At 38.8% G+C, this 66,271-nt stretch overlaps 1 protein-coding gene across 4 annotated transcripts; it reads right to left on the bottom strand.

Annotated features, from left to right (window-relative positions):
* Positions 1-6,712: 6,712 nt before the first annotated feature.
* On the bottom strand, positions 6,713-41,468 carry RBBP6 (RB binding protein 6, ubiquitin ligase). Of its 4 annotated transcripts, XM_064295705.1 has the most exons (19): positions 40,682-41,468; positions 35,572-35,671; positions 33,120-33,156; positions 28,388-28,432; positions 26,221-26,309; positions 26,011-26,107; positions 25,455-25,594; positions 19,741-19,913; positions 18,109-18,212; positions 17,666-18,003; positions 16,516-16,612; positions 16,308-16,386; positions 16,145-16,199; positions 14,846-14,914; positions 13,895-13,993; positions 12,639-13,001; positions 12,247-12,348; positions 9,666-11,420; positions 6,713-9,229 (listed from the first exon to the last, which is right to left on the bottom strand). In XM_064295705.1, exons 1-19 carry the CDS (start codon positions 40,845-40,847, stop codon positions 7,660-7,662), a joined length of 5,478 nt encoding a protein of 1,825 aa, XP_064151775.1. In that variant the 5' UTR covers positions 40,848-41,468; the 3' UTR covers positions 6,713-7,659. The 4 variants fall into 4 exon arrangements, with proteins under 4 accessions (XP_064151775.1, XP_064151776.1, XP_003418870.1 ...); XM_064295706.1 differs by lacking the exon at positions 12,247-12,348 and having other exon boundaries at positions 40,682-41,467; XM_003418822.4 differs by lacking the exon at positions 13,895-13,993 and having other exon boundaries at positions 6,715-9,229; positions 40,682-41,466.
* Positions 41,469-66,271: the final 24,803 nt, after the last annotated feature.

Below are 66,271 nucleotides of genomic sequence, written 5' to 3'. Positions count from 1 at the left end.
GTGTACTGAGGATGCCAGCTTGCAGAAGAAACATAGGTCCTTGATGGAACTGAGTTACCTAACTGACCCTAGAACTTCTTAGAAAAAAAATGTGTCTTTATGGTTTAAGCCTTGGAGTCCCTGGGTGGTGCAAATGGTTAAGTGCTTGACTACTAACTGAAAGGCTGGGGGTTCAAACCCACCCAGATGTGCCTCAAAAGAAAGGCCTGGGGATCTGGTTCCAAAAGGTTACAGCCATGAAAACCCTATGCAGCACAGTTCTATGCTGACACTCATGGGGTTGCCGTGAGTTGCAATTGACTTGGCAGCAACTGATTTGTTTTTGGTTATGGTGTACCACATTTCCACGCAAATAACGCAGGTTTTCTATGTTTGTTTGCCAACTGTGTCCTCCCCCCACAAGGTATTTTCATAAGCACATTATGTTCGTTTTTTTACAGCAACATGTAAAAAGAATTAACATAGCTGCACTTATGAAAATACCTTGGTGGGGGGAGGGTGTGGTTGGCGAACAAATGTAGAAGGTGAGTATTATTTGCATAAAAATATGGTAAGCCACTTTTAGTCAGGTATTTTATTGCTTGTGGTTGAACACGTATCCTAATTGAAATGGTATCCATGGAATTTGGCAGTTGCCTCCTGCTCATCAGGGGCTTTGGAAGAACGGTTTCCATGGAATTTGAAGTTGTGGAAGTCTGATGATAGTGGTTAAGAAGTAAATTGGAAGATTCTGTTTCTGATAGTATGGAGGACTACATAAAACCAAAAATCAAACCCATTGCCATCGAGTCTATTCCGACTCAGAGTGACCCTATAGGACAGAGTAGAACTGCCCCATAGGGTTTTAAGGCTGTAATCTTCACGGAAGCAGACTGTCACATCTTTCTACTGCGGAGTGGCTGATAGGTTTAAACTGCCAAACTTTTGTCTGGCCCTTTGATCTATGTCTATCATTACGGCAGCTTTGCACTGTTTTGATTACTGTAGTTTTATGGTAAGTTTTGAAAGCAGGAAGTGTGAATCCGGTAACATGTTCTTTTTAAATATTCTTTTGGCTATTCAGGGACCCTTGAAATTCCATATGAATTTTAGGATGGGTTTTTCTAGTTCTGTGAAAAACTTCATTGGGTTTTGATAGCGATTGCACTGAATCTGTACATCATTTTAAGAAGCCCTGGTGGTGCAGTGGTTAAGTGCTCAGCTGGGAACCAAAAGGTTTTTGGAACACGTTTTAATTTAACCCAATGGTAAAGCTTTTATTTGGAAGATGGGAGAGGGTAGATACGTGTCGGGGTGGGGGTGGGGGGTGGGGAGAGGCTGGGGGCCCTCATTTGTCTTCATTGTAGAAAGTCAGTAGTAACTAGTACCTCAAATTGAAAAATCAAGAAATAACACGAGTATGTGTTCTAGTTTGGGTTTTCTACAGGAGCAAAACCAGGAGATATATAGATAGATAGATTTACCTCAAAGAAATGGCTCACACGGATGTAGGGGCTGGCAAGTCCTAAATCTTTAGGTCAGGTGGCAGGCTAGGGGCCTCAGTTGGCTCATAGGATTTCGGGGGCTGTCAGATCCAAAATCTGCAGGGCAGGTGGCAGGCCAGAGATTTCCACAGGTTTATGTCCCAGAAACTGGAGGTCAGGTGATGAGGAGAGTGCCAGGTCAAGAAGAGAACTAACACTGCCAGAAAATCCATTTGTATTGTGGAGACAGACCACATCCCCAAAGAAACTCCCCTCTCAACTGATGGGTTGATTACATCAGGTCACATAAATGGAAGGCTATTACATTATGGGACAGCAACCAGTCCAGTATCTGCCAAACCACCAAGAACCACCGCCTAGCCATTTTGACACATGAAATTAACTACCAAAGTATATTATTTATAGATCAAGTTTTTTGTTGTTTTATAAACAACTAGCAAAGAATTGAAATTGGTTGCCTGAATAAAAACAAACAAAAATTTTAAAAAGAAAACCTGTAAATCGAGTATATGTATCACGATCCGGGCAAACTTCATGAAAAAATTAACCACCATAGGCATATCCTGGTGGGAATGTCAAGATGGTGGGAGGAGGGAGCATCAGGTTGGTTTGGGACCTACAGAAAACTCTAAACACCTGAAGGCAATGAAATCTTATGTTTTACTGGCATTTTGGTTCTATTACCAGTGACGTTTAACTTTTTACAATGTTTGTTGACCATTTGTATATCTGTTATCGTTGAGTTTATAATTAAAAACAAGTAGAGAGAAGAAAAGAGTTGCTATTTTAAAGAACTAACTGCAGCTTCTTCTGCCCTCTAATGGCATAATTCATCTCAGAATTGCTATTTGGTTCAGGAAAATAATTTGGAAGGTGAAGAGCCCGTGGTGTAGGACAGGAAAGAAGGGATGATGTTGTGCATAGTCAAATGAGGACGTTCTGGAAAAATCAGGGAGAAATGTCATTAAAATTATGTAGAGATCATACTAGAGCGAGAAGTCAAGATTGGAAGAGTCAGCACCAGGAATAGACATCAGGAAATCAAAAAGGAGCCAACCAAAAGAAAACATTGCACAAAAATCATCAGGAGAATATTGGAGGAGATCCTGGGTTTCCAATTGACTGGCCAGTTTGAAAAAATAAAGATCTAACCTATTAAAGAGAAAGTGATCCTAGAAGGCTGATTTAAAAAAAAAAAAAAAAAAAGCCCAACACTTAAATTATGTAGTAAAATTAATTTTCAACAAAAAATATTCAATCCATCTGAAATTTTAGAATAAGATGTAAAAAATTTTTTTTTTCTCTAAATTTTTATCCTGTTCTTTCAAAGCTATTTCTTGGAAAAACTACCCTTTTCACATTTGTTAAAACTGTTACAAATACTTTTCTATTTGGGCCAATTCCTGGAGTTGTACTCATTTCCACTGATGTGTTTGCCTCTTCTAGCACCAATACCAGACTGCTTTGAAAATTGTCTATTTTGAGTGTTTTTTATCCTCCCCCCTCCCCCCCGTAATATCCAGAGGAATGAGGCCTGTCACCTGGCCTCCTTCCTGGAAATGAGACCAGCTATATCAAAGCCATTTTGGTTAGAATCTTCCCCTAGCCCCATCAGTGCTGAAGCCTGTATTTCAAGTTTCCTCTCTGCAGTTTCCGTCACACGATTCGCAGAGGCTAAAGTAACTTCAGAGAGAACGAGAATGTTCCTCATTTGTTCCAGGACCCACCTTTGTCCCTACAGATTATGACACGTTCATAATGCCCAGGGTCTCCTACTTTTACTTCCCAAGAGTCAGTCTACTTTTTCAAGAAAGAGAGTTGCTCTTCTTTTTAAATTTTTAAAATGTGTATCCTGTGGCAGAAATTTCACATTTCTGGCTATATCTGACCTTCCCATCTCCTTCCCTCATTTCTAACATGGATATATATTTCCCCTACATTATCATATGTCTTTATTAATTTTAATTTTTAGGACATGAAAAAGAAGTCCACTAGCTTCATTTATATGACATTTCAAGCATAGGTTAAAACATTTAGACACTTGTTAAAAATTCATTAAGGTGCCAATATTTCCACAGAAGATTTTCTTTTGAAATCTAAATGGATTTCCCTTCTTGATTACTATCTTTCATCACTAAAGACTTGAAAAATAGCAAACTAAACTGAAAAAGTTTCATACTGGTCAAGTCAACTTCGTAAGAAATTACTAAACAGCAACATTTCAAAGTGGAAAAGCAAGAGTCAGGCTGGTGTTAGCTTTAATATGCGATCACTATTCATTTTCCATTAAGTTTAATAAAAGGCAAGTGCTTAAAAAAAGTAGCCACATTTTTTTCTAGCCACACATTTAAAAAAAAAATCCTTCGAACATGAACCTAATCTCAAAGGTTTATAATCTCAAAGGTTTATATCAAGATAAACTATTAATACTTCAGATTACATTACTGAAAGAAGTCACTTGAAATCTATGACTATTCCTGTTAGCCTTGTTTTCATATTAGCATGTCAACTTTTTATGGACATATAGCAACTCTGCTTTACCTGTCATTAAGAATTTAAGTGGCTTACTTCTACTCTTTCACAGTCATTTCCAACTCTGAAAATTAATGTTTGTAAAAGCAAAATAATGTTAATGGGCTGTGTTTATAATATATAAAAAGAAAAAGCAGCATATATACAGCTATATATCTATATATGTGCACAACCAAATTTGTTGCCGTTGATTCCAGCTCATAGCAGCCCTATAAGACACAGTAGAACTGCCCCACAGGGTTTCCAAGGAGTGACTGGTGGATTCCAACCGCTGACCTTTAGCTTAGCAGCTGAGCTCTTAACCACTGCACCACCAGGACTCCATATATGTATGTATGTACATGTGTATATATGTATGTAAATATACATACACACACACATATTTGTGTGTGTGTGTGTTAAAAGGTCTGCTGAAGCTAGCTTAATGGGCAGTCGTATAACAGGGCTCAGCGAAGGGCATGTTCCCATCAGAGGTTTTGTTCTATAGGGTTCTACACAATAAAAACAGCATACATTAAAGGGGCTAAAGACAGGAAAAAGTGGACAAGACATAGATAGCGGTACTTAGCACAAACCAGGACGAGCAAGCCATTAACTAGCTTTCTACTCTGAAATCCCTGGCTTAAACATTTTGGAGGAGGTTTTGCTTCCTTCAATTGGCATGGGAGACTAGCAAAGGAGTTATTTTTAAGTACGATTGTAACAATTTGGAATATTCTTGGCATACTGAAGCAGCTAGTTATTGGAAGGATACTACCTCTCAAACCCATAGTAGCTAAAACACATTTTCTTCCCGTAAAAAAAAATGTCTTACTACTGTTGTCCATGAAGTTTGCTTTTACTGGCCTCTGCACTACTTACTCCTTTTGACCACTGTGTAGGTGAGAATGTTTGCTTGGTAAAACTTAACCACAAAGCTATTTTAAAAGGTTACTTTATCATATTAATTCAAACACTTATTACCTACTACGTGGAAGGCATAGTTTAACTTTTGAAATAGATAAACCAGACCCACTCCTCTTGAGCTCACACACAGTCCATTGAGGGAGTCAGCCGAACACAGCCCACAGAAATACAAGTTACAAAGTGTTACTACAGCATGTCAGTGATGCTTTCGCACCTCGAGCGTGTATGGGGGTGGGGCGCAGGTGGGCAGGCAGGTGCTGTGAGGGAATAAATCGAAAGCAAAGTTAACCCGCCAACAATGAGCAGGAAACTGCCAGGCAGGCAAGGGAGAAGGGAAATTTCAGCCGTATCCAACAGCCCAGTGCAAAAGTCAGATTCGAGATGTGGTTAAGGGTCTTACACGCTGCCTGACACCTCCATGTGGCAGGTCGAATTAGTTAGGCACTAGCTTGAGTATTCAAGGTTGGATGGACCCTTCACAGGCAGTGGAGTTTCCTGCTCAAAGTGGCGTGAGAGATCAAGAACCCAAAAAGCCCAGTGCTGTCAAGTCAATTCTGACTCATGGCGACCCTGCAGGACAGAGTAGAACTGGCCCATAGTTTCCAAGCAGCGCCTGGTGGATTGGAACTGCCGACCCTTTGGTTAGCAGCTGTAGCACTTAACCACTACGCCACCAAGGTTTCCAAGATATCAAGAGTCACTGGGATGTTTCAGGATTACATAATGTACAAACTGCTTGGCATAGTGCCTGGCAAAGGTCACTTCTTCAATTTTCTTTCAAGTCTGTATTTTCTTTTAGTGGTCAGCACCCTAATCGAGGTTTAGGGGTCAATTGTTTAGGTGCAGAAAGATGCATAAGGGGGAGCAGACTTGGGGGTGTTAGCACATGGTTGAAATGATGGGGTAGTGGCAATCTAGGGAAGGGAGACAGTATGAGTACAAACACCAGAGGGCAAAGTAAGGTCAACACAGTATGAAGCTGGACCAGGCTGTGGATGGAAAATTGAAATTTAAAATGTCAGAAGGGAATGGTCACAAGTGATGACTAACTCCAGGAAATTGTCAAAGGAGTGGGCCCAGTTAAAGGATCAGTCGAGACTGCAGTTAAATATCAATGAGCCTGGACAGTGAAACTCATCTCAGATGATGGAACTGATAAAAGTCCATTCTGGGTGCTGAAGTCACCGAAAACGGGCGACTCAATCTGGATTTTTGGTCCAGTTTAGCAAGAACTAATGGAGTGTAGTCTTGCTGGATTATCTGAAAATCCAAGTGGCAGTTATGCTGATTAGGGGTGGGGTGGGAGTGGTTAGAACAGACAGCCCATCCCCAGGGAGATAAAGTTCCCTGGAAATAAATGTGAGTTAAGAATCATGACAAAAGCAGAGCCATTTAAGGAAAAGTTGGTTTCATTTAAAACAGCATTTCCCAAATTTAACTCATTCCTGAAGGCTTCATGTTTACAGTATGTGTATCACCTATAAGATTTTTCTTTAAATATTAAATGTTTAAAACGTACATTTAAGAAAGTGCATTTACGCACCACCTAAAACTAAGTCCCGACAATGGTATATAGTACTGCATACACATCTTACTCTGGAGATCCTGAACCGAGTTAGAGGCAGAGGTTAATAGAAGCGAGCTGCTTCTCCCGTGCAGCCTTTCCTTTCCTCTTCTGCCACAGCCCAGGCCTCCTGTCACAGTACTCCAGGACCCCCGCCAGCCTAGAACTGTTTCCTTTCCCTCCCTCTAGCCAACACCTTCCTAGAACTGTTTCCTTTCCCTCCCTCTAGCCAACACCTTCCTTAACCCCTTTTTACATCACCATGTTTCTAAAATATCACTCTTACCCTTGTCCCCAAATCATTTTTGTGGTTTTTTATTGTTTATTGTCCACTTCCAGAACCACAGCAACGAAGGAAACCCATCACAGTCTTATCTAGCGCTTCTGGAGCTATTACTGCTGGCTTCTGTCAACTGGTGGTAGGGTCAGATGCTCAGTGGTGTGTGCTCTTTAACTGGCCACTTTATCAAGGGATTTAATACTCATCTATCAGGGTTTCAAGAAAGTGAGTATGTGGCTAGAAACAGGTCACAGTTCCTCAGCTCCAAGATTCAAGGTCAAATTTTTAATTACTGTACTCAAGACCAATTCATCCTGATTTCTTACACCTGGCCACTCACCATTAGCCAACCAATGAAATCCATCTTTCACGTTTACTCCAGAATTTTGTACCTTCGGTTCAACTTAAGACTCAGAATTTTTAAAACAGGAAAACAGACGCTACTTTCTTCAAATAACACAAATATTCAACATTTGAAAAGTTTACTGAAAACTTTTATTGTAATCAAAAAGTGACATAACGGGGTTGTAATGAATTCAGCAAATCATTCCGCTGATATTTTAGAACTGATACCAGCTTCTGCCAGGCAATTAAAAAAATTCAAATGTGAAAATTTCACAGTACAGTAAACTCCACCCCAACTAATTAATGGTGGTTAAAAATAATAGGCCCTAGCAAAACCTCTCATGTTACATGGTCACAACTCACAATTCTGTACAAAAGTTCGTGTTATAAAGCTCTGATGTAAAAATCAAATAATCAAGCAGCAATATTTTAAGTGCAGCACGGGGTTTTCCATGTCATTATTTACAAGGCTTGAATCTCTTTACATTATAACAAAATCTAATACAGATGACTTAGTAATTAAGTCAATTTTTAAAATCTGTCCTTTTTTACACAGTGACAGATTTCACTTTTTGGTCATCTTTCTCCTTCTCCTTTTCTTTATCTTTGTTCTTCTTTGACTTCTTTTTCTTGTGTTTGTGTTTTTGGCTTTTTTCCAATTCTACCTCAGTGCCTGCATGCTTCTTATGCTTCTTATGTTTTTTATGTTTCTTGTGCTTTTTCTTTTCTTTCTTTTTCTTCTTCTTCTTGCTGTCCTGACTTTCTGCTGAGCTGGCACTGCTACTGTGGCTTCGGGTTTGGCTTCCAGAAGGGCTGTGACTTCTACTCGGGCTAACACTAGGACTGCTTTGACTCTGACTCCTCGTTATGCCTATTTGGCCAACTGCTGCTGTGTCCAGGTTCTCTTTTGCTTTCTCTATCACTTTATCTTTCAGTTCCTTAGAAATTTTTCCTGACGTTTCCTCTTCTTTTACAGATACATTACTCTCACTGTCACTTTCATTATAGTCTGGTTCAAAAGCAGCTTCATCAGTTTCTCTAGTTAAGTCGGAGGAAAGTCGAGAGGAGTGGCTTAACTGAGGTTTAGGCTTGATAGCATTCTTGTCAATTTGCCCAGTAACTTGCTCTTTTTCAATCTGTGAGTCTGGTGGGTTAAGTATATACAGTGATTTATTGCCACTTGACTCTTTATTGTTCCTTGCTTCTGAAACATGCTTCTCACGCTCTTTACAAGGATTTTTATCCACAGATTTTGTCTCTTCACTAGAGCGTTTAGTATCATAAGTGGCTTTGTGATCATGAGGCTTTCTGTCTCTTGAGGGACTTAAACTACTTTTTTTGGAGTCTCCTGTTCCCTTCTTAGCCAAATCTCTCTCATCTCTTGGTTTATTTTTCTGTCCAGATGCAGAATCCTTATTCCGAGGAGGAGAGTCTTTTCTTCTGGCTGATTCATTCCTTTCATCTCTGCGTTTGGAACTTGAATAATCTCTGTTGTCATAGTCAGGTTTTTTGTCTCTATTGGGAGTGAAGTCTTTATTTGAGGAGCCTCGAACAGAATCATGTTTATCTGAAGTTCTAGTCTCTTTGGAAGACTGAGACAGACTTCTAAAACTTCCTTGTTCATTCAGACGGTCCAAATTACTATCTTTCTCTGGTTGAACGCTGCTCTTCCTCTTTTCAGGGTTTTCCTTTTCCAACACTGAATGATCTCGATCTTTGGTTTTCCCTTTTTCGCTAGATGCGGAGTTTTTTGAACTTTTAACATCATGCATGATTATTTCATGGCTCACTTCCTTGGTGAGTTTCTGAACCTTCTCTGATGGCTCACTTTCTTTTTCATTGTACTTGGCTGTACCTGATGGCTTAGCGCTAACACTTTTTATAACGCTAGCAGGCTTTCCTATGCTCGATACAGGCTGTGTAGACTTCACGTCTTCTTCTTCAGATTCGAAGTCATCTTTATCCCATTTGGACTGAGGAACCTGAATCATAATAATAACATCTTCAGCAGGAGCTGTATTGTCATTGTTATACTCTTCCATAGTTTTAATGACGGTTCGCTTTGTATCTGTTTTTTCTTCAGATTTCCGCACAGGACTGCCTCCAGTTGAGCTTGTACTAAAAAGAATTAAAATATTTTTAATTAGTGGTAAAATTACTACTAATTGTAAAACATTAATAGGTATAAAAATGTTAACACTGAGTGAATTAAAATATCACTTAAACATCATAAATGTCCTTTTAACACTAAAAGGTCAGCTATTCTGCTGTAACAGATATAAATGATTTAAAGGTATGATTATATCAAAACAAACGGATCTAAAGTATGACTATTAAAAACAAATGTGTTCATTCCCAACCTCTACTTACAACCTTGTCTTTAACAAACTTTTTCTTTAAAGACAATGAAAGAATAAATCTGCCTAAATCCCAGGATGAGCACCATTCTTTATTAGAAGTATTTCACCTTAATAAAAATTAAAAATATGGATAAAATGAAGGGAAACTCTACACCGAAACAAACATGCACAGCCGGCCACCCACCATCACATACCTGGTATAATCCACGAGAGTGGAGCTGGACCCTTCAGTTCCGGTTACTTTTCGTCTGACTTTTCCTTTGACTTTTTCTTGTTTAACTTTGCTAGATGTTGATTCCAATTTTTCAGAGAGTTCTTTTGTATTAGATATATTTTCTGCACTTCCAATTTTCTTCCCCGTCTCCCTGTTGAGCTTGATTTTTTTGGCTGGGGCAGTTGAGGAATTTTTGTCCTTTTCAGGGGTCCTATCCATCTTTTCAACATCAGGTTCCATTTTGCGTTTTGGTGATGGTTTCGCTGTTTCAGTTACTTCTAGTTTAGAGATTTTCAGTGAAGACGACTCAAAATCTTTATCTACACCTTTTTCTTCAGTTTTTCTTTTTCTTTTTTCTCCCTTGCTATCAAGTGGCTTACTTTTCTCACTAGGCTTCTTGGCCTTTTCTTCCTTACTAGTTAGCTTTTCTGATTTGACATCTTTGGAGTAGTCCTTCTTCACTTTTTCCTCTTTGACTGGTTTTGTCTCTTGGTGTTCTTTTGCTGACTTGGAGTGAGCTTTCCTGGGAATGCCAACGATCTTCTCATCTTTCTGAGAGGAAGATGTTGATTTATTAGCATTGTCAGTCTTTGGAGTCTCCTCTTTGGCTTTTTTCAGTGGAGGTTCAGATCGAGGAGATTTTTCACGCTCTCCATCTAGTTTTTCTTGAGGTCCTTTAGCAGGTTTTACATTTTCTTTTTTGGACACAGTAGATCCCTCATTTTTCCGTTTGGTCTTGTCACCTTTTGCTTTTGGCTTATCTTTTTCTCTCTTGTCTTTTTCAGACACTGATTTAAAAGTAATGGATTCTGCATCCATTGGTTCATCTCTAACAGGTGTAGCATCATCTCTATTTGGGAGAACAAACAATGAATCTGTTTTACTTTCCTCACCACCTGTAGGTTCTCTAGATTTCCTAGATGTCTCTAGTAACTCTGGGTTCAGAAAACATTCATTTTCTTCTCCTTTTCTTCTTTTTCTATGTTTCTTATGTTTATTTCCTTTACCATCTCCTGGAGCATTTTCACTCTCCTTCTCTTTTGTTTTTGTATTATCCTTCTGATTGTGACTGTCTCTTGTTGGAAGCTTTTCTGGATAGGTGCCACCTACGTTTCGACTTCTATGACTCTGTCCAGCAGCATAATCTTCTCTGCGGCCTCTTGTAAAGGGAGAATTCCTGATATTAAGTGGTAAAAATCTCTCTGGAGAAAAGTTCTCTCTATTTGCTGAGGGTCTAGGCTGTGCTCCAGCAGCATAATCTTTATAGTATTTTTCATACCACTCTCTATATTTTCTCTCCCATTCTCTGTAACGCTCCTTTTCAAATGGGTCTCTAAAGTCAACACTCCTCCCATAATAAGCTTTCATATCATAAGGTGGTGGGACTTCTCTGAATCTATTAAAATATTCACGTCCTGCTTCCCCTTGAGGTGCATTACGTTTAGTGGGAGACTGTCCCCTAAATGCTTGAGGAGATCTTGATCGAGAATGATAGCGTCTATATGGAGGGGATCTTGACCTAGATCGATGATATCCATGAGATCTAGACCGTGAACGGTAATTTCGACTCTTCCCTCTGCCTCTTCTGGGATATGGAGGTGATCGTGAATAGGAACGAGAGTGAGAGCGGCTAAATGATCGAGAATAAGAGCGTGAACGCGTTGAACCAGATCTTGATTTAGAGTAAGTATATGAACTTCTTGAATATGATGAACCACTATAGGGAGATTTAGACCTAAAAACAAAAACAAAACAATAATTGGTAGTTGAGAAATATATACAAAATAAAATACAGAACCTCAGATTCCAGCACTCTCCCAACAGTTTCACCTTTCTTTATATCAAGTTTCATCCCAGTTGATTAAAGAGGCACAGTGACCTCTACTGGAATGGAATAAAGTACATAGAGATCAGGGCAATCACTCTGTTACCAAATAAAAGTGAAATCTTAACAATTAAGAGTGCAGTGCATTAATGTACCATGAGAGTTATATGAACTGCTTAACATTAAACAAAATACCAATTAAAATTAAATTTCACTTCCTATCTGTTTAATTTTTTGTCCTATACTGCTATAAAAGGAAGCACATTTCAAGTGAAAGCTTAAAAACTAAAGTCTTTAAAACAAACTTTTAGGGAATTTTTGTAATTCAGTTTTTCTGTCAATATAGCAATTTGTATTCTATTACTACTTCATAATTATTCAGGTTAATGTTCCAGCAAGAAGCTGTAGCCTTATTGTAAAAGGGTGCTCAGAAATATGCCTTGGCTATTCCCTATTTCTTTCCTTCCACAGACATTTCCCAATTATTTCACACTCTAAGTAACTTTTAAGGGACAAGGGCAATTTAATCCCCATAACTGCTAGTTCTACACAATAGAATTTACATAGGAACATTTCAATGAACAGATATTGGGAAATAAGCTACATCTTCATTTCTGTAAGCCTAGACCGAATCAGAAAAATTCCATAGGTGCAGTGTTGTTTATATCCATAGTTAATTCCTGGATATTCAAAGTCCCATTTGTAATTCTGTTGTGAAGGCTTGCAAAACACTAACCTGGAAAATGAGCGCCTACGCTCCTTTTGAATCTTTTTGTATTCCATCAATTCCTTAGCAAAATCATTTGTAAACTCATCTAGCTTGGACTTTTTCTTTTCCCTAGTAAAATAAAGTTAAAGAGTGAAAGTTAACAAAAATCATTTAAGAAAACTAACAAGACAAATGTAATTAGATCATGAATGAAATGAATGAAATTGCCATTAGTTTTCTACTTTAAAACTATAAGTAACTAGGAATCCCTGAGGACATTGCTTGTATGGCTTTGGTTTAATTTTTAGGTGATTTTTCTTGTACTAACTGGAAATACTGGAAAAGGTTCCAAAGATACCTATTTAATGTTACGTCAAAGAAAGAAAAAGTGTAAAATAATTTCAATTTAAAATACTTACTCTTCTTTCAGTCGTCGTTGCTCTCTATAGAATTCTTCCCTGGACAAAGGTGGTGCCTGTGTTGTTGGGATGGTATTTGAATGAGCTGTCTGCACTCCTGATGATACCCAGGGTGTTGATAAATTGGCAGGAGCTGGAGGAAACCCTGGAGGAGGGACACTATACCCAGCAGGTGGTGGCTGGCCAGGAGGAAACTGAGGAGAAAACTGTGGTGGAGGAACACCTGCAGGGAGAGGAAGTGTATGGGGAGGAGGTGGATACAGGGGTGGTGGTGGGACAGGCACAAAAACTGGAGTTGCTGGTAGTGATGGGCCTTGAGTCCTCTGTGATCTCTCGCTGTGGTGTCGTCCACGGTTTATACTTCTGGAGAAATAAATTCCAAGATGTTATTCCTTCAAACTAAAATAATCTGAAATGAATAAGCTTGTCTTTTCTACTCATAATTATTTTCAAATTTACAAACAATGGAGCAGAATCAACCTTTCAAGTACAGGAACACTAATACCGTCTTTCTGTAAAACTAACTCCAAAACAAAGCAATCATGTGTAAGGCCACTTAGGAACCAAGCGATCCAAGTTTACAGGACCTTCTCTATATGGGGATGCCGTATTTACAAAGTGCTTTTTTTGTGAAATTCAGATTTATTATCACTCCACAATTACCTACCACCTAATCTGTCTCTTAAAGGAGCTGACAGGTTAAATGCTTCTGTGAATTGGTTCTCCCAAAATATGCCTGCCAAGATCAAAACTCTAAATGAAGAAAAACCACATCCTGTACCTCCTTTTTGAGGGAGGGAGTCGATAAAGACCCTTCAAAGTAGAACGTTAGTTTTGTAATTAACGCCTGAAAATCTCAATGTTTTCTCTCAAAGAGTTAAGTACAAATAACACTGCTGGTCAAAGTTTCTGAATCGTGCCTTTTCAAAGAAACAGGGAGCTTCTTTCTCCTGAGTTAAAGCGTTCTTTAAATTACAGGCAGTTCCCAGATTATGAAAGAGTTCGGTTCCTAAGTCTGTCTTTAAGTCAAATTTGTACGTAAGTCAGAATAGTTAGGTGCAGTTCCTATCTAACATCATTTAGGCAAATGTTTGTCTTACTATAGAGTATACAGTGTACCTTTCTATGCATAAAGAACATTAAAGAAACACTTTCAGATACACTAAACATCTTTAATGTATTAATACAGTAGTAATAATGTTTTGATGCTCATTGCAAAGCAGCACCCATTTGTTATTACAAACCATTGCACGTACCTCAAATTTTTCATATAATAGGCTTTACGGGGTTGGTTCATAACTACAGGTTGTATGTAAGTCCAATGTTCATAACCTGGGGACTGCCTGGATAGGTAACTGGTATACAAGAGCAGAAGCAGGGGCTTAGATTTTTAAGGTTCTTTTCAATCAGGGAGCCATGACATAGTAAACACTACTTTCTATTAACATGTGATCTACTGATAAAGTAGCTGTTCACTTTGATAAGCTTGGCAATTCTCAATGGAAAGCTAGAAGATGAGCTTAACATTCTTGTTATGAAGTTAATTTGGAGGTTCCTTTTCCCTGGTGGTGACTGTGACCTAGAAAGTTTAATAAATACGCTTTCACCTGAATGCTACATGTACTTCTATGGATTACTTCTTAGGTTAACATGGCCTGTGCCTGTCCAAAGCAAGAGCTTCTAACAACAATCTCCTGGTCTTTTCTTCTGGGGAAGAGAACGTGTGTGAAGACTGGGACAATTGAGTCTAGAAGAGAAATAAATGTAACTCTTCTTCACACTTCAGCTTGTTTACTCTCGTATGATTAATTTAAGATCTTAAATACTGTCTGGGCCTTAATGACTTCCTTTTACCCCCAGAACCATTTCTCTGCTGTGTGCTAATAAAAAAGGAAGTCATTGGAATGGAGATAAAAAGATACAACCTTAAACACCATCATTTAAAATAATAAACTTAGTTTCTTTTTTAGAGACCTCTTAAAGACAACTTCTGAGGAATTAAGTGAAATAAGCATAAACCAGCTGACCTTCCTCCCTGCATCACTGCTGCTCTTTAGGTTCTTTGGGTTATATTTTTCTATATGTTCATCAGATTATTGTTTTTCTTTAATTTTTTTATTGTTCATTAGGTAAAAATTTACAGAGCAAATTCGTTTCCCATTCGATCACTTGAGATTATTGTTTTTCAAGATTTTCAGCATGCCTACCTGTAGCAGCTCCTCTCCCCCCTTCTAATTTGCTGTGGCGGAGATACCAGATATCCAAGTTTATTGGAACTATGTGGAAAAAAAGATAAAATTGGGTCTGAGTATTTCTCTATAGGTATAATACATGACCTTTAACTATTCAGAAAACTTTTTCCCACCCCTGATTCTTAAATTTGGTCCAGAGAGAAATCTGAGCAAGTACTGCACTTAACTATTTTTCTGATTAATAATAATTAAACCTCAATATAGAATATTTAAATAGCATTCTATAAGTTAAGCTGTAAAGTCACTGTTATAGGAAAGACTAAGAGTCCTTTTCTCTATTGGGCACTATGAAGGTAGGTGGCACCATTCCACTTCTACAGGTGAGGAAATGGAGGCTGAGGTGTTTTAAAAGTGCATGCCTGTTACGTAGCTAGTAAATGGAGGAGCTGGGATTCAAACCTAGGTCTACCTGTCTTCAAATACCACGCTCTTTCCACTGATGTATTCTGTAGCCGCTTATTTAACATCTTTCTCTGTGAGAAATCTGGTTATCTTTCAAGCAAAAAGATCAAAGTTTTAGATTATACACCCATCTTTAAGTGGGTTATAGAAACAAAAAATGATTGCATAAGTAGAACGATAATAAATCTTATGATTTGTAATGCCATGAAATATTTCATTACGAAGAAAAAGATAGATTCTTTGTGTTTCAGGGCAGAAAACAAAATCCTACAGATTTTAATATGTAGTAAGATTTCATTAACACAAAACCCACTGCTGTCGAGTAGATTCTCATAGCAGCCCTATTATAGGACAGAGGAAAACTGTCCCATATGGTTTCCAAGGAACAGCCAGCGGATTTGATTTGTCAACCTTTTGGTTAGCAGCCAGGCTCTTACACACTGCGCCACCAGGGCTCCAAAGGAGAAATTTTGTGTTTGGTAGACTTTATTATGTATTTATTTACTCAAATTTTGATGATCCAATTAAGGTTAGGAAAAATTTTAACGTATTAGGAAAATGATTCAGTGTCAAAAATAATTCTTAGTTACTCATTAACTGAGGGCCTGTTAAGATCCTATCAGACATGAAAATAAAAAGAATCTATATTTTATATTTTAGAAAAGAATTAACTCATTATAAAGAAAATAATACTTCATATGATCTTGAATTTGTGACATTTTACATACAAACTAGGTTAACCTAGCATATAAAAGAGTTCACAAAACATCCAGGAACACATTGCCTAGTTTGCAGTTTCCATTACCTAGTTGGAAAGCAACCATCTGAAGATTACTTTAAACACATACTTACTGTTCCCAACCTGGTCGACCCCCACCTGGACGAGCAGTATTTATTCTTACTGGACCTTGGAAACAAACAAAAAAAACAGTAGGGAAATGTGAAATTGCATGTTAAGTAAAGCTAAAATTACTTTCTAAAGGAAAAAGGTCCAAACCAAAATGATTTTACTCACCAGTTGTGGGGATCAATTGTCCATGCAATAATGACTGTCCAAGCAAAGACGGGGTTCCAAGTACAGGCACCTGGTAACCCTTGAGGGAAAAAACATGAATAAAACGGGTTAAAAAAAAGGAATAGTTAAAAAACAAAATAAAAAACCAAAAACCTTATTGTAAACAATCCCCGCACCTCAGCCAATTTAAACTGCCAGTAAAATTTACCTTCTCTTCCATAAGAGCAGTAATTGCAATTGAAGAGGTTCCCTTTGGATGTTCTGATGCAAGGGCTGCCGCTGGCAAGATTTTATTATCAGAGTCCCTGGAAAACAATGTAATTTACAACACATCAGAAGGCTATCAGAAACGGCAGAGTAAGAGTAAAAAATAACACCTTATTGCTAACTCTGTTTATGTATCACCTACATTAAGGAAAGTTATCAAAGATGATGAAAACTTTTGAGGAAAGAGAATTGGACCTTTGGAGAGTAACGGAAAGAACCTCCTTAAAAAGTGTTATATATAGTAGACATGATAGAAATTGGTTGTATGAATAATAAAACTTAAAAACTCAAAGTGTAGAATGTAGAATACACAAGGGCAAAATAAATATAGGACAGGAGTAAATTGTAGTTCTAGCTCTACCACTAAACCGAAGGGATAATCATGGGTAAGCTACTGAACTCTCTGGGTCTTATTCCCATTATCAATCAAATAAAATGTTAAACTAAATCAGTGGGATGGATTATTAAATACACAGGTAAAGGTCCTACCCTTAAAGATTTTCTGTCAATATGTCTGGAACAGGTCCCTGGCATCTAACTTTTAAAAGCTGATTGATTTAAATTTATCAGCCATTAAACTACATGGTCAAAAGTCCCTTTCACTTCTGAAATGGGCAGATTTAAATGAATTTTTACTACCCTTCTACCTAATTATGTTCCAAAGCAATTACTACTGACCTCTCTAACTCTACCAATGTTTCATGCTCTCTTCTCCACCTATCCAAATTGTTCTTTGTTCTGCTCAAATCTACCCTTTTCTAATTACCACCATTATGTCCACAGGTGAATTCTCTCTCTGAACTACAGAACATTCAACATTTAACATTTAACAGGGATTGCTGGCAACTTGTACAATGTTTGGCCTTGTGATGCTCAATCATTACTTGCCAAATGAATCACTATCATTTGTTTCTTCCTCCAATAAAACTAAGCTGTTTCTTACAAGTAGCCCCACATTATGGAGCGATTTGATGCACAAGAATAACACATACTACAAGACACTAAAAAAATTATTAAAGCAATGTATAATATCAAAATAGTACATCAGCAATCTCTCTTGTTCTCTAACAGTGAGAAATACATATACTCACCGGAAAGGTCCATCTGATTTTTCTGAATGGACTGATATGGACACTGTTGCAGTTATATCAGGAACAGGAGCTGGGGCAGAAGATGAATTTCCAGGCCCAGGAGGAGCCAAGGGAGACTGATTAGAAGCCAATGAAGACATAGAGGGAGGTGGATGAGATGACGAAGATGTGACTGGAATCATCAGAGGATCCTGCTGTCTTGATATTGGAGATCTCATCAGAGGCTGTAGGTTCCGCTGAATAAGTGGTCTTGGAGGTGGTATTGGGGGTGGTGGTGGAGGCAGCTGTTTTCGTAGTCTTTTTGTGTAACCAGTCTCATTTTTGAAGTTATTAACGGCCTACAGAAATCAAACATTAAAATGCAGGAAAGTTAAATGAGCATTAACTCAAGCAGTTAAACAAACTGAAAGAGTAAAAAAAATTGTTTTTAATAGAAAGGATACCTGTCGTAAAAATTTATTGGCAATTAAAGCATCAGGAGAGACATCATTCTGATGACATGTTGGACACGTATGTTCATCTGATTCCAGAAGTGCTGTTCTTATACCTGAGTAAGATAAGATTTTAAATATTAATAAAAGCACAGTAAGAACTCATTATTTATAGAATGAATTAAAAAGATGGCCTCCATCTGCTCAGTTACATGACTCTTTTCCAAGCACAATCATTTCTATTCTTGGATTCAGAAACTTACACAGCTAAAATCCGTCACCTCATAGCACTCCTCTGCTCTAACTTCTCTCTATAACCTCTGCTGCCTTAAAAGTGAAGTCATGGATACATTTCAATAAGCATTTACACTGAGAGAAAAAGCACCCTTTCCCAAATACTATTCCCTCTGCTTAGCTACTAATAAAGTTTTACAGAAAGAAAAGAATTAAGAGATGGCCTAGAAAGAGAGGCAAAAACTTTACATGGCTAAGGTAGGGGAAAAAAGCATCATATGAAAAGGACATTAAAAAAAAAAGAAGATGCATTCTTCAGGCAAAGGAATCAGAGACATCTATAGCATAGCAGGTAGGAGCAAAACCATAGATTCACTGATTATGCTCAGTGTAGTAAAAATCCAGTAATAAGTGATTTGTTAAATCCAAGACACACTCTGAAACAGTCCTAAGTGACCTCTTCCTGACTTTAGTCTTCACTAAATAGGCCTGAAAATAAAGGAGACTTATATTCCAGAAATGGCTTTAGAATTGAAAAAGGTCAGAACAGGATTGAGCACTGAAATTTTGATATGACACTATTTTGGGTAAGAAGAGGTAAACTTAGGATAAGTAGCAGGAAAAAACTAAGTGCTAATATAGTGATTGGAGCCCTGGTGGCATAGTGGTTAAGAGCTTGGCTGCTAAGCAAAAGGTCAGCAAGCAGTTCGAATCCACCAGCTGCTCCTTGAAAATCCTATGCAGTGTTCTACTCTGTCCTACAGGGTTGCCGTGAGTCAGAATCAACTTGATGGCAACAGGTTTGTTTTTTTTTTTTTCAATATAAGTGATTAGGGAAAAAAAAAAGTCATGAGTAACCACACGGCAAATGTTGAACAGTACTTTTAGAGGAAGCAAGTCTCAATAATACTTAAGAAATTTAGAATAAGCTATTATGCACAATCCGGAAAGACATTTACCAAAACCAAACCCAGTGCCGTTGAGTCGATTCCGACTCATAGCGACCCTATAAGACAGAGGGAAAGGCATTTAAGTACCATTTAAAGACATTCCCATAATCTATAAGGCCCAAAAGGCTTATATATTTCTGCATACCATTTAAAATGTATAAGAAACAGTAATTCTATATTTTACAAAACCTCAGCAGTCACCCTGATGAAGGTACGCACAAGAGGTAGTCAATTCTAGTATCTAAAAGGATAAAGGGACTCCATCTATCTTGATAGATATGTCTATCTCCCTCTCTCTCAAGCAACCAAAGCAGACTTCCCACAACTAAATGCTCATTAACACTCATCAATTATCAACATTTCATATTTTATTACTATAATACACAATGTTGCTAAAAGCCTTCCCAAGAAGATACAAGTATTCTAGAATACGTGTACTTGAAGGGCCAAGATTTCTTACATTCGTCACAGTAACTGTTTCCACAGCAGGGAATGACAACTGCATCAGTCATAATATCTTTGCAAATGAGACACAAAAGTTCATCTGGGATGGGGTCATCTTCTTCTGAAGAAGAAGATGGCTCTTCTGGTAAAAAAGGCGGCTTTTCTTTCTTCCCAATTGCATATGCTTCTCTGTAAAAGAAGGTTTAAGCATTTTAACATAGTTAACAAGACAAAGTTATTCCCAAGACATGCTACATGTTCCATTACATAGAACATATAATTCAGTGCAATGCCCAATTAGTTCAGACAAGCATACCTTCTAAAATAAGGGAGAAGTTATGAACATCCTCCCCCCAAACATCAAAAACCACAGCAAAAAGACACAAAACAAAATCCTCAACAAATGTAGCATAAAGGAACAACAACAACAAAAATGCCCAAATCGCGGCTAAAAGGATCTTAGAATCATCTAATCCGTAACTAAGAACTGAGGGCCAGAAAGGTAAAGCAACATACTCAGTGCCACAAGGTTATATTTAAGTGGCAGTGAGACAAGATTTGACCTTAGACATGAGAACACCTCAGTCACAATTTTCTCTATCCTACTATGTTCCTTGCGAAAACAAATTCCCTCCCACATTTCAATAGTCCCCAAAACCTGTGAAGGTATTACTTAACTGAATGCCACAAGATAAGAAACTACAATTAGTACTGACATTATACAGCTAAGGAAAGACTGTTCAAAGGAAATATTTTATCACTACCACATAAATGATAGAATAAGACTTCAGAATCAGTGTTCTACTTATACTCGGTATTTTAAGGAAATTTTAATCTATTTATAGTCATTAAAAAATATTAAGGACTTAAATGATCAGAATGTGTTACAAAAACATGAAGTAACACCTCATTAGACATTCCTGTTCAGTCTTTTGTAGAAATGTGTTTTGCAGAAATGTTGGACATTAAATATATTTCAAAACACCACCCCAGAAAAAAGCTGTTCTCAGACTCGTCACCACTGCCTCCATACCCCCTTTTCTGTAATCAGTCCAATCTGTTGAACGCAGGAATTCCTAGAGAAATCCTTTCTCATTTCATTTAGGAACAGAGTGTGTTTATCTCAACGCTGAAAATGAAAGAATCTCAGCTGTACGGAGTAGGGTACCTTAGGTGTGTTATTTGTGTTGCAGCTGCTCCATAGACATCACCACGATTCCAGAAATAAGTATCAATTTGCTTATGCCCCATTGTTCCCAATTTGTGAAAGAGGAGTCTCCCACTGCCCAAAAGAGAGAAAAGAAAAGAAAAAAAAAAAAAGAGGAGAACAGAGGATAGAAAAAAGAAACAGAAGAAGAGTCTGAGTTGCTTATCAGCGGTGTTAGTGGAGGGGGTGAAAGTTTCATTTAAAATATCTGGGCTCCCATCTTTCCCCAGTATTTGCTGTGTGTTTGGCACCAATGGGGTTTCTATTTTAGCATTCAAAAGCAACGACGTTAATTATTAGTTAGGGTTCACAGGTGGTGTTAATTTTTCCAACACAAATTTCGATTTTTGAAATACTTTTACATAATATAGATGAAGCGGTCTGCTCTTAAATAAGGTTGTGTGCAAAAAATCATCAATTTAAACCTAATGCTGTTTGGAAGCAATTATGAAATGTCTCTGATTTAAAAACAGCGTAACAACAGACTGCTCTAAGATGAATCACAAAAACACAGGATGATGACTGATAGATGGAGTGAAGTTGAGGAAGTGAGTAGGGCTGGCAGATTAGGAAAACATTCTTATCTGTAAACTGTATTTACTAAAGTCATACTGAAAAACACTACATCTTTTCAGTATCATTCCAAAGCATAGCAATTTCATCATCCCCACCTGCTCACTATGCTGTCTGTCTTGGCTGTCCAGTGCTGCTAGAACAGGAACTCCACCAATGGGTGGCTTTAACAAACAGAAATTAATTTTCTCACAGTTTAGGCAGCTAGAAGTCTGATTTCAGGGTGCCGACTCCAGGGAAAGGCTTTCTTTCTCAGCTCTGGAGAAAGACCCTTGTCTCTTCTGAGCTTCTGATTCTGGGCAATCTTGATGTGGTTTAGCGCTCTCTTCCCCCATCTCTGCTTTGCTTGCTTGTTTTATTTCTTGTATCTCAAGAGGCTGACTTAAGATATACCCTACACTAACCCTGCCTCATTAACCTGATAACCCATTCCCAAATGATATTATAACCACAGGCATAAAGATTAGGATTTACAATACATATTTTGGGGGGACACAATTCAATTCAAAATATTCCACCCTTCGGCCTCCCCAAATTCATGTCCTTGCCACATGAAAAACCCTACCACATCATCGCACAAGCCTTAAATCAACTCCAAATCCCAAATCTCATATTCTGAAGCATCTAAATCAAATATGGGTGAGACTTTGGGTGTATTCTATCCCAGGACAAAATTCCTCTTCATCTGAGAACTTGTGAAATCTAGAATACAGGCTATCTGCTTCCAAAATACAATGGAGCAACAGGCACAAGGTATACATTCACATTACAAATGGGAGAAACCGGAGGGAAAGAACGGATAATGGGCAACAACTAAGTGCCAAACCCAGTGAACCAATTTAGTCCCAAACCCAGTAGAATAATTTACATTAGCTCTCAAGGCTTGAAAATAATCCTCTGTTCTCTGAGGCCATCTGGGCAATGGCCCTGCCCTCAAATCTCTGAGTGTTGGCCAAGCCCTCTGGGTTCTGGATGGAGGTCCACTGGCTTTAGCTCCGCCTTCCAGGCCCACTGGGATGGCAACTCTGCTCCCTTGGCTTTGGTAGGCCCCATTCCCCTAGTCTACCTGAGTGGCGATCTCACTCCCTTGGCCTTGCAGGTCCCATTCTTCTGTCCCTTGTGCACGGCAGCCTTGACCCCTCAGATTTGGGCAGTGGCCCATCCCCCTGGCACACCTTAATGGCAGCCCCACACTCCAGAACTGAGCTGACAAAGATCTGACTCTTTGAAACCTAGGCTTCTGCCCTACCCTTTGAAACTGAGAAGGCCCTGCTTCTCGTGCTCCTTCCAACAATTCTGCTGATCTCTGAGCTGCTCAAGAGATGGTCCTTTTCTTTTCTTGGAGGAAAACAGATGTAGCTCCTTTGGCCTGTTTCCTGCCTGTACAATTCCGAGAAGCAGACAGTGTTCTTTCCTTTCATTCTTTCTCTGTCCCCTTCAGTTTAGGCTGATGGGTTTTCACTATGGTAGTTTGTTAGATCTTTAACGAAAGATTGTGTAGCCACGTCCTTGGTGAACATTCTAGGACATGTGTCCTTAGTTGGTACAACAAAATATTTCAAATCTTTAAGTTGTCTTTATTTTGCACAGTTCATTTTTAAGTTCATCTCTTTCCGAAACCATGTGCCCCCTTTAAGATTTTGCTTAGAAATCTTCTCAGCCAGATATCCAAGTTCATCACTTACAAGTTGTACCTTCCACCAAATATCTGAACATAATTCAGATGAGTTTTTTGCCACTGCAAAAAAAAATATGGCCCTTCTTCTATTGTCTAATCACACATTCATCGTCTTCTTTTAAAGCCTCACCAGAAGCGCATTTAACACCCACATTTCTAGCAACATTCTGTTGTTGCTGGCACCATACATATTCTCTAAGATGACAGAGACTTTCTCCATAGCTCTCCCTACTTCCTTCTGAGCCCTCACCAGGATTGCTTTTGACATCTGTAATTCTACCAACAGTCTCTTCAAGGCAATCTAGGCTTTTATACTATTAAAACCAAAACCAAACAAAACAAAAACCCAGTGCCGTCGAGTCGATTCCAATTCATAGCGAACCTACAGAACAGAGTAGAACTGCCCCATAGAGTTTCCAAGGAACTATTAGGCACCTTAAAACTCTTCCAGCCTCCACCCACTACTCAATGTCAAAATCACTCGTTACGTGCCATCGAGTCAGTTCTGACTCACAGCGACCCTGTGTACAACAGAACAAAACACTGCCCGGTCTTGAATCTTCCTCACAATCACTGCAATGTTTGGGTCCATTGTTGCAGCCACTGTGTCAATCCATCTCATTGAGGGTCTTCCTCTTTTTCGCTGACCCTCTACTTCAGCAAGCATGATGTCCTTCTCCTGAGACTGGTTCTTCCTGATAACATGTCCAAATTACATGACACAAAGGCTCACCATCCTTGCTTCTAAGGGGCACTCTGGCTGTACTTCTTGCAAGACAGATTTGAGGTTTTCACTGGCCAACTTTTTTTGGAAATAGGACTCCAGGTCCTTCCTAGTCTGTCCTAGTCTGGAAGTTGTGCTGACACCTATTGTCTTAGTTATCTAGTGCTGCTGTAACAGAAATACTACAAGTGGATGGCTTTAACAGAAATTTATTCTCTAGTGGGCTAGATATCTGAATTCAGGGTGCCAGCTCTCAGGGAAGGCTTTCTCTGTCAGTTCTAAAGGAAGGTCCTTATTTCTTTAAGCTTCTGTTCCTGGGCCACCTTCATTTGGCTTGACATCTCTCTTCCCCCATCTCTGCTTTGCTTCCCCATCTCAAAAAAGACTGACCCAAAATACACCCTACACTAATCCTGCCTCATTAACATAAAAAAAAAGACAACCCATTCCCAAATGGGGTTATAGCCACAAGCATAGAGGTGAGGATTTACAACACATATTTTGGTGAGACTTAATTCAATCCATAACACTATCCTTCAACGTTTATGGCATGAAGCTGAGGAAAAATGTGTTCTTATATACAATTCTGCTGTCATTGAGAACATGAACGCCTATTCTTCAAATTGATGTTTCTCAAAAGTATGTCCTAAGGACTCCCTAACTTCAAAATCTCTTGGTAGACTTGTTAAAAATGCAGAGTCAGGGGCCTATCACAAAACCACTAAACCAACAACTGCAAGGCAGGGCTCCCAGAACCTTTTAACACAACTTTTGCAGGAGATTCTTAAGCGTAATAAAGTCAGAGAACCACAGCCCAAAAGAACACTTAACATTTTGTTGTACATTATGGGTTCACAGCTGCTTAAAGTAATTAAGTATATTAATAAGAGCTGATACGGTAAGTTTATCTAATTGAATCATGCCACGAGGTCTTTATTTGTCCATTTCATTAAAACCTGCTCATAAAATAAAATCTGAAAAAAAGAATCTTTTTAAAAAAAAAAACCATTACGGTTTTATAGATACAGCTGATCTGAACTTATGGCTTACAAAAGTAAACAACAGATGAGGCTCAAAGACTCACATGGTATATCCACACTTAGATACAACAGTTCATTTATTCTTGGCACTTAGGTTTGCCTCAACATCTTTCATAATTTTTTCCTAAGTCTTTCGTTTCTCAAAATGATCAATTACGACATGTCTTGTTCACTTACAAAAAAATGCAAATAGCATATATAAGATTATGTGGGAGTATGTATGTAAATGAGGAAGAAAGCAAGGAATGACAGAAAAAGAAAAAAATTAGAGGACTACAGGGAAGTGGCACTCATTGATAAAAATCTCCGAATCCATTTTAAATTTGCTTTAAATGGAGCAGACTGCAGCCTCTCATTCTTAACACAGAAAAGCAACATGTGGAGACTAATGGCCTTGGTACACAATGTTCCTAGAGTCCCAGTAGCCAAGTTACAAGCCCATGATCAGAACACTACACCCTGGGTATGATCGTAGTTTCCACAGGTCATACCTAATCTGAATACTTACGCATCTATAGTTGGTATTGCATATTTTCCAGTGTTGGTAAGCATTGCACCTTTCATATTAGGATCTTTCACTTCCATCATAAAACTTCTAGGAATTCCAGTGCTCTTTTTAATTCTAGGACCAGATTCAAAGTTCTTATCCTATTCCAAGGGAAAAGGGAGAGAAGAGGAAGAGAGAAAGCAGTTACCTTTAATAATAATATTAGCTAACATTATGCAGTGTGAACTGCTTATTTGTAGTGTTTTTTTTATATATATATATATATATAAAAAATCTCATTTAATACTCACAATAGCCATGTGAGGTAAACACTATTATTATCCCCATTTCACAGAGAAGGAAAAATGGACTTGGAGAAGGCAAGTAACTTGCCCAAGCTTACTCAACTATTAAGTGGCAGAGCCAGGATTTGAAGCCTGGCAATTTGGCTCCAGAGGCCATGCTCATCTGCCATTGTAACAGAAAAGACAGTTAAGTACCAAGAAACATAAGATAGCTAAGAAATAATTCTAAGAAAAATAAAGTGATTGTGCTAAAATATCTACTTTGGACTTACCCCATTTGTTGGGCAATTCTTAATATAATGGCCAGGTTTACCACAGCGAAAACAGGTATAAGATGGAGGTGGTGGACCTAGAGGTTTCTTCATGTAACTGAAAGGGGAAAAAAAATTACATGTACATGAAGACTCCAAAAAATAATGCCTTTCATTGGGGAGGGAACCCCCCGATAAGTTCCTATGAGTAAAAAGTATTTACGGACTTACTTGATTGGGTCGTATTCATGGCCAGACTGCGACATCATTGCTTTAATTTTATCTTCTTCAGAAGCATTGGCTTCAGCCAGATTGGCAGTCTGTTTAACAGGTAATTATTTGACACACACATTAGAAAGACATTGAAGAGCACACAGCCAAAGACAACACCACTCATCCTGTAAAGAGCAGCACCTAACTAACCTTGCACAAACACAGCCATTTACAGGTACAACCTGGAGAGGCGCTGGGGGCTCCTTACATAGTTATATGATGTTTGCGTGTCTGCAGAGCTGAAGAAAGTCCTTCTGGAGGCACTCAAACCTTAGACCCTGTTTGTACCTTACAGTAAGGTTTGCATACTACTCCTCTAAGAGTTAAGGGCTAAGGTTAAGACAGAAGAAAACACTTGATTTTAAACCTTAAAAGTAATTCAAGTGTAATAGATTACGACTATAATTTATAGGTACATCTTGGAGGTAGGGGGAGAACAACTGAACATTGTATGCAGCACATATTAGGTCTGCAGACACTTTAGGTAGGTGGTGTCAGTTTCAAATTAAGTGCAAAGCATGTGCACTGAGCTTTCATAATTTTAAATTCAACTCTCCAAGTAAGTCTTATGGACTTCAGCTTTGGGGTATTATCTACAATAGTCTAGATATAAGCAGGGTCTAAGGGAGTGATTCCTAATAACTTCAATCTCCAAGCATCTGGCACTCATAGCAGCCATCCAGTGAGTTTTACCTTTACATTCATCCACAAAACAAGCAAACAGTTTTAACATTTTATTGTAATTTTATATACAAAAAATGCTTAACATTAACAGAGCTTAGAACAACAGTAACATTTACAGAAAACTGGATTACAGATGTTTAACAACTAATTTGTTTGAACCCAAACATTCATTTACAAATAGTTAAAAAAAAAAGAAAATCACCAAACCTCCAAAACTCCCCAACTCCTCCCCCCCAGAGAAACAATGGTAGAAATAGACCAAAACTCAAATATGGCCCTTACAGTACATAAGAATAAAAACAGTAAACTATGAACTCCTAAAGATGTAAGCTCTGTGCTAAACCACTTTGCATTAGAAATTTTAAAGAGGATGGCTTTAGCCCACTTTATGCTTTAGAATTGTCACTTTTAATGCTTAATTTTCCCAGAACAGGAGCTTAAAAAGCAATATTTATTACTAGGACATTTTTTTGCGGGGGGGGGGGGATACATTCTAGGGGAAAAGGACACAACCTAGAACAAAGCCAAGGACATGATAGGGACAGCACTAATGGAAAGCCCATCTTTTCATTAATCTCGGTTGCTAAATTTGGTTTCGCATTTGTGATAGTAGGGAAAAAAAAGATTTTTGGAAAACTGGATAACTTCCTTCTTGGCCCTCAGAAAAGTCTGCCTGTTCTGCAAGATTTGCTTTTTTTAAGGCCTAATTTGCAAGCTGAGTCTATCGTTTTAAAAAGTAATCCATCACTAGTGCTTTCCCAAGCAAAATGTACAATTGTTGAGCAGAAAATTCAAGCAATCTTATTGAAAAACATGGCATATACAATAATTTCAGGAGGTTAACAATTTGTCCCTCAGCCAAACATACACATTGGTATATTCCTGCAAACAGCTGTATACACTTACACCATTCACATAGTCTGTGTTCAAACAAATTAGGTTGTTTAAAACTTTTTCTAATGCAGACAGACTACAAGTCTATAAGAAACAACTGTATCACATTTAAAATGTTGATTATCACGGGATCAACTGATATATTCAAGAAATAACCACCCAATCGTCCATGTTAAGGAAAGCTTCTATTTTGGCTGCTTAAAGAAAGTCCACCTAATTTACAGCCAAAACCAGGGAATTCCTCCAGAACTGTTAGAGTTTCCAATGTATAATTAAACAAAATGTATAAGGAAAAAAAAATGAGCTTCCTGTTTCTTCTGTCTTGAAGATGAACAACATTCCAACATTATGCTGAGGCTGACAAAGTACTCCCTTATCTTCCCAAAAGAGGAACTACTCTTTACAGGATAGTCACAATATGTACAATGGTTTTGCAAAATAGATCTGCCCCCACCCCTCTTAAAAAATGGTTCCACACACACAAAAAAAAAATACGATGTTAGAAAAAGACTTATACTTTCAAGAATGTATATATATATATATATACCTTTGTAAGCTGGGCCAGAGAAATAGACGCAGAAGAGTCATCAATCTGTTCATAAAAAATTAAACACACATTCAAGTTCCACACTGAAAACATCTGAAAGTGATCATTTAGCCCCTACTGCCATTTAATGTTCAAATACTGGATATTTTCTTAGACGTTTTCTAAAGAATGCATTTTTTGTTTTAAACCAAAAAGTGTAGCTTACCCCCTTTATCCTTCTCTGTATATTTCACATACAGTAATAAAAGTTAATAGTTGAGGGGGACCCAATTACAACGAAGAAATGGGGTAAAGAAAAGTATGTCACATAGGAAATTTGTTCAGAATGGTGATTAAATAATCTCAGAGTACAGACTCTTAGAGTCCCATGACTCTCAATGGTCTCTAAATTTTATAATGCTCAAGACCATGTACACTGGAAGAGGGAAGAAATCTAACTTTTCCACAGTGCCATTACAGAACATTTTAAAACAAGCAGCTCTTTAAAGGCCCAGGTAATTGTTTTAATAACAGCTTCCACGTAATTGCAACTTTTTTCTTTTTATGAGCTTGTGCTGATAGGTTTGAATAAATTTATTCTCCCATATTAAGAATGACAATAGCTTCTGGCCAAAGAAACCACAGCTTTATCAGGGCAAAGATGTTAAGCCAAAAACAGGGACCCAAAGGTACCCTGGGTTCTCCAAGGGCAAACAGAGCTGTCACTTAGAATGAATTGTAGTATTTGGAAAAAAAACTTAATTTAACCAAATGGAACAAGTATTACGTGTCAAGGTATAAGAGGGCTTTAAAAATGTATTTAAAAGTATAACATGTTTTAAAATTTTTCATTCTTTGATTTTCTGAAATGATTTTACTACCAGTAAAAAGTGTGTGTACTTATGTGTGCATGTGTATTGTGTATATACAGAGTGAGTTCCTATGAGTCGGAATCAATTCGATGGCAGTGGGTTTGATTTTACATACGTGCATATCTTTAGCATGTAAAGCTGAAGATATGATTTCCCTACAAGTGTACCAAAATGAAAATGTACGATCAGCTTCCTATGCAGTAAGTGGGTTAACTATTTAACATGTTGTAAGTTTCCCACGTTATTGGTTAGAACTCTTTTAAAATGGAGAGAACGTAACAAGATGTCTGGATCAAATTGGAAAAAAAAAACCACCCAAAGAAGTTGTGTCTTCATCAACGTATTTTGTAAGTATTTCAGAGAACAAAGAGTATTAAAAGTAGCATGACTTGAAGCCCAAAACAGAAATGTAACCAGTTTCAATATGAAGTTCTCAGCAATGGAATAAATGTAAATAAGAACAATGTTGGCTAAATTTAAGCTACATCTTACAAACAGCTTAAGGTTTTCAAAATTAGTTTGATGGAAATTATTACTGGAACACTTATTTAGACAAATGTTTCTTTGTTCCACGTTGAAGGACTGTAAAGAGTTCATAAAGCATTAATCCCACATTCCTAGGACACGACCACACAATACACCAGTGGGTTCTCACTCTTGCCCCGCTTTGGTGAGGTGTTCCTTCTTTAAAGAACTAATCTCAATGGGTAAGTAGAAAAAAAAAACAACAACAATGGAAGCATATATAGATATCCTACTTTTTTTTATCCAGAATAAATTCTGACCTACTCAATCTAAAGAGGATTACATTTTACATCAGCTCTGAATTTAAGTAACAAGGGCTGAACAAATTGCTGTCAACCAACACCTATACTATGTTTTTTAACCAATGAAACAAAGTAATAACACTTTAAAATAGTCCATTACTATCTAGAAAATGAATACTGATGATAGAAAGACGGTAACCAGTTTTATTAACTGGTAGAGGTGGAACTGAAAAACCACCAATTAGTACTTTGATCTTCCCACTCCTAACAGTTTGGATATGGATTTCTTTTTGTTCTTTTGCCCTCTTTTTAGCTTTCTGGCAACCCGCTATTAATATTGTATATTTATTGAGTTAAAAGTGGTTTCAGATATATAACGACACCTAAATGGCCTCTTCTTCTACCAAATAATCATCATAGCATCTAAATACCTTATAATCTATAAATCAAATTTAAAACAAATTTAGAAAGGCATCCAATTTTGTTCTCTACATATAGCAAAGGTAGTTAAGAAACGAATGAAAAATGTTGACAAAAGAATGATTTAAAAAAATCAGGATTTTATATACACTAAACATCAATAAAAAGTGACTCAGTGATTAGCTAATAAAGGCGGGGAAAAAAAAAACCCACCATGTCACAAAAATTGCCTTAAAAAAAAAAAAAACTGATTAATGCACATTGTAGGCATCATTAAAATCAACCCACCTCCCTGAGTCTAATTAATGGTATGGCTTCTGGGAGCAAGGATCTAAAATCTCTTGTGACAATTACACTGGCTTGAAATTAAAGGCTCCTACAAACTGGTATTCTGATATTTTGCAGAATGAAGAACCACCAGCTCTGGAGTACCGACATGGAAGAATGACTATGAAAAACAAGACTGGGCAATTTCAACAAGCCATCTTGTTCACAGTTGGCTTAAGTTATCAAAACTGTACATACATAATCAGAATGAAAAATTTGGTTGAGTGCCTCTAACTCTGTCTTTTGGTGAATATGTACAAGCCAGGTAATTTAGTTTCCTAAGACGGGCACTAATTAGGCTTGATGACTATATTCTCATCCTAACTGTCAGCGAACGTACTCCAAGCAAATAAATGATGGGTATTAGTTATCCAATGACTCTACTGCAGATCATTCTACCTAAAAATTAAAGCCATTTTTGAAGTATTAAAAAAAAAAAAGAAAAACCTAAATAAGCTTAAAATAAACTGCTTCTTATAAATGTAATACAGACATGCCAGGGAACACACGAGGCTAAAAGAATGTTAACTTTATTTATAAACATGTGATTTGTGTTTATACACATGCTAATAAACAAAAAGGAAATAACTGTTTTCAAGAAATAAAACTTCATCTGTATTAGTTTAAATACTATATAAAATGTACTTTATACAAAATATGTTACATTAACTACTACAGTCACCAGGATAGTCAATCTAATTTGTGCTAGCATTTGGATACATAAAAATCAATTTTAAACCAATCACCAGCAAAACAGAAACTTGGATAGTTTTTTACAGCGTTATGCTTTTAAAAAACAAAATAAAAAAACAACTGCCCCCAAAAAACCCAGATACCCAAAAAGAGGGGGGAAAAACCCAAAAGACTAAGAATTTTGATCTTTCAATCACTATATTTAGTTCCATGAGAACTAAGGCTATATATATTTTTGAGACCAAGTCCAAAGTTCAGATATATTCTGTTATCATGTATAAGATCCAATGATCCAAGGTTAGTGAAATGCCTCATACACAATTAAAGATTGGTAGTATTTAAAGAGGATAAAGTGAAACAGCAAGCAATACTCTTGAATTCTAAAGAAAGATTAAGACATCTTGAATTGTGTACAATAACAAGCCTGAGCAATAAAATGTTTAGAGAACCATCAAGTTTACAGAGCCCAGTTACTATAAACCTGTGTTCTAGATCAGATCGTGTGTCACCCCCACAGTTTAGGAATGCTGCTGCCTTTTAATTAAAAACTCAACGTAAAAATGGTGTCATACTTAAGGTTAATCTGTGATAACAGAAATGGAGATGTTAACCTGGTTATAGGGAGTTACCTTTGATAAGCTACAGCTTTTACTTGGCCTACAATTAATGCAGCATTTTAATATCTTGTAAGAAGGAAATGTTTTAATTTGGACAGACTAGATAGAAATGGAAGAAATCTTACTAACTTCTGAAAAAATGTCTAGTTGTTAAAAAATCAAAATCACTGAGACATTTACATGCTTATGGGGGGGCCAACTTCAGGTTTCACTTCATATTTATAGCATGTAGATATAAAGAATAGGTGCTCATATACCAAACCAAACCCATTGCTGCTGAGTCAATTCCGACTCATAGCGACCCTATAGGGCGGAGTCGAACCACTCCATAGGGTTTCTAAGGAGTGCCTGGTGGATTCAAACTGCCGACCTTCTGGTTAGCAGCCGAACTCTTAACCACTACGCCACCAGGGTTTCCAGGTGTCATATAGCAAGACTAAATAATAAAGCTGCATCCATGGTCTCTGGAAATCTTTGCTATGATGTGTTTGAATGTGGAGAAAGCAACAAACTTTAAGCTTCAGATGTTGCTAATGCATTTTTTTAAAGCCATCCATCAGGCAGGAAAAAAAAAAACAAACAAACAAAAACTAACAGAAACTAAGTGATACAACGTGAAAATGGCAAAATATACACTCCAAACATTTTTTTTTATTGCAAGAAACAAAAAGCACACAACAGCCTGTACATACATACAAAATACTAACTATAGACAGACAGATGTAGAACATGTTATCATGTTCATCAGTGTCAAACCTACATGATCTAAAGAGGATCACACGTTAACTGTACAACACAGTGTCATACAGGGGAAATGCTCTCATATTTAATATGAAACAGTGTTTTGCGGGGGCACCAATTACCCAGCTCTACAAAAGAGGAGTGCAAATTATGCCACATATATCCATATTCAACTGAGCTGTTATCAAAATACATTTTATTCACAATATGTGTTATGACTGGTTGGATAGTAAGTTCTAAAAAAAATTATGTCACTGCTACATTATAAAGGTAAAAGCAATGTGTAGAAAAAGTGTGAGATTGTGTTTTTACATACTGCTTTTGAAGTTCCCATCACTGGCTCAGTTCGACTTCTAAAACACAAACAGAAGAAAAAAATGACATTAGACATGAGCAGTTTTCATGTACTTTTTGTGATATTCTTAATACATACTTCCAATCACGTATTTTTAGGAACACAATTTTCCTTTGACATAAAGTTTCAATACCAGCCAATTTTTGAACACAGTACTTCAATTAAGAGAGCCCTGGTACCTTTCCACAGTTTAAGATGCATTTGTAGTAAAAAAATAAAAATCCATACTGAAAAATTCTAGAATAGGTGGACCTTGCCACTTAACAATAAAAAAGGCTTCTGAAAGGTGGCATGGGAATTTTGTTAAACTTTATTGTTCACTCTGAATAGACTGAAAAATTTAACATATATTATTGCTCAGTTTTTAATAGATCCAAATGTAAATTTTTACATCAGATTTTCTTAAAGCAAGCCCACAGCTATTGATGTTAAGATGTAGACTCCTGAGAAACTGCCGTGCTCCAAAATTAACTTTCAAATCCAGAAAGATATGTTGACAGTTACTTTCATTTTTAAAACATCTCAAAACAATGACTAAGGATTAAGTAAGAATGCCAACTTCCCGAAAAATGTGCCACACAATCTGACAGAGCATTTTAGTTAAAGGAATGAGTTAAATGGTTGTAATGTAGAAATGGACAATGTGAAGTTTAAAAATGTACAGATAAATAAGCTCAAGAAGAAATTCTCTTAAAATTCCACACAAGGGAGGATAGCAGGGTTGCTAAAGATAGCCTTTAAATGCTTAGTCTTAGTTTATGCTATCCTGACTATAAAGCAGTGTTAGCATCTGAAAAGAGTTTTTAGGCCTGTGCATAATTTGGAAGTCCTGAATAAAAAAATCCAGGAGGTGACTTTATCTTAATTCCAAGAACACATTCCATTTCCTAGGACTGGCAAACTCCAGAATTTGTCACTGACCAAAAACAAAAACGAAGACAGTTACCCAACTTAAAAAAAGCAAAAAACATATCTGCTGCTGTGAAGTCGATTCTGACTTAATAGCAACCCTACAGGACAGAGTAGAACTGCCCCACAGGGTTTCCCAGGCTGCAAATCTTTATGGAAGCAGATGGAAGCACATCTTTCTCCTGTGGAGCAACTGGTGAGTTAGAACCACTGACCTTTCGGTTAGGAGCTGAACACTTTAACCACTGTACCACCACGGCTCCTTGACCTAACTGTAAAAAACCCACTGCCATCGAGTCAATTCTGACTCTTAGTGACCCTACAGGACAGAGTAGAACTGCCCCATAGGGTTACCAATGACCAGTTGGTAGATTTGAATCTGCTGATCTTTTGGTTAGCAGCCAAGCTCTTAACCACTGTGCCACCAGGGCTCCTAACTTCACTACCCGTTAATTTAGACCTTTTTACAAATTAGAATTCCAGTGTCACTATTAAAATTGCAAGGAAGAAAAAGTTAAGGATCTAAAGTTTTAATCCTGCCCTCGCCCCCGCCCCCCCTTTAAGTTCTTGGGTAGTCCTGAGAAACTGCTGTTCTTACTCCAGTGATATACCAGGCATTTACCATGTGCCAGGCAATGTTTACTGAAACCTTACAACCCCAAGTTAAGTACTCATGCCCCATTTTTGAGGAAATCCGAGCTACAGGGAGCCCTGGTGGGGCAGTGCTTAAGCGTTCGGCTGATAACTAAAAGGTCAGTAGTTTGAATTCACCAGCTGCTCCCTGAAAACCCTATGGGGCAGTTCTACTCTGTCCTATAGGGTTGCTACGAGTAGGAATAGACTTGACAGCAATGGGTTTTTTTTTTTTTTTTTTGTTCTCTGAGGTATAGAGACTTTAGGCAACTTAATTCAAAGTTATACAGCTGATAAGCATAACTGAAGCAGTAAGGGGAATCAAGCCTAAGCTTGATTTCAGAGTCTATGGTCACACACCCTATATAATTCTATAACCTCCCAAAGTTCCTTAGTGATATGGAGTAAATGTTAGTATCAATGAATACTCCTAATGCTGCCAAAATATGCAGCAGGAGACATCCCTTAAGATATTTAAATACTTTTTTTGAGGTGGAAAAAAAAAGGTTGGATTGAAAAATTAAAAAAAAAAAAAAAAAAGGAATGTATACAAACAAATAAAAAACAAAGGTACAGGGATATTTACTCACTGATTTGAAAATCATTCTCGTCTTTGTAAACATTGCCTATCTAGAGAGAAAATTCTTCCTAACAACGGCTCTTACTCCTAACTATAAAAAAAAAAAAACAAAAAAAACTTTTTTTTAATGGGAAAAGAAATTAGAAAGGAAAAAAAAAAATCTCAGAGCCGAGAAGATACAGACATCAAGGGTAAAGTAATGAGCTGAATTCTAAAATACGCTTTTCCTTTCTCACACAATAAAAGTCTGCTCTGAAAAACTTAAATAATAAATGCAACTTAGATACTTACATAACGTATGTCTTGCTTGTAGATCTAACGCCTCCAATAGGAATTCTCCTAACGATCACAGACGAGTTCTTAGGGATTAGCGCGTTATCATCAGTATATTCTGTAAGTAAAAAGACAGAGTCGAGTTTCTGTTTGGGGGTTTCGGTAAGTCATAGTCCCCAAGAATCAGAAAATTTCCACCAAATGTAAATTTTATGGCAAATGGACTTAAATATAAAAAAACATTAATAATTCCACCTTCCTTGCATCTAGATTACTGACACTGTCAGAACAAATGTACAAAACTGTAAGGACGCTGTTCTTCAAAAGACATCAAATAGTGTCAGCAGGTTCCTGGGTCCGGGGCCTCTACTTTGGTGGAATCTCAAATCTCAGTAGGACTAAGTCCTGCTCTAGTTTATCTACGCCAGAAATGCTGAACGTCAGAGCTATGAGAAAAACCTGTTATTCCAAATAGAGAAATTCTGTCTCTTTTCCTGGCCTCTAAACATGAGTTGAGTGCTGTATTATGATTCCTGCTCTCATGGAGCTCATTACTGGGGAAGACAGACTAAAAATTAAATTATGACCCATGAATAAAGAGAAAACTTTGTAATAAAGAATTAAAGATGGGATGCAACTCTGAATAGAATATGATTTAAAAAAGGAACCCTGGTGGCACACTGGTTTAAGTGCTTGGCTGCAAACCGAAAGGATGGCAGTTCTAACCCACCAATAGCTCTTTGGGAGAAAGATGAGCCAGTCTGCTTCGGTAAAGATTTACAGCCTTGGAAACCCTATGAGGCAGTTCTACTCTGTCCTATAGGGTTGCTGAGTCGGAATCCACTCGATGACAAAAGGATTTTATGGATTCAAAGGCCTCTCTGAGGAACTGACATTTGAAACTTAGAGACTGAGAAGTCCGCCAGATGTGCAAAAAAGCTGGAGAAGAGTGTTTTAAGAGGGAAAAGCAAGTGAAAAAATGATATAAAAAGACCTGAATAGCAAGAAAATGAAAGAATAACATAAAAAACGACTGGAAAGGAACAGATCATACATTATTTATATTTTGTTTCTAAGTACAACAGGAAGTCATAGATTTCAAACAAAGTGGTGACGTGATTTATGCTTTTTTTTTTTTAAAAAAAAGTTAACTACGGTACCTGGGGGAGAATGAGCCACAGGGGAACAAGGGTAGAAACAGACAACTATGATAAGACTGCCGCTCCTTAGTCCAAGTAAGACATAAGGATGGCCTGTGCTAGAAAACGGCAGGTAGAAATGGAGAGATAGATAACTTTGAGGTAGAATCAACACACTTGCTGACGGACTGAAAATGTGTGTGCGTGTGTGTAAACGAAGGAGAAAGAAATCAGGCATGAATTTTTGGGTTCCCGGCTTAAGCAACGGGATGAACAGCAATGTTACTTTCTGAAATGACAAAGGGGGAGGACGAACGGACCCTATTCTTCTCCTCCTTGGACTGTCTGATTTGCGATACTTCTGTAAGAATGAAGCTAAGAAAGAAATTGGACTGATGCATTTATTATGGTAAAGATTCGTTCAGGAAGATGTTTACAAACTTACCAAAAAGGCAAATAACCCAGTACTGGGAGATGTGCAAATGTATCCACCTCTCTCAATCACACAACCAGGCATGAGGGTTTGTTCTTCTAATGTTATTAGATTTGTTTCACTTAAGTTACTCAGTATCAAGTAGCTGACTACCTCTGTCCTTCCAATTATTCAAGCTTATCACATATGTATGCATTTTAGACTTTTAAATGAATATCAAACTTTGTTATTTTTAGTCATATTAGTACTCCATGTTTAAGCTAAATAGTTCTTTACAGTATATTTCAAATAACAGGCCATATTTCACAGGTATCCAATTAGGGTGATGTAATTTTCTAGATTTAGGCACACCAATATAAGACTATATTCATTATCTCATATAGTTCATGATAGTCCCAAATTATGAAAAACTGGGAAAGGGGAGACAGGGTTTTTAAACGTAATTCTAGAAACGAAAAATCAAAAAACAACCAATCTCATTACAGTTGATTCTGACTCATAGCAATCCTGTAGAACAGAGTAGAACTGCCGCATAGTTTCCAAGGCTGTAATCTTTACGGAAGCAGACTGCCACATCTTTCTCCTGTGGAGCGGCTGGTGGGTTTGAATCGCTGACCTTTTGGTTAGCAGCCAAGTGCTGAACCATGAGAAACAAAACTTGGTGTCAAACACCAGCCAGGAAGTTTCTGAATACCTAGCAACTCTCGAATGTGCCCACAAGAGCTGTCAAAGACAACTTATTAACTTGATCAACAGAATACTGTGTCGAACTAAAAGTCAGGTGTTCCAATCCCCTCCCCCCCAAAGATGCCCTGACATTTTAAGTACCGAAATTATGATAATGATTTCCTAAATAACTTATCCTGAAAACATATTCATACTTAAAATACCTCCTTAACAAGTAGCCTAGTTAGCCTCAAAAGATATTTCTCCTCATCAATGTAATTTTTGGTCCAAAAACATTAAGGGCATGGATTTGGATAATTAATAAGATGAAAGCTGAGAAAAACAGTCAGAAAAAGAACATGAGTCTTTTTTTTTTTTTAACAAGAGTGTTTTTAAAATATTTTATATTCAGCTTCGAAATCTCAGAGCAAATTCAGAACAGTACCCTTTTTGGGGGGTGCGGGGGGGGTGGTTTGCTGTGTGGAAAGCAGAAGAAGAGAAAATAAGTTTTTCATATTTAACAAAGACCATTTGGGATTTTGAAATACAGTCTAGAAAAAAGCAAGCAGGATTACTGCACCTAAAACATATCAAATTGTGTTCTAAGCATTTCAGGCTTATCACTATTTAAAGGGCTCTAAACATGGACAAATTTCTAAAACTACAAGGAATGTTTTACAGAAACAGTAGATTAGGTAACTTAAAGTATTAATTCAAAACGAGCTAATGTTCACCATTCACTCCTAGGCAATTTCCCTAACTATGAAGCCATAAACGTTTATTTTGCATCTTTAAAATCACTGGATGATGTTAAAACCAAGTGACAGTCTTATGTCAGCTGTCTTGTGACATTGGGTACAATTTCCCATCAACTCACGAAATGGCTATCCTCTGCACTACTCTCAATGATATCTTTTTCTCCCCTAATCTGAGGACTGCATAAAATGTAGATTTTCTCTATCCCTAGCTCCTTCTCCTAAATATCTAAATTGACTGTGAAAGCGTTCTCCAATAGATGATAGTTCACACAAGCATATAAAAGAAAATACGTTGTTGGGCAAAGCATTTCCCTGGTTTTAGGATTTGATTATCCTATATTTATTTCCTATGGGTTTAGTCTAGAAAAGAAATAACACAAAGTCACAAAACACTTAAATATGATGGTCAACGATTTCTTCAACCGTAACTTACTCCAGTCTAAGAAAGTTGTACTCAGCTGTTAGGTACAGAGGATGGACAAAGCCTAGACCCAAATCATTACGTAATATTTTGTAAAAATACAAAATTTAGTATATGATCGTTAAAACTGTCTTAATATCATCTAGTCATACCTTCATTTACATTTTCTTTCCTTATGTTCATAAGTACTTATTAATATATCCAGATGGGCTAAAATTCTTACAAATAAGTCCATGTGTTTTGTGAAACGTGACTATAATACTTAAGGGATAATTTCGGTGGTCTTAAAAAAGAAAGAATATTTCCCTTATTTTCTTGAATAGCATGTAAAAAAAAAAAAACTACTTCTCCACTGTTCATGACCACAATGTCTCCTGCCCTTAAGCATGGGGATGCTACACTTAATTACAATTACCAAAGCCTCCTATGAGGTGTCCTTTAGGCATGACACCTGTTTAAAAAAGGAGGAGGGGGAAGTAGGGAATACTTCACATGTTATCATGTGATTGTAAGTAAAGTTCTTCCACAACGAGTAGTTTTAAGTCATGATGTGCCAGTACAGCTGTTCCTTAACAGAATTAAGCTTAGGTCTGGAAATGGAACGCTGCTCTTCTACATGACAAGATTTACTCTACCTACCACGCTGCTCCCTCCCATTTCAACGAAATGAACCCGTGTCACGCTTTAAGACAAAGTCAGTAACCAATAAAATATCCTACCTAGTTAGAACTTCACTTTATCCCTTCAAATCCCATCAGTAAAACTCAAAATGCTGGCATCTACTAAAAATGCTATCAGCATTACTATACCGAGAAAGAGAAACCAAATCAAGTTCAGAGTCTAAAAAGGCCGTCATGGCCTTTTCTTTTTTTTAATCTACTGTTAAAATTTCCAATATTACAAGATACTTTTAAGAAGGGGAAAGACCTTAAAGGTTACAATCAGTGGCTTATTTGCACTCACGCAGTAGCAGCCTACTGATATCCTAATACCAACATGGTCATGTTGTCTAGCAACTACTACTTTATAAAAGAAAAATGAGTACTTTTAATCTGTACCCAGTTACTGCATTTTAAGAGTATAGTGAGGAACTGAGTTCAATTAACTACTGCACTACAAATTCTTGAATTTACATTCAAAACCTGTCACATCGGAACATATCAAAGTTTCTAGAACAATTCCAACATTAAAAAGTGGCTGGATTAAATACTCAAAAACATCAAAGCGCAGCTCCCTTCTCCACAACACAGCCAGCTCCCCTTACCCCCAAAAAACAGGGAGAGAGAGAAAGGGGACATATATTTTGCCAACAGCCCATCGTTAAGATTACAAAACCAGAGAAGCGTCTCTATTGCTGCTTTAATCAACAAGCCTTGCATATGCACTCCTCTCCTTCTGATGGAAAAAAGTTAGAAAACGCATCCAAAGAACCTGGATATTTCTGCAACCCCCTCCCACCCCAAGTTCTCATTTTTAAAAACAGAGAGGAATAATCAAACGTTCACGTTTTGGGATTCGTCTGTTACAGATGACAAATAAGCCAGCTAAATTCCAAGGCAGGCTGCTGCAACTCCCGGTATCCAAGCTGTCTTGAAAGTATTAGAACCAACAGTCCCACTAGAGACACAATGGCGGTTAGTCTTCTGCCAGGCGCCTTACGATTAGTATCTATTTGTAACCAGCAAGTATCTGGAGCCCGTGTGGCTCTTACCTTCTTTCGTTTGCGCGTTGGTGATCTGCAGGTCGCAGTCGGCAGCTTTCAGCTTCTCTCTCCCCATAATCTGCTTCTTTAAGTCGCAGAGGGAGATGTGGAGCCCATCAAAAGTGACGGTATCATAGTTGAGTTTAGAGGAAAATTTATAATGCACACAGGACATGGTGCCAAAGGTTTCCTAAGGTTCAGCGAGGAGACGTGGACACGCTCAATATACGTATATTTATAAACTTAAGCGCAAAATATGTACACACACAAAACACTCAAAGACACTGAAGGACCCTAAGGCCTTAAATACCCCCCAACCAAATGCAGGGGTTCGTAAGAACAATAATCCAGAACCCCCGAAACTCAGAATCACTTCATGTGGGAGGAGGCGGATGAGGACGGGGAAGGGGAAATGGAGAATCCGCCAACGGGCACAATGTCACCCGGCTGGGTCCCCCTCGCTCATGCTAAGGGCCGGCAGGAGACGGGGGGCAGGCAGGCGGTGCAGTCTGTAGCGGTCAGTCCACACGTTAGAGTCCGAGCGACCCCAGTGGGGTCAGGGGTCCATAGCGCGGCCGCACCTCCCGTTGGTCTCTTCCGTGGATCGGGGTGACCCAGATCTCGGGAGAAGGTTGAGGGGAGAGGGCCTAGGCCCGGAGTCCACCAGCGGCCTCTCGCCTCCTCCTGGCTTCCGGACGACCGGCGTCAGCTTCCCCAGGCCCAGGCCCCCACCACACACAAACCCCTTTCGCCTGCTCCCCGGCGGCCACGGGCGGCCCCGCGGCCTAGGCCAAAAAGGCGCGTCGGCGGAGGAGAGGCCTTCCCGCAGGCCGCCCCCGGCTCCGACTCCACCTCCCCCCCGCCGCCGCCGCCGCCGCCGCCGCCGCCGCCTCAAACACAAAGCCGGCACTGGGCCTCGGCTAGGCCCCGAGGCACTTCCTCACCACTCCCGGCCCCGACCAGCGGCCGGGGGGCTGTGGCGGACCCCGGGGACACCGCCGAGGCTCCCTGACGCTTCCTCCTCGTCGTGGGCTCCGCGCTTCTTTCGCCTTTCGCTTCCGTCCGCTTGAGGCCCAGAACCGCCAGAATAGGCCCGGAAACCGCCGGGCCACGGCGAGGGCTTCGCTGGCTCTTTTTTTTTTTTTTTTTTTTTTTGACCCCCTGCCGCTCTCGGGCCCTCACCAAGCGTCGGCGACACCTCCAAGCCGGGCACTATGGCGGACGCGGCCTGGCTTCGGGCGAGCGCCCCACTCCGGGGTCTCTTAAGCAGGGATTGCACGGGCGACGCGCGCGAGGCGGGGCTGGCGTGCGCGGATAGGCGGGCCAAGAGGCGGGGCCGTGACGTCACAAAGCGCACCGGCCCGCCCACGTGACCCCGCGCTTTGTGACTCAGGAGCGCGGAACCTGAACAAGCCTGGAGAACGGAAGAGACCATCTGTCTCAAAAGGGAGGGGGAGGCTCTAGAGTAAAGAGGGCTGGCTCATAGGGCGGTTCCGGGAGGAGAATTCAGTTTTTAGCTGCTAATGGCCACTTTCCACGGAATAGTGGAGTGCCAAAGGATGGCCGGCTAAGTCCCCCTACCCCACAGTCCCTATCAACTCTTCCAAGTTCCCCAATTTAAGTAAACATTATCGTTGCTATGAAATAAACTGTGGTTGCTATGCAAATACTCACTAGTTTCCCCTTCTTATAAACTGGTTTACCCCTAACCGGTTGCGGTCAAGTAGACTGCGACTCCTAAAAAAAAATAGCGACCCTAAAAAAAGCCCTTCCTAAATAGAAATTCCGGGGCAGCGGCTGCCTAGAATTAATAACAACAACAAAGATTTGTTGTGCTTTACTGTGTGTCAGGCTCTGGAGCCAAGTAGGCTGGGTTGGAACCCTAACTCGGGGACTCTAGATTTAACTCTTTAGTTTTCTAGGTAAAGATGATTTTAAAAAGAATTGATATACTGGGTTGTTGGGGACTGAATAAGTGAATACATTTATATTGTTTAGAACCGTGCCTGGCACGCAGTTCAACGTGCCTCAATAAATGTGGCTCAATGAATGTCAGTTTAACAAACAAACAAAAACTCTAAGAGATTATCTCCGATTTATAGGTGAGGGAATTGAGACTAGTAATGGTGCACTTTTTGAATTCACAGAAGGGTATTCTGCTGTGGCAAAGTCCTATCCCATTCCTAATTACAAATGCCAGAAACTGTGCCAGGAGCCCACTTAGTGGCTTGGAATGTATTTTTCTTGGGGCATAGGGAAGTTATATCAATAAAACTCATAATACGAACAATAAAACTACATTCATAAACTAATAATAACTACCATTTACAATGCATTTTCTGCATCTCTATTTTACAGGCTAGGCTCAGAGAAGTTAATTATTGTACAAAAAAAATCACATAATCAGGAAGTGACAGAGCCACGGTGTTTTCAATCACCTCCTATGCATGCGAGAAAGCTGGACAATGTATGAAGGAGACCGAAGAATTGATGCCTTTGACTTATGGTGTTGGCGAAGAGTATTGAATATACCATGGACTGCCAGAAGAACAAACAAATCTATCTTGGAAGAAGTACAGCCAGAATGCTCATTAGAAACAGGGATGGCAAAACTTCATCTGATGTACTTTGGACATGTTATCAGCAGGGACCAGTCCCTGGAGAAGGACATCATGCCTGGTAAAGTAGAAGGTCATCGAAAAAGAGGAAGACCTTCAAGGAGATGGATTGACATAGTGGCTGCAACAATGGGCTCAAGCATAACAATTGTGAGGATGGTGCAGGACGGTTCTGTTGTACATAGGGCCGCTATGAGTTGGAACTGACTGGACGGCACCTAACGACAGCCTCCTAGACTGTGGGAGAATAAATTTCTCTTTGTTAAAGTTATCCACCTGTGGCATTTCTGTTATAGCAGTACTTGATAACTGTCTTAGACTAGGTTCTCTAGAGAAGAAAAACCAGTAAAAGCATATAAATATATACAGAGAGATTTGTATCAAGGAAATGACTCACACGATTGTAGAGGCTACAATGTCTGAAGTCTGTGGGTCAAGAAGGCTTCTCCTGATTCACATAGCCACAGGGGCTGGTGAACCCAAGTTCGGCAGGTCAGGCAGTACGGCTCTTGCTTATAGGTTGTAAAGATTGATCAGTCCCAAAGATCGGCACTCAAGGCCACAGGTCAGATGAACATGAGCCAGCTGTAGGACCCAGAGTGTGCAAAAGCCTTGCCAGAAAGTCCACTTATACTCAATGTAGGCCACACCCCTAAGGAAACTCTCTTTCAACTGATTGGCTACTAACTGCAGATCCTATCATGGAGTTGATCACATTATATTAAATCTCATCATGGAAGTGATTACATTATCATACAACAGCCAAACCACTGAGAATCATGGACCAGGCAAACTGACACACAACCTTAACGATCACAATAACTAAGATATTGGGAAGAGCGGAAGTTGGCAGTACAATTAATTGTGCTCAAGAGGAACCTCTACAGTTATTCGAACAGAACGAGGGGATACTTTATGGTTTAAAATCAGAAAAGGTATGTGTCAGCATTGTATCTTTTCACCATACTTATTTAGTCTGTGTGCTGAGCAAATAATCTCAGAAGGTGGACTATATGAAGAAGAATGGGACATCAGGATTGGAAGAAGACTCATAAAAAACCTGTGATATCCAGATGACACAACCTTGCTTGCTGAAAGCGAAGAGGACTTGAAGTACTTACTGATAAAGATCAAAGACAGTATATAGCCTTCAGTATGGATTACTCTTCAGCATAAAGAAAAAAATCCTTCCAACTGGACCAGTAAGCAACATCATGATAAATGGAGAAAATATTGAAGTTGTCAAGGATTTCATATTACTTGGATTCACATTCAAAGCCCATGGAACCAGCAGTCAAGAAATCAAATGATATATTAAAGTGTTAAAAAGCAAAGATGTCATCTTGAGGACTAAAGTGTGCCTGACCCAAGTCATGGTGTTTTCAATCATCTCATATGCATGTAAAAGCTGGACAATGAATAAGGAAGACTGAAGAAGAGCTGATGCCTTTGAATTATGGTGTTGGCAAAGAACATTGAATATACCATGGACTGCCAGAAGAAAGAACAAATCTGTTTTGGAGAGAGTACAGCCAGAATGCTCCTTGGAAGCAAGGATGGCGAGACTTCATCTCACTTACTTTGGACATATTATCAGGAGGGCCCAGTCCCTGGAGAAGAAGGGTCATCAAAAAAGAGGAAGACCCTCAAGGAGATGGATTGACATAGTGGCTTCAACAATGGGCTCAAACACAGCAACAATTGTGAGGATGGTGCAGGACCCGGCAGTGTTTCATTCTGTTGTGCATGGGGTAGCTATGAGTCAGAACCAACTCCACAGTACCTAACTACAATGACAGCAATCCTTATGGAAGTAGGCTGCCACATCTTTCTCCCGTGGAGCAGCTTCTGGGTTCAAATTGCTGACGAGTGCTTTAACTACTGTGCCCCTAGGGATCCTCCTGAGTGCACGCTCCAAATTCTTACTGAAGTTGATTTAAATCAATCATTATCTTGTCAGAAAAATCTTCCTGGCCACCTTATCTAATAGTATCACCATCACTCTCTAATCCCTTTACCTTTCTTTATTGTCTTCCTATCACTTATTACTACCTGATTTTTTTTTATAGTATATGTTTATTTTTTAATCATCTGTCTTCTCCACCTCTCAAGCTGAAAACAGGAATTTTATTTCTTTGGCTTGTGCTGGGTGGTGCAAATGGTTAATGTTCTGGGCTGCTAACAAGAAGTTTGCAGGTTCGAGTCCACCCAGAGAGGCCTTGAAAGAAAAGCCTGGCAATCTACTTCCTAAAAATCAACCACTGAAAATCCTATGGAGCACACTTCTACTCCTGACACACATGGGGTCACCATGAGTCAGAATTGATTCCACAGCAATTGGTTTGTTGTATCTTCAGTTCCCGAACAGTAGCTGGACAGAGTAGGCCTCAATATTTGTTGAATAATAAAATAAACTTTGTGTGTACTTTATAGAAATTCTGTGGCAAAAGATTTTGGCAACAGTCAAAGGCAACCCCAGAGATGCAACCACAGTTTAGCTCAACCATGCACATCAGTGCTTTCTAGGTATAAAAAGTTTCTTCCACCGTATCGTCTCTGGTAACTCACCTAAATTTTCTTGCCATTGTGTCCACTTTAGAATGCCTGGTTTTCTTGGGGGTGGAGGGAGGCGGGACTTCTCTGTGAATGAAAAGGAGAAAATAACATGTAATGAAAAAAAACTGGACAAGAAAATAATAATGATCCTGGTACTCACACCTCCAAAGTGGTAAATTTATACCCTTTCACTGTGGTTGTTAGCTGCCAGCAAGTCGGCCCCAACATGACAGATGAGTGGTGGTGGTTGTCCATGAGGTTCACTGATAGGGTATTGAACCCAGGGTCCCCTGTCTGTTAGGTGGCAATCCTACCACGGAACCACTACTGCCTTCTGTATGCTTTCACTAAGACCTGTTGCTGTTGAGTCCTTCCTGACCCCATAGGACAGGGTAGAAGTGCCTTATAGGGTTTCCAAGGAATGGCTGGTGGATTTGAACTGCTGACCTTTTGATTAGCAGGCAAACGCTTAACCACTGTACCTACAGGGCTCCATCTTTTCACTAGTCTTTAGTTAATCCCTTATTCCTAATTTAATGCCTAATTTAGCCTGATGGTTCTTAAAGTGGGCCACATCCTTAAGGGTGCATGGATCAGAACATGACCAGAGGGAAATATGTCAATATTAAAATTTGGTCCAACCATTCTCCTCAGCCAAAAGCCCTTTACAAAACTGTACATTCTAGGCACTCTTACTTTATGGGGGCCTCACTTCATAATACTTAAAACGTATCAAAATGTATCCACACCCATGTCAAATGTGCTGACAAGGAGATTTAAGTTGATTGCTTGACTAATTGACAAAATGTTGCATTCAGTTCCTTTCATTGAATTTGTCTACTAAACTTTGTAGATTTCTTTTTGTAATATGGAGTTGTTGCCTCTGCCATATGTCCCCTCTCCCCATATTTTCATAAGCTCTTGAAAAGCTAGAGAGCCTTATGTACTGTACCTACGGTGGCTAATGAATGAATGATCCCTGTCTAAATACCTCAAGTCTAGTAATTTTAATAATCGGAACCTGGAATGTACAAAGCATGAATCTAGGAAAATTTGAAATGGTCAAAAATGAAATGGAATGCACAAATATCGATATCCTAGGCATTTAGTGAGCCGAAATGGGCTGGTATTTGCCATTTTGAATCAGACAATCATATAGTCTACTATGCCGGGAATGACAATGCGAAGAGAAATGATGTTGCATTTATCGTCAAAAAGAATGTTTCAAGATCTGTCCTGAAGTACAATGCTGTCAGTGATAGGATTATGTCCATACACCTACAAGGAAGACCAGTTAATACGACTATTATTGAGATTTACGCACCAACCACTAAGGCCAAAGATGAAAAAATTGAAGATTTTTATCAGCTGCTGCAGTCTGAAATTCATCAAATATGCAATCAGGATGCACTGATAATTACTGGTGATTGGAATGCAAAAGTTGGAAACAAAGAAGAAGGATCCAAAAAAAAAAAAAAAAAACAACCAATCCACTGCCGTCGAGAAGGATAGTTAGTTGGAAAATATGGCCTTGGTGATAGAAACAATGCCAGAGATCGGATGATAGAATTTTGCAAGACCAACAACTTCTTCACTGCACATACTTTTTTCATCCACACAAGTGGCAACTATACACATGGACCTCGCCCGATGGAACACACAGGAATCAAATTGACTGCACCTGTGGAAAGAGTCAACGGAAAAGCTCAATATCATCAGTCAGAACAAGGCCAGGGCCAACTGTGGAACAGACCATCAATTGCTCATATGCAAGTTCAAGGTGAAACTGATAAACGGAGAAAAGATTGAAGTTGTCAAGGATTTCATTTTACTTGGATTCACAATCAACACCCATGGAAGCTACAGTCAAGAAATCAAAAGATGCATCGCATTGAACGTATCTGCTGCAAAGTACCCCTTTAAAGTGCTGAAAAGCAAAGGTGTCACCTTGAAGACTAAGGTGCACCTGACCCAAGCCATGGTATTTTCACCTCCTATGCATGTGAAAGCTAGACAATGAATAAGGAAGACCAAAGAAGAATTGATGCCTTTGAATTATGGTGTTGGCGAAGAATATTTACTATACCATGGACTGCCTAAAGAACAAACAAATCTGTCTTGGAAGATGTACAACCAGAATGCTCCTTAGAAGCAAGGATGGCGAGACTGTGTCTTACATACTTTGGACATGTTGTCAGGAAAGATTAGTCCCTTGAGAAGGACATAATACTTGGTAAAGTAGAGGGTCATCAGAAAAGAGGAAGACCCTCAACGAGATGGATTGACACAGTGGCTGCAACAATGGGCTCAAACGTAACAATGATTGTAAGGATGGCACAGGACCAGGCAGTGTTTTATTTGCTATGAGTCTGAACCGACGTGGCAGCACCTAACAACAACAACAGTAACCTAGGATTTCAAACCTTTGTCATCCTCAAACCCACTGTACCCTCACCCCTCCACCTCCACATACACTAGGTAAATCCTCTATCTTATTTCCTTGGGCCAAACAGAATTGAGAGACCCAAGTAGCTCTGCCTATCGACTGCAGGGCACTAGCATCTATCCAAGCTTAAGAAGTTAAAATGAGGTCTATTCTACTGAGGTTGTTATATACACTTAGTTTTATTCTACCAAGACCTCTAATAGTAGGTGATGACACCAGGTTCTGAGTCTGGCCTCCATGCGTTCAGGATCCTATTGCCACAATCCAAATTCACAAAAGGTAGATAGATATGTCTCTTACATCACCAATGTATCCTTCATAAATAGTTGATTACCTTTACATTTTATTTATGTGGTATTTTGGCCAACAAAAGTTTTTTGCATTTTTATGTATTAAAATCCATCGATCTTTATTGTTTTTGTCTTTACTTGTGTTCTTGGAAAAGTAGTCGCTTGCCACTCAGCCCCTAACTTAGATATTTATTTACTTATATTTCCTTCTTAGTTTATATTATAGCTTTAAGATTTTAAATTAAACTGTAATCTGTTGGACATTTTTTGTGTATGTAGGATGCAAGATAGTCATTTTATTGCCTTTTTAATTGTGAAATATAACGTTCTTAAAGAGAAGAGCATAGGGTGTATATTATAGTTTATACATATGTTCAAACAAACAAAAACAAAAACCAGACCCATTGCTGTCAAGTTAATTCTGACTCATCTCGACCCTACGGGACAGGGTAGGACTGCTCTATAGGGTTTCTAAGGAGCAGCTGGTGGATTTGAACTGCTGACTTTTTCTGTAGCAGCTGGACACTTGACCATTGTGCCATCAGGGCTCCTTATATCTGTTCATTGCAGTATTATTCACAATAGCCAAGAGGTGGAAACAACCCAAGTGTCCATCAACACATGAGTAGATAAACAAAATGTGATATATAGGTATAATGAATAGTGAAAATATTACCCTAAGTGAAATAAGCCAGACACAGACAGACAGATATTGTATGGTTTCACTTATATTAACTATTTAGGATAGGCCAATGCATAGAGACAAAAGTAGATTAGTGGTTACCAGAGGCTGGGGAGAGGGATAATGGGGTGTTATTGCTTAACGGGTACCAAGTTTCTGCTTGGGGTTATGAAAAACTTTTGGAAATGGGTAATGGTGATGGTTGTACAGCATAATGAATGTAATTAATGTCACTGAATTGTGCATTTAAAATGGTTAAAATGGCAAATTTTCTGTTACGTGTATTTTACTACAATAAAATAATGAAAAATATGCTATGGTTTAATGCAAACTTTGTGTATGTTTTATAAAAGGAATTTCTACATACTCATCATGTAGGTTAATTTGTAGACTACTATGAGCACCCCCAAAGAAACCCCGCGGGCACTTTCATTTCTCAGGCCTTAGCAATAACTACCATCCTGACGTTTGTAACAATAATCGTCTTGCTTTTCTTTTTAGAAAAAAAAAAAAAAAGCATCTTGAAAGATATTGTTTTGTTTTGCCTGCTTTTGAACTTCATAAGGATAGGTGGATTCATATTATATATCCTTGTGCATGTCTTATTTCTTCCATTTAATATTATGCATGTGAGATTCATTCGTATTGTGAGTAGTTGTAGTTTGTGAATTTTCATTGTCATAAAACATTTCATGGTGGGAATATATCACAATTTACTTATTAATTCTGTTGTAAGTAGATATCTGAGTTCATTCTGGTTTTTGGCTTTTCAAATCTTGCTGTTATGAACAATACTCTCATGCATATTTTTGTACTTGTTCCTGGAATACAAGTACATGAATTCTGCTGGGGATTTACCTAGAAGTACAATGTCAAATTATTTTCCAAGCAATTGTACTAATTTACACATCTACCAGATGCCTATATTCTTGTTGATTTCTAATTGTATAAAAAAAAAAATTTTTTTTTATATGTCCCTGTTAATCCACATCTTTGTTAATACTTGGCATTGTCAGCTTTTTTTAGTTTTTGCCAATATAATGGGTATGTAAGTTTCTCATGGTTTTAATTTAAATTTAATTTGAATTTCCATTTTTATTGTAATACGCTGATTCAGGTCCTTTGCCCATTTCTCTATTGAGATATTGGATTTTGACTACATGATTTATAGGATGTGCCACTGTATTCTGACATTAGTCTTTTGGCAGTAATTTGTGCTATAAATATCCTCCTGATTTTCTTTCACTCTCTTTATATTGTCTTTTTTTTTTTAAAAAAAGTTTTTATTTTGATGTAATTTCACACTTAACAGACAAGCTGCAAGAACAGAATAGTTGCGAGAATAACAAAGAACTCCTGTTTACCCTTTATCCAGCTTCACCAATTGTTTACATTTTGTTCTGTTTTCTTTATCATTTGTTCTCTTTCTGTCTCTCTCGCTGTGTCTATATATGCCAAAAACCAAACCCTTTGCTGTCGAATCAATTCCAACTCATAGTGACCCTATAGGACAGAGTAGAGCTGCCTCGTAGAGTTTCCAAAGAGTGGCTAGTGGATTCAAACTGCTGATATTTTTGGTTAGCAGCCAAACTCTTAATGACTGTGCCACCAGGGCCTCAAAAATGTGTGTGTGTGTGTGTGTGTGTGTGTATATTTGAATATATATATATTTTTTTCACTTAATATTATGCATGTGAGATTCATTCATATTGTGAGTTATTATAGTTTGTGAATTTTCATTGTCATGAAATATTTCACGGCGTGTTATGGATTGAATCATATCCCCCCAAAATATGTGTCAACTTGGCTAGGCCGTGATTCTCAGTATTGTGTGGCTGTCCAGTATTTCGTGACCTGATGTGATTATCCTATGTGTTGTAAATCCTAACCTCTATGATGTTATTGAGGCAGGATAAGAGGCAGTTATGTTAACGAGGCATCTATAGGATTAGGTTGTATTTTGAGTTAATCTCTTTTGAGACATAAAAAAGAGAACCGAGCAGAGAGGAGGGGAGCCTCATACCCCCAAGAAGACCTGGGAGCATCCTTTGGACCCAGGGTCCCTGCGCTGGGAAGCTCCTACGCCAGGGGAAGATTGATGACAAGGGCCTTCCACCAGAAAGAGAGAGAAAGCATTCCCTGGAGGCTGTGAGGGAATAAATTTCTGTTTGTAAAAGCCACCCACTTGCATTTTTGTTATAGCAACACTAGATAACTAAGACATGGTGAGAATATCTCAAAATTTATTTATCACTCCTATTGTAAATACCTATTCATAAGGTTTTCACTGGCTAATGCTTTTCAGAAGTAGACTGCTGGGCCCTTCTTCTTAGTGAAGATCAAAGACCGCAGCCTTCAGTATGGATTGCACCTCAACATAAAGAAAACAAAAATCCTCAAAACCAGACCAATGAGCAACATCATGATAAGTGGAGAAAAGATTGAAGTTGTCAAGGATTTCATTTTACTTGGATCCACAATCAACAGCCATGGAAGCAGCAGTCAAGAAATCAAAAGACTCATTGCATTGGGTAAATCTGCTGCAAAGGACCTCTTTAAAGTGTTGAAGAGCAAAGATGTCACCCTGAAGACTAAGATTTTCAATCGCATCATATGCATGTGAAACCTGGACAATAAATAAGGATGACCGAAGAAGAAGAATTGATGCCTTTGAATTGTGGCGTTGGCAAAGAATATTGAATATACCATGGACTGCCAAAAGAATGAACAAATCTGTCTTAGAAGAAGTACAACCAGAATGTTCCTTAGCAGCAGGGATGGCGAGACTGCGTCTTACATACTTTGGACATGTTGTCAGGAGGGATCAGTCCCTGGAGAAGGACATCATGCTTGGCAGAGTACAGGGTCAGCGGAAAAGAGGAAGACCCTCAACGAGGTAGATTGACACAGTGGCTGCAACAATGAGCTCAAGCATAACAACGATTGTAAGGATGGCTCAGGACCAGGCAGTGTTTTGTTCTATTGTGCATAGAATTGCTCTGAGTCGGAACCGACTCGACAGCACCTAACAACAGCATTGTAAATAGACGTTTGAGTTCGTTCTGGTTTTTAGTTTTTCAGACCAAGCTGTTATGAACAATACTCTTATGCATATTTTTATACTTGTATGTATATGCATACTTGTTGCTGTCAAGTCAATTCTGACTCATAGTGACCTTATAGGACAGAATAGAACTGCCTCATAGGGTTTCCAGGGAGCAGCTGGTGGATTCAAATTGCTGACCTCTTAACCACTGTGCCACCGTATACATACATATATATAAATATATATATATATATGCACACACACATATATATTATACACATATGCACACTTTTTTTCTGAACCATTTGAGAGGATTTTAAGGACACCACGCTCCTTTATCCCTAAAAACATGCATGGGTATTTCCTAAGAGCAAAGACTTTCTCTTGTAAAAACACATTTATCAAAATCAGGGAAAGCAGCATTGATACAGTATTATCTAGTCTACAATTTAGATTCAAATTTTGTCAAACAGCGATGACATTCAACTCTATTTTTTTCTGGGTTGTGAACCAATCTTGGATTACACATTGCAATTAGTTGTCAAGTCTCTTTAGCCTCCTTTAATCTGAAACATTTCCTTAGCCTTTCTTTGTCTTCTGACATTTTTGAAGAGTACAGGACAATTCGTTTATAGAATACTCCTCAGTTTGGATTTGGTTGATGTTTCCTCACAGTTAGATTCAGGTAAAGCATTTTTGGCAGGAAGTCCACAGAAATGATGTCTCCTAGGGACATCATCTGAGTGGGAAGCACATGATGCTTACCCATTACTGGGGATACTACCTTTGATTTCTTTCTTTGTCTCTCTCTCTTTTTTTCCAGTTGCCATTGAGTCAATTCCGATTCATGGAGGCTCCATGTATGTCAGAGTAGAACTATGCTCCATAGGGTTTTCTATGGCTGATTTTGAGTGGATTTGAACCTCCAACCTTTCTTGGCGAGCAGCTGAGCGTGTTTATTAAGGTTGTGTTTGCTAGTTTTATCTGCTGTAAAGTTACTTTTTCCCTTTGTAACTAATAAGTTATTTGTGGGGAGATAATTTGAGACTTTAAATATCGTCTTCCACATCAAATTTTTTATCCACTAGTTTTAGCATCTATTGAAGATTCCTACCTGAATCAATTATTACTATAAGAGTTGCAAAATGGTGATTTTCTAAGTCCATCATTCCTTCTTAGTTTAGTTGTTAGTCTAGATGTACTTTGTTGAGTAGAAATGTATAAATATAGCACTGTCATATTAAACAGACTTTCCTTTATAGTTCGTGTATTTTACGTCTTGTTTAAAAAACACTTTCCTCAACTGATATCATAAATATGGTCTACTATTTTCTAAAAGCTTTATAGTTTGCCTTTCATATTTCCCTCTTTTATATTGCTGGAACTGATTTTTATGTATGACGTGAACTACAGGCTCTATTTCATCTTACTCTTCACATATGGAAACCCAAATGTTCCAGCACCTGTCATTTGACAAGTCGGCCCTTTTTTTCACTGATTGCTAACATTTTTTTTTTCTCTAAATAGCCAATTCTTTTATGCATTGGAGCCAGACCAATTCACCAAAAATCAGTTTTACAAAAACTAACCCATACAATTCTACTAAAGGTACCAATGTTGGAATTGCATGCTGATTTTGTTATTCTAGATCAGGGGCCTGCAAACTATGGCTCACAGGTCAAATCCAGCTGCCACCTGTTTTTATATGGCCCACGAGCTAAGAATTGTTTTTAAAGGGGAGGGGGGAAGCAAGAGAAGAACAATATTCTGTGGCATGTGAAAATTACATGAAATTCAATTTCAGTGTCAATAAGGTTTTGTTGGAACATAGAGATGATTATGCTTTCATGGCAACACGAGTAGTGTTGACAGAGACTGTATGACCTGTAAGCCTAAGGTATTTACTTTCTGGTCCTTTACAGAAAAAAGTTTACTTACCCCTATTCCACATGATTCTTCAGCAATTTCATAGGTTGACAGATGACCAATTAACTGAATACGACATTTGCTAAAGTTTTGCTTTTGAACTATAAATTTAAAGCAATTTTTATCAGATAGGATAATTTTCCTTTTTAGAAGATTTTGCAACATTATGGTTGACTATTTTTCTTTTTACCTTCTTAGCAGCATTTTAAGGGATGATCAATTTGTTGAAAGCTAAAGGTCATAGATTATTTACATCATTGTTTAAACTGATTTTTTTTAATTGATGTAAACAATCCCTTGTTTCCCCACTATTCATTCATTTACTCATTCAACACTCTTCCAACTGGCAAAATTAGAACATTTGAGAATACCATGTGTAGGAGACAGGGGTCAGTGGGATCCCTTATACATACAATGGAACAATCTTTTGAGGAAACAATCTGACATCCTCTTGCACATTTGAGCATTTCTGTACCCTGTAACTCAATAATTCCACTTTTGGTTACATGCCCAAGATAAAGTTTAACTTATGTGTACCTGTACAAGAATTTCCTGGAATATTGACACAACATGAAAAATGTAACCAATGTCACTGAACAATATGCATTGAAATTAGTAAACGGGAAACTAATTTGTTGCTTAAACTTTCACCCAAAACCCAAAAAAATGTTATTAAAAAAAAAAAGAATCACATGAAAGTTCTCTTTTTAATAGCAAAAACTGGAAACAGCTCAAATGTCCATTGCCAGAAAAATGGATAAACAGATTATGGTATAGGCAGACAGTGGAATATTGCATAGCAGTGAAAATAAATAAACCACAGCTACCTGCGACAACATGGTGGTGGGATTCTTTTAGCTGGTCATGAGTCAAAAAAAGCAAATCTCAGAAGATGATATATTGTATGATATCCTTTTTATGAACTTCAAAAACAGGTACAACTAACCAATACATTATTTAGCTAGCCATACATGTTTAATAAACCTGGAAAAAGAGGAGAAGAAAACGCAAAATTCAGGATAGCAGTTACCTCTGAGATGGAAGGATGAGATGGGAAGGAGCCTCAGGGTATGCGAGTTATGGGTAATGATCTTGTTCCTAGGTGGGTCAGTGGGTTCACAGATGTTCATTACTTTACTAGAAATAAACAAACAAAAAGAGAATAATTAAACTCAAAGGAAGCCATGAACAAACCAATGACGACAGAACGTCATGAGATCAGGATTATGATTAACCCACTGACAGACACCTGAAGTTCCCCCATCCCTTCCCCCACTGCCAGCAAAGAATCTCACAAACATTCGGACAGAAAAATTAAGTCCCCTTAAAGAAACAAGTACTAGGCTAGCTCCCTGAATCTCTTCGGCAGCATTTAATGCCTTATCTCTGGAGCCCTGGTAGCACACTGGTTAAAAGCCTGGCTGCCAGCCAAAAGACCAGCAGTTTGAATCCACCAGCCATTCCTTGGGCAATTCCACTCTGTCCTATAGAGTCACTAGGAGTTGGAATCGGCTTGACCACAACAGGTTTGGTTTTTTTTTAAATTAATGCCATGTCTTAAATAAAACTCATTTTTGGCTTAAACTTCGATAATTCGGTTCTAGTTTTCCTGTGTTGAGATCAGAGAGGATGCCCTATTCTAGTTTTTTGGAGGGGAGGAAGATTTTGAGTTTTTTTTTTTTTTTTGTGGTCTAGAATATGATCATTTTGTAAAACTGCTGAAGAAAAATCTGAGAAGAGTGTGTGTCATAAGATGTGATTTTGGTAGAGCAAATGTACTTGCTCTTAACTCTATATATTGAAAATAAATCTTTTAAAAATTAGTTTTGTTATTCTAGAGGTGCTTTTCTAAGGACAAAGGATGTTCCCAGGATCAGGAAGCACAATATGGCAGGAGGAAGGTTATAGCACCCATCTAAATACTGTGGGCATGCCGGGGAAGACAGGGGCCCTGGAGCCAGAGCACACCACCAGCAACCTCACATTATCCCGCGTCTTCTAACTTCACTCCACCCTATAAAAGTAGGGACTCAAAGACTAGGAATGCTCTGAGGAGGTAGGGCCTTATAAAAATGTCCAGCTTGTGGGCGTTAAATATACAGAGACACAGGCCAGGCTTGCTTCTCCCAGGAATTCAAGGGCTCTAGATAAACGCAGGAAACCCTGGTGGCATACTGGTTAGGAGCTATGGCTGCTAACCAAGAGGTCGGCATTCAAATCCACCAGGCACGCCTTGGAAACTCTATGGGGGCAGTTCTACTCTGTCCCATAGAGCCGTTATGAGTCGGAATCGACTTGACAGCAGTGGGTTGTTTTTTTTTTTTTTGGTTTAGGTAAACATAAAGGAGGAGCAGAAATGGGGAAGTTACTCGTGCTAGAGCTAGGGCAAAGTGCAGAACCTTGGAGAGGCCTCTTCAGTCTTGGGTAAATGTGACCTATTCATTCATTCCCCCAAATACATAATACGTTTTGGTATGTGCCAGGCATTGTGTTGGGTGCTGGACACTTAGCAGTGAACAAATTGAAGCTCTGCCTGAAGGAAGTTTACAATAAGTAAGGGAAGTCATGTGAAAAAATTAAAAAAGAAAACAATATACTAAGTTTACACAGCAAATTATGTTCCCATTTAACAACTTCTACACAAATTGTTCAGTGACATCGGTTACATGTTCCACAGTGTGTCAGCGTTCTCATTGTTTCCCTTCTGGTTGTTCCATTTCCAGTAGTAGTTTCCCTTCCCCCTTACCTTCTCATCGGTGTTTGAGAGAAATTGTTGGCTGTTTGGTCTCATATAGATGATTTTTTTAGAGGCGCACACCGGTGATATTCTTTATTTTGTGAGCAATCTATTACTTTGCTAGAAGGTGACCGCAGGGGATACTTTCGGTTCCAGGTTTAAAGACTATTACATGGCGATAGTCTTGGGAGTCAGTGCCAGCATGTGAGGGTCCTAAACACCGATAATCTGTGGTGCCCCCTCCTCTTCTTACTCATGCATCGGGACAGGGTATGTGTGTTATATACATGTTGTTGTCAGGTGCCCATGAGTCAATTCTGACTCATAGCCACCCTATACACAACAGAACGAAACACTGGTGGGTTCTGCACCATCCTCACTATTGTTGCTATGCTTGAGCTTATTGCTGTGGCCACTGTGTCAATCCATCTCATTGAGGTTCTTTCTCTTTTTCTCTGACCCTCTACTTACCAAGCATGATGTCCTTCTCCAGGGACTGATCCCTCCTGACAACATGTCCAAAATATGTGAGACGCAGTCTTGCCATCCTTGCTTCCAAGGAACATTCTGGTTGTACTTCTTCCAAGACAAATTTGTTCCTTCTCTTGGCAGTCCGTGGTATATTCAATATTCTTCGCCAACACCATAACTCAAAGGCATCAATTCTTTGTCATTCTTCCTTATTCATTGTTCAGCTTTCCCATGCGTATGAGGCGATTAAAAACACCTTGACTCGAGTCAGGTGCACCTTAGTCCTCAGGGTGACAGCTTTGCTTTTTAACACTTTAAAGAGATTTTTTGCAACAGATTTGCCCAATGCAATGCTTCTTTTGGTTTCTTGACCACTGCTTCCTCGAGTGTTGACTGTGGATCCAAGTAAAGTGAAATCCTTGACAACTTCGATCTTTTCTCTGTTTATCCTGATGTTGCTCATTGGTCCAATTGGGAGGATTTTTGTTTTCTTTAGGCTGAGGTGTAATCCATACTGAAGGCTGTGGTCTTTGATCTTCATCAGTAAGTGCTTCAAGTCCTCTTCGTTTTCAGCAAGCAAGGATGTGTCATCTGCATAACGCAGGTTGTTAATGAGTCTTCCTCCAATCCTGATGTCCCATTCTTCTTCATATAGTTCAGCTTCTCAGATTATTTGTTCAGCATACAGACTGAATACATATGATAAAAGGATACAACCCTGATGCACACCTTTCCTGACTTAAACCGTGCAGTATCCCTTTGTTATGTTCGAACGGCTGCCTCTTGATCCATGTACAGATTCCCCACCCGCAAAATTAAGTGTTCTGAAATTCCCATTCTTTGCAATGTTATCTATAATTTGTTATGATCCACGCAGTCAAATGCCTTAGTTTAGTCAAAAAAACACAGGTAAACATCCTTTTGGTATTCTCTGCTTTCAGACAGGATCTATTTGACATCAGCAATGATACCCCTGGTTCTACGTTCTCTTCTAAATCCAGCTTGAATTTCTGGCAGTTCCCTGTCAATACACTGCTGCAACCGCTTTTGAATGATTTCAGCAAAATTTTGCTTGCCTATGATATTAATGATATTGTTCGATAATTTCCTCTTTTGGTTGGATCACCTTTCTTGGGAATAGGCATAAATATGGATCTCTTCCAGTCGGTTGGCCAGGTAGCTGTCTCCCAAATTTCTTGGCATGAACCAGTGAGCACTTCCAGTGCTGCATCCATTTGTTGAAACATCTCAGTTGGTATTCCGTCAATTCCTGGAGCCTTGTTTTTCATGAATGCCTTCAGTGTAGCTTGGACTTCTTTCTTCAGTACCATCTGTTTCTTATCATGTTACCTCCTGAAATGGTTGAATGTCAACCAATTCTTTTTGGTATAGTGACTCTGTGTATTCGCCCATCTTCTTTTGATTCTTCCTGTGTTGTTTAATATTTTCCCTTTAGAATCCTTCAATATTGTAACTCGAGGCTTGATTTTTTTCTTCAGTTCTTTCAGCTTGGGAAATGCTGAGTGTTCTTCTCTTTTGGTTTTCTATCTCCAGGTCTTTGCACATGTCGTGATAATACATAATATGTATTATGCTGACATGTTATATACGTGTGTGTTAGCTATCTACGATGTAACTTCTTTTTAAATATGACTATAATATTAGCAATGACTGCAAAAGAGGTGTATGCCATTTTAGTAGAATGAGATGGACTAGATTATAAAATTTTTCATGGATATGGGATACTAAGATTTTTACTATATATACCACATGAAAACCCTGGTTGCATAGTGGTTAAGTGCTACAGCTGCTAACCAAGAGGTCGGCAGTTCAAATCTGCCAGGTGCTCCTTGGAAACTCTGTGGGGCAGTTCTACTCTGTCCTATCAGGTTGCTATGAGTCGGAATCGACTCAACGGCACTGGGTTTTCTGGGTCTGGGACCACATTTCTTATAAAAAGAAAAAAACATTCCACATATTCTAAAACAGAGAAAATGAGTCAGTGAACTTAGTTGTTTCAACCATCAATGTAAAATTTTGTTAATCTCCCACAATGAAAAATTGACTTTCACCGATTTTGCTTTAAATGGCGTATACATTAATTTTGATATTTGCTTCATAATACCTGCTGTAATTATAAATGAACAAATGAAAAGACGTCATAAAAGAAAATTTAATGACTAGAAAACAAATATTACAACAAATTACTGTATTTCATTTTTAGATAGAACTTTCATCTCTAATATGAAATAATTAAAAACATTTCTTTCTATTCTTTGCTCTTACAAATTCTTCAATGATTTCATCACAATTAAGCTGCCAACAACATCCTACTGCCATACAAATGAGGATAATGAATCGAGTCTTTCTCGAATCATTGTTGTATGCTGAGGGTGTTTTAGTCTCTTTAGGGATGAAAATGATCATGTAAAGTAATTTCAAAAGTGGGAAACACACATTGTACTTATCTTCTGGTATGGAATCAAACATGCCTACATGACTAACCTTGTCTTTCCTGAATCTGTAAACTTAGTTTTCACGTACGAATGAAATTGTCACACTTCTCCATGAAGGTTTGTGTTTAAGTCTGGACTAATTTCTTGGATGCCTTCATGCATTCTTCATCAGGTGTATCCAAACTGTTTGTGTATCCAAATCTATTTGGAAGAACTTTATACGCTTTCACCCTTCTTTTCATGAAACGTACAAGTGTGTCAATGATGGTGTAGTATGTGGCTATGAGAAATTAATCTCCGGCACTCAGTGATACTTCTGGAGCACTACCGTCATTTACTTGTTTTTAAGGCTTCCATGACGGTGAGCTGCTTGATGTTCAGTATTTGTTTTGCTGTGTTTTCAAAATTTTCTTTTAAATTATGTAAACACCCTGTTAATGACTGGTAGGAATCTGTGCATGTATTTACATTTACTTCTGAATCTTGGAGAGCTTGACTCATTCAGTGGAAATGCTGTGATATAGTATTCTACATAGCCAACAATATATTATTCCACATACCCAATATAAATACATACTCTAGCGTTTTCATTTTGTTGGTGATGTTTTCAGCTTCTCTTTTGGCATCTCCTTTTTGTGTCTGGTCTTCAGCAATATTTTCTAAGGCATCTAGTATCCACGTGTACGATTCAGGATTGCACTTGTTGCTGCGTCATGTGCTTCCCAGTGTGTATTAGAAAGACATTTTAATACTCTTATCGTCGGCTAGGAAACCCTGGTGGTGGAGTGGTTAAGTGCTATGGTTGCTAACCAAAAGGTCAGCAGTTCAAATCTACCAGGTGTTCCTTGGAAACTCCATGGGGCAGTTTACGCTGTCCTAAGGGTTGCTATGATTGGGAATCGACTTGACGGCAAAGGATTTTCTTATCATTGGCTAAATATGTTTTAAGAACTGCCCATCAGTGAGTTGCCGTTGTTGTTAGGTGCTGTTGAGTTGATTCTGACTCATAGTGACCCTATAGGACAGAATAGAGCTGCTCCACAGGGTTTCCAAGGAGTGGCTGGTAGGTTTGAACTGCCGACCTTTTGCTTGGCAGCCCAGCTCTTAGCCACTATGCCACCAGGGCTCAGTGAGTAGAGGCGGGAAAAAAAGATGTAGAGTAATTGAACAGCAGAAAAAAAAATCACTGCTTCCTGACAACAATCTACTGTGTTATGTCCTGCAAAATTAAGTGAATGCCCAGTACATGGTATGAAAATGGCATATTCATTACATTCTAAAATTTTCTGACGCATGCCTTTATAGTGCCTTTACATACTGGCAGCATTGTCATAGGATTGGCCTCTGCACTTAGAAAAATCAATTTTGCAAACTTCATATAAATAATGAAGCATTTGATTTGCAATTTCTTCACTGGTATGACTTTTTAAGTTAGTAAATGTAATAAATCTCTTGGCAGGTTTTCCGTCTGTTGGTAATATGTATCTTAAAACAATACTTAGCCATTCTGTATGAGGAAAATCAGAAGTGGAATCTACAGACAAACCGAAATATTGAGCTATACTTATTTCACTGAAAATAGTTGATCTAACTTTATCACTTATTAAGTTTATTAATTCTTCACACATTATTTTAGAAATATATGATGGGTTGCCCTTTCCTGTGTTTCCGTATTTTGAGGTGTGTCCTGCTAAAATTAGATCAAACTGAGCAACAAGTTGTTCAAGTAAACCCCCCAAATTTCCATTTTGTGGGGACCCAAACACTTCATTTCTTCCTTGAAAAGATAGTCCATGTTCAGCAATTGCTATAACGACAGCAACAACACGTTGCAAAATGACTTTCCAATACCGAAATCCTTCATTAATTTTTGTTTTCAGTTCATGTGTTATGCCAAAACCATGTGTTCAGTTTAAATACGACAGTGTGCAATATCTGTGAATTGAACTGTTTTTATGTTTATCAATCATATTCAAGTTGTGCCAATTGCTAAATCAATCCTTAGTAAATTGAGAATTAAATGATTTAGGACTGAATAGTTTGCAAGCAAAACAATATACGGAGCCAGCTGATGGAGAATATAGTAACCACTCCCTCTTACAATTTTCACCGTTAGGTTTGTACCCTAGAAATATATTCTGGCTACAGAACATTATCTGCTTACCATTCAGAAATTTTTGACCTGAATTTTCAAATGGCCCACTGTGATGTTGACAATCACTTGGCCCTCTTTTGATCCAGAAATTTGCATCATTAGAAGAAAAAATTTTCCACAAAGTATGATCTGTATTTCTGTTATTTATGGGGTCTGCAGATGCTACAATTCCAGGTTCTAAAATAATTTCAATTTCTACACTATTATTGATTTTTTTTTTTTTTTACTATGATAAGGAATAAATGCAGAATTTGGAACAAATTCGGTCATGCTCATATGGCTATTAGTAATTTTAGCACTAATGGTACTAATATAATGATTTGCACCCTTTAATCTTGAGCGTTCAACAGAACAAGTCTCTTCTGCTTCATTACGTTTTAAAAAGGAAGTTAATTTTGGAATTGCCTTTAAGGATTCACAAATCCTTTCCTTTTTATCTCCTGTGAGCTTTCATTTTTGCACTTCACTTAGTTGTTTCTGTTTCATTTTACCTGGATATAAAATTATGTCACTTTCAAAATTTGGTATTACCATAGCAAATAAATCTGAATAATTGAAAATAAATAAAATTTATAAAATAAAATTTACATTGGAATTTGGACATTAACACAAAAATTTATATTTGTTTTCTGTTTTCACTGTCCAGCTTTCCCATGCATATAAGGCGATTGAAAAGACCATGGTTGGGTCAGACACATCTTAGTCATCAAAGTGACATCTTTGCTTTTTAGAATATTAAACAGGTCTTTTGCAGCAGATTTACCCAATGCAATATGTTGTTCATAAAACAGGTTAAAATAGTACGTTTGTTTTATGATTGTTAAGAATTCAATCACTGTATAAGAGTTGTTTAGGAAATAAATTCATGTGACAAATGCTAGAAATATCTTTGGAACTTGGAGAAATGTGGCAACAGCAATGAAACAGCAGTGCTTTGCATTTACCACGTTTTCTCTTCACCATACCCTGTGACAAGCACTCTAGATGCATTTTCTCCTTACATCCTCCCAACACCCCTGTGAACAGTTCCCGGTATCATCCCTGTCTTACAGAAGAGACAATGAGGTTCAGAGAGGTGAGTCATGTGCTCAAGGTCACACAGCTGGCAAGTGGTAGAGCTGCAATTTAAAGGTGGGTGTGTCTGGCTTGGAAGAGTCATGTCTTAAGCACTGACTCTGTTTTACTGCATCCCATGGGAGTAACGCTGGCCTAGGCTACCTGTGGGGCGCCCATGAGAGGGACCCTGTCTTAGTTATTTAGTGCTTCTATAGCAGAAATACCACAAGAAGCTGGATTTAACAAACAGAAATTTATTTTTCTCACAGTTTTGGTGGCCGGAAGTCTGAATTTAGGGCCCGGACCCTAGGAGAAGCCTCTCTCTCTGTCCATCCAACTTCTGTCCCTTGGTTCCTTGGTGATCTTCGTGTGGCCTGGCATCTATCTTCCCCCATCTCTGCTTGCTTCTCTATGCATAATCTGCTCATTTTATATCTTTAAGGTGATTGGCTTAAAACACACCCTACATTGATGTGGCCTCATTAATATAATAAAGAAGACCCTATTCCTAATGGGATTACATCCACAAGTACAGGGGTTAAGTTTTACAACACATAATTTTGAAGGACAATTTCAATCCATGACAGACTGCCCTCTCTGGGGCCAGGTGCAAAGCTGGTTGATCTCTCGCCAGCTCTTCCCCCTGTTTCCTACTTAGCCTCTGTTATAATTGGTCTTGTGCTCTTATTTTGTCTCTGCTTCTAGATTAAGTTCCCAGAGGGCACCTTATCTGCCTCTTCTATGTCTGCCCTTAGGCACCTGGCAGGCGTTGGGTAATTATTTGTGGAGCTCCAAAATGATTCTTGGTAAGTGGTTCTGTCTGGCTTCTCCAGCAATGACAAGCTTGGTATACATTACAGCAGAGCAGTGGCCTTGAATTGCCCCTTGTACTTTCGAGTCTTCCTTGAGGGAGTGTAAAAGAGGGAAGTCTTTGGTAGTAGGCCAGCTCTCAGGCCTAGTGCTCTACTCTCTCCACAAGCACTTTCCCCAATACTAGCACCCGGAATTGCTGGTCCAATAGGCCTGGCGCTGTGCTACATGCTTGTTGTTGTTGTGAGGTGCCATCAGGTCGGTTCCAACTCGTAGCAACCCTATGTACTATAGAACAAAACACTGCCTGGCCTTGTGCCTTCACAATCGTTACTATGTTTGAACCCATTGTTGCAGTCACTGTGTCAATCTACCATGTTAAGAGTCTTCCTTTTTTTTTCACTGACTCTCCACCAAGCATGATGTCCTCCTCCAGGGACTGGTCCATCCTGATAACACGTCCAAAGTATGTGAGAAGTAGTCTCACCATGCTCGCTTCTAAGGAGCATACTTTTTCCAAGACAAATGCATTCTTTCTTCTGACAGTCCATGGTGTATTCAATTTTCTTTGCCAATACCACAATTCAAAGGCATCAATTCTTCTTTGGTCTTCCTTATTCATTGTCCAGCTTTCGCATGTATAATGCTTTATGTGTACCATCTCATTTATCCTAACTATGATCCTGTGAGGTAGGTCCCATTTTTCCCCCCCTGTTTTATAGAGGAAAACCCAGGCTCATAAAGGGAAGGCTCAGAAAGGGGAGCCCAGTGTCACACATCTCAGAGATGTGAGACCAATGTCACAGCTAGTAGTGATGGAGCCAAGGTTCAGACATCCCCAGCTCTTTCAGACTCCAGAGTGGGTGAGCTTACTCTTCACATCAGACACCCCTGGTGGTGCCTGTCACACCTGTGCCCATCTCAGGTGAATCTTGCCTTTGGCTTGTTGGCTCATGGAGAACACTGGGTGAGAGGGTTGGGAGAATAGGAGAACGCGCTGGTGGCAAAGGCGTTTATTCATCTTATAGGTAGTAACTGAGGGACAACTATATGCCTGGCATGGTTCTAGGCACTTGGGATACAGCAGTGAACACGACAGGCCAGGTTTTTTGCTCTCTTGGAGTTTTTCTTCTAGTGTGGGAGAGACACAATATGCCACTAGACAAGTAAAGAGGAGAGAACTCTAGAATGTGGTAAGTGCCATGAAGAAAATAAGACAGGGTAGTGAGATGGAGAGTGTGGGGGGTGGCGGGTGAGGGTGACTTACCATTGGATGGTCAGAAAAGACCCCATGAGGCAATGACATTTGAGTTGAGATCTGAATGACAAGAAAGAGTTAGTCATGGGAAGTTCTAGCGGAAGAATTTTCTGGGTGGGGTGCAAGGGCCCTGAGGTAGGGCTGAAGTGTCGATAATGAGGGGGAATGACAGGCCATAAGACAGAGAGATGAGCAGAGACCAGGTCATACAGGATCCTAAAAGCCAAATTTTAGGTTTGAGAGAGGGATATCTTAGATGGTTATGAGGACTCTATGTTAACCTTCTGGGCAAGCTGAGTATGGCTGGTACCATGGGTTCCTTAGACTTTCAAGTTGCAGCTGAGCTATATTTACCTTCAGGCACATCTTGGGAGGTTCCAGGAACTTTCAGGTCCCAGGGTGGCCTAGTTTGTTGTCAGGTGTGGTTTACTTAAAAGGCAGACGTTGGGTGACACAAGCACCATGGCTCATAGCATCTTCCCCAGCGCTCACATGACCAGGTGACAGCTTCAGACAGGTGGGAAAGGATGAGACAGAGGATGACTGTTTCTTCCTGGAGCTCCTGGAGCCTGTTCCACTTGCCATGCAGGCTGGTGACATAGATCTGTCAGGAATGTGCCAAAAGAAACCCCAATCTAGGCCTGGAATTTGGTGACCAAAAACCAAACTCACTACTCTTGAGTCGATTCTGACTTACAGTTACCCTATATGACAGAGTAGAACTGACCCACAGGATTTCCAAGGAGCAGCTGGTGGATTTGAACTGCCGACCTTTTGGTTAGCAGCAGAGCTCTTTACCACTGTGCTACCAGGGGTCCATAGAGGGCCCCAACAGGGGCCAGAAGTAGAAATCCTCCCTGTGGAGGCAGGAAAAGGAAGACAGGGAGGGGGAAGGGAATCCCCATACTTAGCAATGACTCTATGCTAAGGCGTGGAGCTCTTTCCAAATATAGAGGCTGGAGATTCTGATTCAGCAGGGCTTTGCCGGATGCACAGGTGATCCTAATGCACAGCCAGGATCAGGAACCACTGCATTCTAGGTGGAAGGATTGCATGTAGCAAGTGCACAGACGCAGGCACCCCAGAGCCTTG

This window comes from Loxodonta africana, chromosome 12 (genome assembly GCF_030014295.1).
Source record: "Loxodonta africana isolate mLoxAfr1 chromosome 12, mLoxAfr1.hap2, whole genome shotgun sequence".
NCBI lineage: Eukaryota > Metazoa > Chordata > Mammalia > Proboscidea > Elephantidae > Loxodonta > Loxodonta africana.
Note: the sequence above shows the minus strand (reverse complement) of the source record. Positions and strands in the feature narration are given on the sequence as shown.

Bases quoted from the DNA above. Each gene is read 5' to 3' on its own strand.
- RBBP6 (XM_064295705.1), bottom strand. From the start codon at position 40,847: ATGTCCTGTGTGCATTATAAATTTTCCTCTAAACTCAACTATGATACC. The intron at 33,157-35,571 runs GTAAGTATCTAA...TTTGTGTTTTAG, and splicing joins ACAAGCAAGACATACGTTAT to AAGTCGAACTGAGCCAGTGA. The intron at 18,004-18,108 runs GTATCCTTTCTA...TGATTTCTGTAG, and splicing joins CCAATAAATTTTTACGACAG to GCCGTTAATAACTTCAAAAA.